General features: G+C 39.4%; 1 protein-coding gene across 3 annotated transcripts; it reads left to right on the plus strand.

The window, feature by feature from the left end:
• Nucleotides 1–1,955: 1,955 nt before the first annotated feature.
• On the plus strand, nt 1,956–55,806 carry LSM14A (LSM14A mRNA processing body assembly factor). 3 transcript variants are annotated; one of them, XM_087422124.1, is made up of 11 exons: nt 1,956–2,219; nt 26,147–26,310; nt 28,697–28,826; nt 37,987–38,109; nt 43,992–44,168; nt 44,450–44,515; nt 47,165–47,347; nt 47,453–47,624; nt 49,133–49,364; nt 54,082–54,128; nt 55,065–55,806. In XM_087422124.1, the coding sequence occupies exons 1-11, from the start codon at nt 2,099–2,101 to the stop codon at nt 55,105–55,107; spliced, it is 1,458 nt and encodes a 485-aa protein (XP_087278250.1). In that variant the 5' UTR covers nt 1,956–2,098; the 3' UTR covers nt 55,108–55,806. The 3 variants fall into 3 exon arrangements, with proteins under 3 accessions (XP_087278250.1, XP_087278249.1, XP_004439761.1); XM_087422123.1 differs by lacking the exon at nt 54,082–54,128 and adding an exon at nt 51,728–51,805 and having other exon boundaries at nt 1,957–2,219; XM_004439704.3 differs by lacking the exon at nt 54,082–54,128 and having other exon boundaries at nt 1,957–2,219.
• The last annotated feature ends 16,283 nt before the right edge of the window (nt 55,807–72,089 follow it).

Genomic DNA, 72,089 nt, shown 5'->3' on the forward strand with positions numbered 1-72,089 from the left:
GGGCAGCTTTATTTTGGGGAAAGAGGGTGGTAGATGCAGATAGTTTTGAACATGCTGAGTTGGAAGTGCCTATGGGACACCCAAGCAATTGCATCTAGCAAGTATGTAGTTTCTGTGATGTGGAAGTCGGGAGACCTGGAATGAAGATGTAAATTTGGGAATTGTCAGCGTATAGATGGAAAAGGAAGCATGAGAAGGTAAGCTGGGTTCCAAGTCTGGAACTGGGAGGAAAGAACAGAAATAAGAGTTCAACTCTCTGGCAAGAACCTTGAACTGAAGCAGGTATTTTCTGGCATTCCTTTGCAGCCATTGTGCACCAGGCCCAACACAGCCTCTAGTCTTCTCTCCTGCTTCCCCCTTTACATATTGGCAGGCTTCTCACCATTTGTTCACTCAGCTCACCAGACATCCTGCCTGTGCCCTGCCTTCGTCCAACTGTTTGTTTATACAGCAATTTACTGAGAAGCTGCCCTGTGCCAGGTGCTGTACTAGGTCGTGACCATACAGCATACCAAAACGATGTCCTTGTCTCAAAATGTTTACATTCTAGTGAAGGAGACAGACACATACATAAGGAGACAGACACATACAAATAATTAAATAGACATATAGGGGAGACATAAATGCTATGAAGAAAAAGCAAGCAGAGTAAGTGTATGTAGAGTGATGTGGGTGGTATTATTTTAAACAGGAGAGTAAGGAAAGTCGTCTCCGGAAGTGACATTGGGAGTAGAGATTTGAATGAAGTGCAACAGCTCTGAGTGAGGAAGGGGTGGCCAGCACAGAATGGTGAAGTGAGGTAACAAGCAGCTAAATCATGCATGTCTTTATAAGCCAAAGTAAGGAGTCTGGCTTTCACACTGTGACATGGGATCATTGGTGAGAGTAGTACTGAGCAGAGGAGGTACATGATCCGACTTAGATTTTAACAAGATCCCTCTGGCTGCTGTGTTGAGCACAAACATATATTGGGGGCAAGGGCATAGGTAGTGGGACTTTTTAAGAGGCTATTGCAATAATCCTGGCCAGTACTAGTAAGGGTGGCTCGGTGCAGAGGAGTAGAGGTGGAGATGGTGAGAAATGATCAGATTCAGGTATATTCTAAAGGTAGAATGGACAGGATTTGCAGTCACAACAGACGTGGGGGTGAGAGAGAAGTCAAGGATGACTCCAACGGTGAGTAGAGTAAACGGTACCAATTACCACAATGCTGAACAGTGGGGAAAGGTTAGGTTTAGAGGGAAAATCGGGACCGTGGCTTTGGACACACAAAGTTGCCAGTTAGACATACAACTAGAGAGGTTGAGGAGGTGATGTCTTATATGAATCCCGAGTTCACAGAACTGATCAAAGCTGCAGACAAACACTTGGGATTGGTCTGTGTACAACGGCATTGAAAACCATGAGCCTGCATCAGACCATGTGAAAGTGTTGGACTGAGTCCCAGCTCCAGGAGCAGCGACAGGGAGAAGAGGGGGTACTCTGGGCGATGGCTGCTGTAATGGGGCCATGAGGGCTCTGCGAAAGGCGCAGGTGCCTCAGAGGGGAAAAGCCCGGGTCTTAAAGGGGCTCGCCAGCAGCTTGGGGGCGGGTGGGCAACTTTCCAGGCAGAGGGTTCCGCATTTACAAAGACACAGGGCTCAGGACAAGATACAAGGAGTCTGGAAACGGCGGAGGCCGCAGCTGAGATCAAGAGGGCCGTGCTCGCCTCCACTCCAGGCCACGGCGTCCTGACGCCACGAAGCACATCTCCCCTCAGGCCGCGCGAGCAGAGCTGCGCTGGACCAGGCCACACCGCGCTGCCGGTAGCAGGACCGCGGACGAGCGCCGAACTGCCCGCTGGCGGCCAGGTCTCGCGAGAGCGCGGCCTCGCCGGCCCAGCATACCCCGCGCCGCCGCAGCCGCTGCAGCCGCCGCCGCCGCCGCGCCGCGGCTTGAGGGCGGGAGGCTGGGGGAGGGTAGCGGAGCCGGCGCCGCCGCCATGTTGGGTCTGAGGCGGCTGCTGTAGGCGCCGACGGAGCGAGCAGACGTGCGGAGCAGCGACAGCGGCGTGGGATCTGCCTCTCTGCGAGCGGCCCGGAGCGGCGGCGGCGGCGCCATGAGCGGGGGCACCCCTTACATCGGCAGCAAGATCAGCCTTATCTCCAAGGCGGAGATCCGCTACGAGGGCATCCTCTACACCATCGACACCGAGAACTCCACCGTAGCCCTCGCCAAAGGTACGTCAGGGTGGGCTCGGGGGCGGGGGCCGGGCCGCGCTCTCGGCCCGCGGCCTCCTCGCCCCCTCCCTGCCCCCTCCATCCTCCCGGAGGCCGCTCCCTTCCCCTCCCTCCGGGCCCGGCGTCGCGGGCCGGGCCGCGGCCTCCCCGGGCTGCCTGGCTTCCCCTTCGAAGATCCGCGCCCTCAATCTGGGGACGACAGGACCGAGAGCGGGGCGGGCGGGGCGGCCCCGAAGTCCGAGGAGGGTCCGGAGAACACGGAGAGCCGTGTCTTCCAACTCCGAAATTCGGTGGTTCCGTCGTCTTCCCACGAAACAAAGCCTTAGTATTCAAAGAATTTTTCCGCCCAGCTTGAGTTCAGTGCTGATTTGTTGATTCTGCGGCACCCATTTTCTCCCGTACTTGATTTCAGTTCGTGGCGATATTCCTCAGGTGAACTGTGAGTAATGTGCCAAAACTTTGGGTTTGCTCTGCGACGCTGACGCTCTCGAAATGCCATTGGTACCGTCGAGCAGATTCCATCCCGCTGGTCTCCTACGTGGTGTTTACCTGTTAAACCGGAATCCTTCTCAAAGCCTGTTGTGCAACCATCTCTTTAAAAATGCTTGCTGCGCTCGTGTCCACCCTGTTTCTGGAAAACCGGTGGAGAGGAGGGTTCAAGCTTGATCCAGGACCCTTGTGCAGCAGGCAGACCTGAGTGGTCAGTGGGCGCTGACCGACCCCCCTTGGAGGCGCCCTGTAACGGGGAGTTGTGGGTGTTGAGGACGAGGCTGTCCTACCCATAGTCTTTAGCATCGCCACAGTTTGTAGGTTTTGTTTCCGTTCACACGTGGTGAGCCTTCGCTCCGCCAGGAAACCAGGAAGAAAATAAATTTCAGCTCCTCATCTTAAAAGAAATCTCGCAAGTTTGGAATACTTAGGAGAGGGAAGCAAGATAACTGGGGTACTCTCCCCAGCACATCTGGTAGAGTTATGGAATGAACAGCATGGTAGGGACAGAGGTCCAGGGAGAGGAAGAAAATTTTCTAAATCTGTAGAAACAGTTTTAATCTTTAACTGATAGGAGAGTCATTTCACAGTATCAAACAAGTATTCAGTGACATTTTTTGGGTGCTCTGGTAGATCCATTTTAATAGCACTCGTGTTGGGACAAATCTTATACCAGGGTAGGAATTCTTAAATTATTTTATCTTAGTTGCCTTTCCTTTTTTTCCCCCAGATAGATATTTAACTGTATAATGTTTTAGTTTTTATGGCTTTATGGAATTATGAAAAAGGCTCTCTAAAGTTTTTGGTGAGAGCCATATACAGGTTGAAAACAGTATTTCTCGTTAAAGTGGTTTAACCACTTTTTAACAAGTATTGTTTTTCCTAATCTGAATTTTAAGGTGTCTTGCCAGCTTAGCGATTTATCAGTGAGTTGGTTGTGCTACCTGTACTCCTCACAAAGAAAAAAATACATACGCTTTTAAGATTTCTAATGTATTAACTTCAGTCTTTTTTTAAAAAAAGTATGAAGATACTCTCTTATGCGAGAACCTAAAAACGTCTATATTTATTAATGACCCACATTTTTAAAAAATTGTCTTTTCAACAGCTTCTGGAGCCAATAAAGATATTATTAGTCTGTAATAGTTAAATTCATAGGCCAAACATAATTTGTTTCTTGTATCACAACTTGATAAATATGTGAGTACACCAATGAAAAGATTTTTTTAATCATTGAATTTATGTGTGTACTTAATGGCTTTGATATTTAATCCCACTTACATAATATATGCCTTTTCTTAAGCAATATGAGTTATTTAATGTGTAACAGGTTTGGGAATTTAATTGTATTTGCAAAAACTGGATTTATTAGATCTTGATATTATTCTACTTATCAGTATTTAATCTAAACCTATTTTATAACTGTCTAATCAACGCTGGGCACTTATTTCAATTTCAAAGTTAGAAATGGGGCATTTGGTCGTAAAATTTTAGAATTTACATGACTTTTTGAGTAATTTGGTATCTGAAATTCTACCTTTTTCAAAATTTGGATGAAGAGTGGCAGTCTAACAGATGAAAGCCAGAAGTTTATTCGTGGACTTTAAAATACAGTATATTTAGAATACAGTATGTATTTGGATTTAGAGATCCCTGTTACTCTTTTTAAACTATGGACTGAGTTAATCTCTTTGAGTAACATTCTTGGAATTCTCTTTAGGATGTTAATTATTTCCCCCCTCTGGGGAGAGTTTTTTCCATTTTTTGTTGTGAAATGTAACCACATATGTTGAAAAGATACATAGATAAAAATGAAATATTTTTAAACAGAGATCCTTGTAACTACCACCTGGGGCAAGACAGACATGGCCAGCATCCCAGAAGCCTCCCACCCCCTGCATCTTCCCTTCACGACTACTACCCTCTTAAGCTAGATATATAAACGTTATTCTGACATGTATAGTTTTGTCACTTAAGTTTACATCCCTAAATAATAGAGTTTAGTTTTGTCCATTTTTGAACTTCATTTAAATGGAATCATCTTGTATGTATTTTATTTTGGCTTTTGTTGTGGCATAGTATTCCATCATGAATACAACACAAGTTTATCTATTCTGCAGTTGTCTTGGATATTCTACAGTTGATGTTTCAATTGTTTACAGTTTTTGGCTATTGTGAACAATGTCTTTATGAACATTTATGTTGGAGTGCATTGAGGCATGTTTATGTAATTTTCTTGAGGGTATATACTTTGAATTGCAGGATAGTGGGGAACATGTATCTTTATTAGGTAAAGCCAAACAGTTTTCCAAAGTAGTTGTTTACCAGTTGTTATTTCAATTATTGTTATTTTTCTGTGTGTGTGTGTGAGGAAGATCAGCCCTGAGCTAATATCCGTGCTAATCCTCCTCTTTTTTGCTGAGGAAGACTGGCTCTGAGCTAACATCTATTGCCAGTCCTCCTCCTTTTTTTTTCCCCCAAAGCCCCAGTAGATAGTTATATGTCATAGTTGCACATCCTTCTAGTTGCTGTATGTGGGACGTGGCCTCAGCATGGCAGGAGAAGTGGTGTGTCGGTGCATGCTGGGATCCAAACCCGGGCCGCCAGCAGCAGAGCGTGCGCACTTAACAGCTAAGCCACGGGCAGGCCCCTGTTATTTCAATTATTGATCTGTGAGAGTTCTAGTTGTTCACCATCCCTCACCAACGATGATACTTAGTATCAGATATCTTAATTCTATCCAGTCTGGTGGGTATGTAGTTAGACCTGGTTTTAATCTGCCTGATTACTAATGAGATGAACACCTTTTCATACCCTGGTCATTTGGATTTATCTTTCATGAAGTGCCTTTGAAGTCTTTTGCCCATTTTTCTATTGAAATGTTTGTCTTCTTCTAGAGTTCGATATTCTAAATATGAATCCTTTGCTGGGATGTATCAGTTGCAAATATCTTTTCCCATCGAATGGTTTCTTTTGGTGAACAGAAGTTCTTCATTTTAATGTAGACGTGTTTATCACTCTTTTCCTTTATTGCTAGTGTTTTGTTTCTTTTTTTTTAAGGAATTTTTCCCTTCCCCAAGATCATGGAGATACTTTGATTATCTTTTCAAAACTTGTTTGTTTTGCCTTTTCATATTTAGGTCTATAATGCACTGAAATTGATTTTGAATATGGTGTGAGGTATTTAAATCTTTAAATTTAGTGAGGTATTCACTTGGTTGATATGGTCTAGATTATAATTTAGATCCTTTACTTGGATGTTACTTATAACTTAAATCCATCTGGAACTATAAAAAAATACTCTTGAAATTTTGGACTAGTTACATTTGATGTTGTGTACCACTAGGGTGACCATATGGCCTGGTTTGCTGTGGTGGAAAGTCCTTGTTTGTACTTGTTGTTCAGGCATAATTATTAAAACATCCCTTTTCTCACTTGAAAATGTTCCAGTTTACTAGATAATAAATTGTATGGTCACACTATATATGATCAAAAGCCCAAACCCAGAGGTTCTGCTAGAGATTTCACAGACTAGCTCTAGTTCTGTAAAAGTGAAATTGAGGTAAATTTAATGTGCTTTGATACCCAGAATCTTATAAATGAATGTCAAGAAGTCTTAGACTTGGATGTCAGTCTTTTAAGTATGTTAATAGATAATCTGGGTTGTAGTTTGTTTCTGGTAGCCTTTGTCACAGCTCTGAGTTTATTTTCTTCCCAGCACTTATCGTGGCCTACGCATAATCTTCTTTGCTTATTTGCATGTGTTTACTGTCTGTCTTCACCTTTGTCGCCCCCCCCCCCAGAGTCTGAGCTCCTGGGATGAATGAATGTTTATTTAATGAATGAGTAAATGGAAATAATTTAGCATTTTAGTTTATTAATCTTGTAGAAGTCTTTTGGGGACATCTCCAAATAATATTTTTCCGTGTTCACAGGTGTATTTCTCTTTAAAATTAAAATACGTAAGATCTGTTGCCCCCCTCCAACAGTAAGAGATTTTTGGAGTCTAGGAATACAAGAGGATAAAATTTTACGACAAAATTGACATTGTTGGGGAGAGAGAGTTTTACGTTATGACTCAAGCGCAATTATAATTTTCATTTAAAGTTTAAGGGAAGAATCATGTCAGGATGTTTGAGGGAATTGCAAAGTGGTGACATGAATGAATCGTTTGTGGAAAATTTCCAGTTATATTCGCTCCTGTATCTGAGTGTGATGCCCAAGCACATACTAGATCCTAGATACCAGGAGATTCCCCACAGAATGGAAGCTCCGTAAAGGCTGGGTTTTTGTCTCATTCGTTGCTCTGTCCTCAGTGCTTAGAACAGTGCATGGCACATAGCAGGCCCTCAGTTAATATTTGAATAAATGAAAGGATACCCGTAGTTAATAAAAATTTCTAATTATGGGAATTTCAAAGTTGGAGGAAGTACACATTTCCTCTAAGCATTATATATAGAGAGATTTTAACACTGTTTAAATAAAGTGGATGGGGCTGGCCCCGTGGCTTAGTGGTTAAGTGCGCGCGCTCTGCTGCTGGCGGCCCGGGTTTGGATCCCGGGAGCGCATCGACGCACCGTTTCTCTGGCCATGCTGAGGCCGCGTCCCACATACAGCAACTAGAAGGATGTGCAACTATGATGTACAACTATCTACTGGGGCTTTGGGGGAAAAAGAATAAATAAATAAAATTAAAAAAAATAATAATAAATAAAGCGGATGAAAATGAGTGAAATTCTTATCTAACATATTTAATTAGCTGCACCCAGATAATGCATCACTCAAATGAAAACCAGGATGCTATTGCGTTAGGAAAAGAGACTTTGTGAAGAATGATTATATAAGCCAGCTGCTTTTTAAATGATTTGTCCTTAAAATCAAGGGTTTGGTGGAGGAATATAAAAGCAGGTAAATTGATAATGGATTATTTCCTTAATCATCTGCTAAGTCTTGCACATTGGCGTAGCTTACCTACTTCTTGATTGTTGATTAGCCACATAGTCATAAAGTCCAGTGAGAGAGTGGGAGAGCTTTGTATGATGGATGAAATACCTGTGAAGTGCTTTATTGGTTTCATGCATTCTCGCATGAGTTGGGGATCTAAATCTAGCAGTTCACAGACTCGCTATCTAGAACATCAAAGACCTAGTGAAACTTTAAGCTGCGCTTTCTTTTGGTTGCCCTATTTTGTGAGGTTGCCAGAACTTGGAGCCTTGGAAACAATTTATTGTTGCTGTGTAGTCCACAGAAATCTTTGATAATTCTGGGAGTCTGAAGTCAGGTGCCAAAAACTACCTGTGCATTTTCCAGTGGAGTAAGATAAGCCATGACTTTCTGAATCAGAAGTAGAGAAAACAACATCAAGCCTGAAGAAAATAATAGTAGAAGAAAGGTAATAGGAAGAGTAAAGAAATCTTATCTGTGCATGACACATAGCAAGAGTTTTGTATTTAACTCAGTGCCAAAGTAATACTAGCAGTAACTTCAGGTGTTTTAACTTGAATTTATTACTTGAATTTATTTATAGTAGAAGATGCCCTCTACGAGAACAACTTACCTTTTATTTTCTCTATCATGCTTTAAAATAATACTTCAGTTAGTCATTTTAAAAACTGAATATCATTGAAGTAAATTTTTTAATGGATAAAGTGTGAGTTAGGCTGTAAAATATTTTATTCACAAAGATCTTATTCTAGTTTTGTGGGATGTTTGTTTCTGGAAAAAAATGTGACCCAAAAGGCCAGTTGGAATACTTAGTAGCTCTTTGACCTTGGACAAGTTATTTAACCTTAGCTTTAACTTTGTCTTGTAAATAAGGATATTAATGCCCATCTTTCAGAGTTATTCTGAGAATTAAAAGAGGCAGTATCAAAACTAGTTTATTGTAGATGCTTAAAAGAGAGTAGCTATCTGATTGTTATTTCCAGTCACCATCTTTATCTCTGTCCAGGTGCTCAGTCTCTCTAGTACCCCAACTCTGTCAGTCATTGAGGCCTACCATAGTCCACACCCTGTTGATCTTACTACCTTTCATTGTCCCACACTCCCCTCATAACTTTACTTCCCCCTTTATCCTGCTTAAATTCTATGAGCAGTTGTTACAGTCAGTACCAGCATATACTCTCTCTCAACCCACCTTCCTCTCCTGCTTTCTTGCACAAGCTTGGAGAAACCACATCCCTGATTCTATCAACACAGACATGCTGACCAGTTTCACTTTAAATTTATATTCACTAACCCCAGCAGTCATAGTTACTCCCAGTAGTCATACTATTTTTCCATAGTCCATTCATTTCATTCTTCTTCGTGACTGTTCCATTCCTTGTTTTCCTCAGACCTCCAACCCCTCCCCCCCATCTTCGCTTTCAGCCTGTGAACCTTGCTTCCTATTTAATTAAGGAAAGAATAGCAAACAGAAGAGAATTTTTGATCAAGTCATCCCACATGTACCCAATTACCTCCATCTGTGCCCCAAACCTCTACCCTTTCTCTGGTCAATATAGATAAACTGCTCTTCTGCTCTCTCAGACCACCTTTCCACTTGTGTAGTAGATTTCATCCCCTTTTGGTGATTCAAGGACAGCTCCAGCAATTCTCTACTCTCTCTCCTCTGTGTTCAGTTTTTCCTTCTCTACTAGATCCTTCTTGTCTACTTACAGATATGCTGTTATTTCACCCATCTTAAAAACATCAACAACAAAAGCACTACAACTCTTAACTGCATTTCCTCTTTTCTATCTACTGCCACATTTCTATCCTTCCCTTTACACTAAAACTTCTTGAAAGAGTTGTCTACATGACTTGGTGTTGTTTTGGTTTTGGTTTTTTTTTTTTTTTTTTTTTTGCTGAGGAAGATTCGCCCTGAGCTAACATCTGTGCCAGTCTCCCTCTTATTTTGTATGTGGGTCGCTGGCACAGCATGGCTGATGAGTGGTGTAGGTCTGTGCCCAGGATCCGAACCCAAAACTTGGGCCGCTGAAGCAGAGCACACTGAACTTTAACCACTAGGCCACGGGGCCAGCCCTTTGTGTCGTTTTTTTGAACCCACTTTATTTAGGTTTTTAATCCCACAGATAAGAAACTGTTCTTATCAAGGTTACCAAAGACTTCCATGTTGTTAAATCTAGTGGTTGGTTCTTATCCTCAGTCTGCTTGACTGATCAGGAATGTATGGCACAATTGGTCTGTTCTTCAAACACTGCGCTTGACATTATCCTGGTTTTCTCTCATACCTCACTGGTTGCATCTCAGTCTCCTTTGTTGTTTCTTCAACTCCTAACCCTCCAAATGTTGGAGAGCTCTAGGGCTTAGTTCTCTCTCTTTTTTTTAATTATTTACTTATTTATTTTATCATCTGCCCTCTTCTCTTGATGATTTCATCCAGTTCATGGCTTCAAATACTGTTTATACCTTACTGACTCCTCTCGCCAGCCTGGACCTCTCCTGTGAACTCCTAACTTGCATATCCAACTGCCTCCTTAACATCTCGACCTAGAGGGGTGTCTACTAGGCATCTCCCATTCAGCATGTCCCAGACTTCTTTCTCCACGCCTTCTCCGTCTAATCTAATGACAACTCTTCATTTTAGTTGGTAAGACCAAACACCTTTGAGTCATCATTAATTCCTCAGTTCCTCTCACACCTCATATGTATTTCTTTTTTGTGTGTGTGTGAGGAAGATCAGCCCTGAGCTAACATCTATTGCCCGCCCCCCCCAAAGCCCCAGTACATAGTTGTATGTCATAGTTGCACGTCCTTCTAGTTGCTGTATGTGGGACGCGGCCTCAGCATGGCCGGAGAAGCGGTGCGTCGGTGCGCGCCCGGGATCCGAACCCGGGCTGCCAGTAGCTGAGCGCGAGCACTTTGCTGCTAAGCCTACCTATCAGCTTTACTTTCAAAATATATCCAGAATTTGATCTCTTACCACCTCTACTGCTCTACTCTGTCCATTATCTCTTACCAGTCTATTCAGAGGGGTTCCTGTTTCTTGTTTACACTGTTGATCTCTTGGTTCTTTTCCCCCCAATATTGCTTGAGTGCATCTGATTACTTGATCGATTGGTTGGCTATATTGCTCCAAATTCAGGAGCTTTTTTCTGTAGAACTTTGAAGTTATTGATTTGTTATCTTCTAACATTCTGGTGTTGCTGATGCCAGTCTGATTCTCAGTCACTTTTCTCTCTGGAAGCTGTTATTCTTGGAGTTCAGAAATGTTACCACACTACTGTGTTTTTTTCTTTAGTGGTTCTCTGTGGACCTTGTAAATCTGAAGATTCAAGTCTCTTTAACCTAGTAAATTTACTCTGTCTCTCAGATTAGTTTCTGTTTTGTCTCTGTTCTTCCCCACCCCTGCTTTTTTGTTTTGTTTTTTAATTCCTATTGGATGCATTTATCTTTTTTTTTTTTTTTGGTCTTATATCATGTTTTTATATCTGTCTCTTGGTTTTGTTGTTTGGGAGATTAAAATATAAAACCAACCACAAGGAACAATGCCCAACTGAAAGCAGCTTAAAGAGTCAAGATTAAATTTAGACTGCAAATTGGACATGCATTTACTTTTCCTTCCTGTTGATAAATCATACTAAAACTACATGAGAGGGGCTTTTTAAAAAAAGACATAAACCCATAAAGAACCAAGTAGATTTGGAAAGGAGACAACAGCAACACAGTTTTGGAAGCTGAAAAGCAAATGGATGAATTTAAATGACTTCTTAGCAGAATTGAGAAAGCTGCAGTCTAAGTAGGGGCGGTGGGTAAAGCTAAGAAGTAACTGATCTGCACCCAAACTCCTAAAAGCCTCAAAAATTGGCATCATCAGGTGCAGTGGAAACTAGAAGACTATGAAGTAGTTAGGGGTGAAGATGGAGCTAAAAACTGGAAGATTAACTCAAAATTTATTTCAACTGTGGTCAGATTTACAAATCCCATTTTCACACAATTGGATAGCTACTCCTCTCCAACCCTGGTGTTCTCTGGAGAAGGTAAAATAGAGGTTCTGGAGAAACCTAGGTGCAGTTGAGAGCAGAGGTACCTACCACACTAAAGAGAGCATGGGGCAAATGGGGCATAGGGGAAGCTTGCATCTGCCTGATGCTTATTATTAAATAAGCTGTTCGTTTAAGAGAATTACTGAGCACGACTATGACTACATGCTAGACACTGTGCTAGGTGCTAGGAATCAAAAGAGAGCAATACAGACAAGGTTCTTGAGGACACAACATCTAAGCTAGGCCCTGACACATAAGTCACAATTAGCCACATGAAGAGGACATCTAGGAAGAAGTGCCTGGGCTCAGGCTACAGGGAGTTTGCAGTCTATCAGGGAAGCAAACAGACAGACCACTGCAGAGTCCAAAACTCTTATCCTGGCCTGCAACGCCTTGCAATTCACTTAACGTGGGACCACACTAGCTGTCATTTAGGTCTTCAGGTCAGTCAAGTTCCTTCAGATTTGGGGGCTTTTTACAAGATTCCCTTGAATTGGATGCTCTTCCCCTGCTCCTCACATGGCTGGAGAAATGAACAATGCAACAGATTGAGAAAGAAGTCACAAAGGAAAGACAAGAACTAACAGCTCTGGAAGGCTCAAGTACGAATGAAAATGTGTCAAATAACAGATTCAGCCCCCCCCCCTTTTTATTTTGCTTCCACTGCTAAATTTATCTTAATTTATTCAGTTTTTTGTTTGAATGGTAGGCTAACAAGTCTGGGTTTTCTTGGTGGGCTATAGGGAACCATTGAAAGTTTTTAGCCAATAAAGTGACATGTCAGAGTCCAGCTTTAGGAAGTTTATGCTGACAGCATTGTGCAAAAATTGACTGGGGGTGAGAGGAGATGCTGACAATGGTGAGGTCAGTTGGAATATTTTAAGAGTTTGGGAAAGAGGAAATACAGGCCTAAACTAGTAAAATAGAGAGGAAGGAACAGATACATGAGAAATAGGAGAATGGATTGGCCTTTAAAAAATTGACTGGATAAGGAACAGGGAGAATTTGAGTGATGATACATATAGTGGTTCCTGTCAACCAGAATTGGGAATGGATCAGGAGGCAATCAAGTTTATTCTTCTAGATTCTACTTGAGCATCATCACTCCTACAAAGCCTTCCCTGATTCTCCTAGTCAGGAAGTGTTAGGTTTACCTTCTGTGTTCTCATTTTACCTTCCGTTTTCTTTTTGTGCTTATCAGGCTTTTCTTATTAGGTTTCACTACTTACCATCAGCATCTTGTCCCCCTTGTGTCCCGTGTACATGGCAAATTAATTATTTGTTGATCACATGAAGGGTTATTATTTCTGAAAATTTTTCTTTGGTCAGGAAATGTATAGTTTAACAACTTGATATTTAGTAGGAAAAGACTGTGATAAATGAAGACAACATTGAGGATATTTTATTCTCTCAGATTAGTAATAATGAGTGTAGATCAATTTTCTTTTGCCATCCTGTGCTTTATAGAAGTGTTTCAGGATCTCTCGTATCTACAATTTCAGAGAGGTCCATGTAAATGTGTTTTGCATTATTACTGTTGTTGTCATTGCATCACCATCTAAATTTTCAGATTGCTTTTTTGGTTTTACAATTCTCTCTTCAGGCCACTCTCCCTAATTCTTTTTCTAACTAGTCATTATTGCCTTACAATAGGTCTGAAATTCTCATGGTCGAGGAAAGATATATCTGAGTAAATCTGCATATATTAGTAATCCAAGGGGAAGAATCCTGCGTGGAGGGAGCAAGTGAAGTTGCAAATGAGAGGAGTTAATTAACTTAACTGAGCAAGATCTCAAACTTATAATTGTGGGCAGTGACTTTGGGTTAAAAGAAAGGTAAAGGTCTTACTTCCCCCAAGACTGCACTACTTCCCCCAAGACTAAGGCAGAGGGAAGAAAATGAGTGAAGACAATAAAATATATTAATGAAAAGAATAAGATGGCTTTGGGTCTTATTTTAGTCAAACAGGTTACTTTAACGATTAGAGTTAAGTGGTAAGGAGTTGGTTTTAAGAATATTTTGAAAAGGTGAGAGGAAAGTCATCTGGGTTGTGGACTCTGGAGGTGGTTTTTTATCTTGGGGTCACCAGTGATTGGCATGTGATAAGCACTGAAGAAATAGAGAATATTGCAGAGAGAAGGTCAGTAGTAATGTCTCTTTGAGGGGACAGAAGGCTTTAGTGGGTACAGGAAGAGAAGATAGAGGCTGTGGAGAGATGTTTCACTCAGTGCGGTAATATTCCCTAACAGAAAGAAATTAGTGTGGGTAAGGGGGAAGAAGGAGCCAAAGAGAAGAGTGCAGGTGGGCAGAAAGGGGAGGTTTGTGGAGGCAGGCTGTGATGTGGTTTAAAGAGCAGGCCTGTGGAATCTTATTTTTTAAAGCTCCCTTCCCAAGTAAAAGATCCAGAGCCTGCTTACTGCCATCCGGCCATCAGGGTCTGTGCAAGGGACATTGTGGAAGAGAGAGCTTTAAATATGATGCTCTTTTAGTATTTAAGTAATTAACCTTGTATTAAACCCATATATAACAGCTTCTTCCGAATATGCAGTCTCTCAGATGGTTTCAGCAAGGGTTAGTGTATGATACTGGATGTGCAACAAGGACTATACTAATGGATATGTATTAAAAAGAGAAGAAAAATACCAAATGCAACTTTTAACCACTTTTTTCCCCCTACTTTGATGCTTTTGCATGTATGTTGTTCTTTAAATATGTTGTTTTTTCTGGTTTCCCATCCTGTTGATGTCCAGTTGTTATTTCTTACTTTTGGCTGTAAATAGTCATTCTCCCATTTTATTCTAAGTAGGTTTATTGTATAATGACTTAACTTTAACATCATAAGTCTTTTTACATCATAAATCTTATTCTAGATTTCCATTTGAACTCAGCCTTAGTTTCCTAACTTACTTTTGGGCATTTCTTGAATAATTCAACCTTTTGTTTATTGCTCTCACACTGTAGTATTCAACAGACTTGTTTTTCTTGTCAATCGATATTAGAGCCTAATTTATAATTTTTAGTTTGTGTCAAAAAATTTAGGCTTTTGGAAAATATTAATGATGTCATTTTAGGGGTACTAACTATACTTAAGTATGTATATGATTATCATATTTAAACTTAGAAAGGTTTGGGTTTTTTTTGTTTTTTTTTATGAGGAAGATCAGCCCTGAGCCAACATCCATGCTAATCCTCCTCTTTTTGCTGAGGAAGACCGGCTCTGAGCTGACGTCTGTTGCCAATCCTCCTCCTTTTTTTTTTTTCCCCCAAAGCCCCGTAGATAGTTGTATGTCATAGTTGCACATCCTTCTAGTTGCTGTATGTGAGATGCCGCCTCAGCATGGCCGGAGAAGCGGTGCATTGGTGCGTGCCCGGGATCTGAACCCGGGCCACCAGTAGCTGAGCGCGCGCACTTAACCGCCAAGCCACGGGGCCGGCCCCTGGTATTTTATAATGGAGATATTATATTGGGAAGTTGGTCACTACAGTTCTTCCTTCTAGCCATGCACTATGACTATATGTACAGGTATTAATTAATACACTGGTACCCAAGTTTGGCACTAGTATGATGTTTGAACTTGCCTTGATCTAGACATAGAAATGTTTTTAGGTAAATGATTTTTGGCCAGAACTCTGACTCTTAACTATTAAAAAAAAAAAAAGACAATCATGGGATGCATTTCTATTAATAAATCTGTGCTATTGTTTGTATCCAGAAATAGGGAATTGATTATATTATTTAAGACTAATAGAGAGAGATTACTTTCTCTGTTTCCCACTCTCTTTTATTAACCATTGGTGTAAAACTTGGGCTTTTCTTTCTTTTTTTTTTTTTTTTTTAAAGATTTTATTTATTTATTTTTTCCCCCAAAGCCCCAGCAGATAGTTGTATGTCATAGCTGCACATCCTTCTAGTTGCTGTATGTGGGACACGGCCTCAGCATAGCCAGAGAAGCGGTGCGTCGGTGCACGCCCGGGATCCGAACCCCGGGCCGCCAGCAGCGGAGCGCGTGCACCCAACCGCCAAGCCACCAGGCCGGCCCTCTTTTTTTTTTTTTTAATAATTTTATTTATTTATTTTTCCCCCCAAAGCCCCAGTAGATAGTTGTATGTCATAGCTGCACTTCCTTCTAGTTGCTGCATGTGGGACGCGGCCTCAGCATGGCCGGAGAAGCAGTGCGTCGCTGCGCGCCCAGGATCCGAACCCGGGCCGCCAGTAGCGGAGCGCGCACACTTAACCGCTAAGCCACGGGGCCGGCCCGTGGGCTTTTCTAATTTGAGGAATAAGAAAAACTAGAATACTCATTAAAGCAATGTAGCAACATGATTAAGTTTAGAATATAGAGGACAACTACCCATAGTTTCAACATTCTAACCAGACTATTGTTATCATTTTGTGTATTCTCTTCGAGGCTATATTTGTAGGAGTGTGTGTGTGTTTTATTGAGGTGAAATTCATATAACATGCAATTAACCATTATAAAGTGTATGATTCAGTGGTATTTAGTCTGGTCACAGTGTTGTGCAAATACTGCCTCTCCTTATTTTCAGACCTTTTCATCACCTTAGAAGAAAACCCCTACCCATTAAGTAATCTCTCCTCATTTGCCCCTTCCCCTGGGAACCACTAATTTGCTTTCTGTTGCTATGGCTATTCCTATTCTGGATATATCATATAAAAGGGATCGTACAATGTGATGTTTTTGTCTGGCTTTTTTCACTTAGCGTAATGCTTTGGAGCTTCATTCTGGCTCTAACATGTATCAGCATTTCGTTCCTTTTCATGGCTGAATAATATTCGTGTGTGTGTATAGGTATGTAAATATAAAAAACATTTATCCATTCATCTGTTGATGGGCATTTGGGTTGTTTCCACTTTTTGGCTGTTATGAATAATACTGCTTTAAACATTTGTATACAAGTTTCTGTGTGGACATAGGTTTTCACACTTATGAGTGAAATTGCTGAGTCATATGGTAATTCTGTGTTTAATTTTTTGAGGAACCACCAAGGTGTTTTCCACAGCAGCTGCACCATTTTACATTTCCACCAGCAATGTGCAAGGATTCCTATTTCTCCACATCCTCACCAATATTTATTATTTTCTGTTTTTAGTATTAAAACCATCCTAGGAGTGTGCAGTGGTATTTCATGATGGTTTTGATTTGCATTTTCATAATGACTAATGATATTAAGCATCTTTTCCTGAGCTTGTTGACTATTTGTATATCTTTTTTTGAGAAGTGTCTCGTCAAGTGTTTGTCCATTTTTAATTGGGTTGTTTGTCTTGTTGTTGTTAAGAGTTCTTTATACATTCTACATATTAAATCCTTATATTTGAGGGTTATATATTTGCAAATATTTCTCCCATTCCAGAGCTTGTCTTTTAATATTCTTGATATTGTTCTTTGATCCATAGGTTTTAATTTTTATGAAGTTCATTTTATCTGTTTTCTCTTTTGTTGCTTGTGCTTTTAGTGTCAAATCTAAGGATCCGTTTTCAAATTCCAGGTCATAAAGATTTACTCCTGCCTTTTCTCTTAATGATTTTATAGTTTTGGCTCTTATACTTAGGTTGTTGACTCACTAAAAGAAAAACTCTGTGTTTCTCCTCTACTCATCAATTTACTCTCAATACTTCTGGCAACCCAAATGTGTGGAGTTTTTTTCCCACTTCAGTCAATCAGTTCTTCAACTCCCTGGACACCAATTGGGTGTCCTGCAATTTAATTCAATTCTGCCACTATCTGAAGTTAGTGTCATATCCCAAAGGTTAAGGGATCGGTCCCACAGGACTGCCCCTTCACACACACACACACTTCATACACCAGTCTCAAGTCCCAGGTTGTGACCTGTATGTACTTCTGACCAACTGGCTATAAATTGGAAATTCCCATGACCCCCTCCTTTGTTTGATGATTTGCTAGAATGGCTCACAGAACTCGGGGAAATAGTTTACTTATTAGATTACTGGTTTATTATAAATGGATACACAACTCAGAAACAGCCAGATGGAAGAAATGCATAGGGCGAGATATGTGGGAAGAGGAGTGCAGAGCTTCCGTGCCTTCTCTGGGCACATCACCCTCCCACACCTGCACATGTTCACCAACCCAAAAGGTCTCCAAACCCTGTCATTCAGGGATTTTTATGGAGGCTTAATCACATAGGCATGATCAGTTATCAGCTCAATCTCCAGTCCCTCTCCCCACCCCAGAGGATAGTGGGTGAGGCTGAAAGTTGCAAGCTTCTAATCGTGGCTTAGTCTTTCTGGTGACCAGCCCCTTTCCTGAAGCTATCCAGGAGCCCACCAAGAGTCTCCTCATTAGAACAAAAGATACTCTTATCACCCAGGAAGTTCCAAGAGATTTAGGAACTCTGTGTCAGGAATCAGAGTAAAAAACCAAATATTAGAACAAAAGATGCTCTTAGTACCTTTATGTCTTAGGAAATTACAGAGGTTTTAGGAGCTCTGCCCAGAAGCTGGAAACAAAGACCAAAACATATATTTCTTATTATATCATAGTATCACACCCACTTTGAGTTCATTTTTGTATATGGAGTAAGGTAGGGTTCCAACCTCATTCTTTTGTATGTAGTTATCCAGTTGTCCCAGAACAATTTTTTGAAGAGACTATTCTTTACTCATTGAATGGTCTTGGACCCTTGTCTAAAATCAGTTGGTCGTAGATGTTTTGGTTTATTTCTGGACTCTCCATTTTGTTGCATAAATCTATATGTCTGTGCTTATGCCGGTACCACACTGTTTTGGCTACTAGAGCTTTGTAGTAAATTTTGCAATTGGGAAGTGTGAGTCCTTCAGCTTTTTCAAGATTCTCTTGACTATTTGGGTTCTCTTGAAGTTCCATATGAATTTGAGGATTGGCTTTTCATTTCTGGAAAACAAGGCCATTGTAATTTTGATAGGGATTGCACTGAACCTGTAGATCAATTTGGGGAGCATTGTAATCTTAAGTCTTCCAATCTATGAATATTGGATGACTTTTTGTTTATTTAGGTCCTCTGTAATTTCTTTCAGCACTGTTTTGTAACTGTCAGTGTACAAGTCTTTCACCTCCTTGGTGAAATTTATTCTCAGATAGTCTATTCTTTTGGATGCTGTTGTAAGAGGAATTATTTTTTAATTTCCTTTTTGGATTGATCATTGTTGGTATGTAGAAACACAGCTGATTTTGTGTGTGTGTGTGAGGAAGATAAGTCCTGAGCTAACATCCGATGCTAATCCTCCTCTTTTTTTTGCTGAGGAAGGTTGGCCTTGGGCTTACATGCGTGCCCATCTTCCTATACTTTATATGGGACGCGCCACAGCATGGCTTTGACAAGCGGTGCGTCAGTGAGCACCCAGGATCCGAACCTACGAACCCTGGGCCACCGAAGCAGAGTGCGCATGCTTAACCGCTGTGCCACCAGGCTGGCCTCCGATTTTTTTTTTTTTTTCCTAATCCATCCTCCTCATCACTTGATGAGCCTTTCAATTTTTTTTTTTTTTTGAGGAAGATAGGCCCTGCACTAACATCTGTTGTGACTCTTCCTCTTTTTTCTTCCCAAAGCCTCAGTACATAGTTGTATATCGTAGTTGTAGAGTTGTAGCTCTTCTCTGTGGGGTGCCGCCTCAGCATGGCTTGATGAGCAGTGAGTAGGTCCGCGCCCAGGATCCGAACCAGCGAACCCCGGGCTGCTGAAGTGGAACGCACAGACTTAACCACTACACCACCGTGCCAGCCTCGAAACACAGCTGATTTTTGTGTGTTGATGTTTTAGCTGTAACTTTACTGAATTCATTTATTAGCTCTAGTAGTTTTGTTTTTTTTATGGATTCTATGGGATTTTCTATATAAGGAATTGTGTCATCTGCAAAAAGAGATAGTTTTACTTCTTCCTCTCCAATTTGCATGCCTTTTATTTCTTTTTCTTGCCTAATTGTGCTGGTTAGGACTTCTAGTACATTGTTGAATAGTAGTAAAAGTGGACATCCTTGTCTTGTTTCCAATCCTAAGGGAAAGCTTTCAGTCTTTCACCATTGAATATGTTAGCTGTGGGTTTTTCATATATGCCTTCTATCATGTTAAAGAAGTTCTCTTCCGTTCCTAGTTTGCCAAGTGTTTTTATCGTGAAAGGGTGTTCAATTTTGTCAGTGTTTCTGCATCTATTCTGATGATCGTCTGAGGTTTCTGCCCCTTCAGTCTATTAATGTGGTGTATTACCTTAAATTTTTTTCTTTTATTTTGAACCACTCTTGCAATCTGAGGATAAAATCCCAATTGGTCATGGTGTATAATCCTTTTATTGTACTGTTGGATTCAGTTTGCTAGTATTTTGTTGAGGATTTTTGTGTCTGTATTCATAAGAGATATTGGTTTGTAGTTTTCTTATGGTCTCTTTGTCTAACTTTGCTATCAGGGTAATGCTGGCCTCATAGAATGTGTTAGAAAGTATTGCTTTCTATTTTTTAGAGGAGTTTGGATAGAATTGATGTTAATTCTTTAAGTGTTGGTAAAATTCACCAGTGAAACCATCTGGTCCTGGTTCTTTGTTTGGAGGTATTTGATTATTGATCCAGTCTCTTTGTTACAGGTCTCTTGAGATTTTCTATTTTTTCTTGAGTCGGTTTTGGTGATTTTTATGTTTCTAGGAATTTTCCTATTTCATCTAGAGTATCTAGTTTGTTGGCATACAATTGTTTGTAGTATTCTCTTATAAGCCTTTTAATTTCCGTTAAAGTTGGTAGTAATGTCCTTGCTTTTATTTCTGATTTTAGTTATTTGCATCCTCTCACCTTTTTCCTTAGTCACTCTAGCTAAAAGTTTGTCAATTTTATTGATCTTTTCAAAGAACCAACTTTTGATTTTGTTGATTCTGTTTTTCTGTTCTCTATGTTGTTTATTGCTGCTCTAATCTGGGTTATTTTCTTCCTCCTGCTAGACTTGGGTTTAGTTTGCTCTTTTTCTGGTGTCTTAAGGTGTAAGGTTGATTTGAGATTTCTTTTTTGTTGTTGTTTTTGCTGAGGAAGATTCGCCCTAAGCTAACATCTGTTGGTAGTCTTCCTCTATTTTGCATGTGGGTTGCCACCCTAGCATGGCCATGAGTGGTATAGGTCCGTGCCCGGGAACCAAACCCTGGGCCACCGAAGTAGAGCGTGCCAAACTTAACCACTATGCCACTGGTGGTCCCCAAGATTTCTTTTTGTTCATGTAGCATTTATAGGTATGAATTTCTCTCTTGAGTTTGATATTCCCTGCATCTCGTAATCTTGGCATGTTGTGTTTTCTTTTTCATTTGTCTCAGAATTTTTCTTAATATCCCTAATGATTTCTTCTTTGACTCATTGGTTGGTTAAGAGTGTGTTAAATTTCCACATACTTGTGAATTTTCCAGTTTCCCTTGTATTACTGATGTCTAGCTTCATTCCATTGTAGTCAAAGAAGATTCCATTCCATGGTTTACAAAGAAGATACTTTGTAAAATTTTGATCTTTTTCAATTTATTGAGACTAGGCTTTGGCCTAACATATGAAGGCAGTTCCATGTACAATAGAGGATAATGTATATTCTCCTGTCGTTGAGGGGAAAAAAGGGTATTCTGTCTCTTTTAAGTGCTTTCACTGACACTACTGGGAAAGCCACTTTCGTTGAGGGTTGAAATAATGGCCGGCCTCTGTGTTGGCCCCTCAGTGAATTGCCAGGCAGATCAAATCATACAATCTCTGTTTTTGGAGGACAAGATCCCTTTTGCTCGCCAGGCACCAGCAAGTTGCCTCAGGAATACGGGCTGCTGTTCCCATAGCTCCCTTTCCATGGAGATGGGAAATCTCCCATGATGAAGGATTACAGCCAGCCTTTATGCAAAATGCCAAAATTTCACCAAAAGTTACCAGCCTTCTTCGTCAGGTACTCCCATGGATGCTACAAGTGTTTTTCTAGATTCCATAGTTCCCCAATGATTTATTCAGACTGTGCTTGCCAGCTTCATAGTTGTTTCAGTGGAGGAACCAATTCCTGGATCTTCCTATTCCACCATCTTCCATGATGTCATTCACATCTGTGTTTTTATTTTAGATAGTTGTAATCTTTTGGAAATAATGGTTTTGTAATCTGCCTCATATACATAACATGTTTAATGTCATTGTATATTTACTTAACTTTTTGATGTTACAGATAATATAGCAGTCTATTTTGAATGAAAGTGGCCAGAGTTGTAGAATTCTAAGTAAGAAACAGCATTTGATAAATTATGTTATTTTGGTGAGCTTGAGTCTCTTTAAGACTGACCCCTTTCTTTAAGTGCCTCTTCACCATCACTTGCCCAGTAACTTCCAAACTGGTCTTCTGCTTCCGTTTTCACGTTATTTTCCACAGTCACAGAAGGACAAATACTGTAGAATGATGGTTGCCAGGCACTAGGGGTAAGGGGAAATGAAGAGTTGCGGTTCAACGGGTATAAAGTTTCAGTTAAGCAAGATGATAAAGTTCTAGAGCTCTGCTGTACAATATTTTGCTTATAGTTAGCAATACTGTACTGTACACTTAAAAATTTGAGGATAAATCTCATGTTATGTGTTCTTAACACAATTAAAAAGAATATTGGAATGATAGCATTAGTAAAAATGCTGGTGAAGTATACCTAACAATTAAGTTGTCAGCTTAAAAGAGGAAATTGAAGGTAGCTTGATGGAGGAAGGTATAAGGAAGAGTTGAGGAGACAAGAAGACAAGTAAAGAGTTCATCAAGTTCAGAGAGAATCTTGCAGTAAACACTTCTAAGACAGAGTATGTAGTCCATGAGCCAAGAGGAAACTCGAGGCAGGTGGACATCATACACTGTTCCTCCACGGCTTGCTGTGTTTAGCTGCTGTTATCTACAAGTGCAAAAAATAAATAATACATTAGGAAAAATTGGGGATGTACCATTGTGATTTCTGACTGTACTGACGTAATTCCTTTACTTACCAGTTGTGCATGAGCTAATTCATGTATTGAAACGTGTTGTAGCAGAACACTACTGGTAATTTTCTACCTTTTCTGTGCTTGTCATGCATCCTTTCTCCTCTCAATGCCCTGGTTTCAATCTTCACCACCTCTCATTTGTTCTCTTATCTTCAGCCATGTGTGCCCTTCTGATCTCTTCTAATTAATTTGTTCTTTATAATGTTACAAGAATTGTCTGTTGAAAACATTAAATCTGTTCAAACCGGTCTCTGTCATTGGAACATGTTTTTCAAACTCCTTGTGTGTCAAATCATTCTCCATGGTCTCTACTTTCATACTTGTTCATTTTACCTCTTTTGCTGTTTGATAGAGGATTTTTTCATACCATACTTTGGGAAGTTTGCTCTTAGTTTTTTTTTTTTTTTTTTTTTGAGGAAGAGCAGCCCTGAGCCAACATCCGTGCCAATCGTCCTCTCCTCGCTAAGGAAGACCGGCTCCAAGCCAACATCTATTGCCAATCCTCCTCCTTTTTTTTTTCCCCAAAGCCCCAGCAGATAGCTGCACGTCATAGCTGCACATCCTTCCAGCCGCCGCACGTGGGACACGGCCCCAGCACGGCCAGAGAAGTGGCACGTTGGCGCGCACCCGGGATCTGAACCCGGGCTGCCAGCAGCAGAGCACACGCACCTAACCGCCAAGCCACGGGGCCGGCCCTGCTCTTAGTTTTAAACTCTGTTGTTGGTTACCTTTAGGACCTCAAATAACAAATTTTAAGTGTACATATTTTAATTTATCAACTTCCCTCAAAATTTTATCAAGTGACTCCTTACCATAAAAGACGAGAGTACTAGTTTCTGTATTTCCTTTGTATTTTCCTCTGTTTCCGCTCATCTCCCCATTTTTGTTAGAATACTATGTGATATAGATACAATCTTGACTTATTTTGTCATACTTTGTAACCTTTTTCAGAACTATTAAATTTACATTCTGTTCTAGGACCATAGTAAATTGTCACGTATATTTCTGTGCTTAAATGCATTTATTGTCCATCTCTTATCTTTTGTTACCACTGTTTCTTTGAGTTCTTTATTTTGTTATAGCAAAGGATAAGTCTCTGTATGGCTTTTAGTGCACTAAATTATTTTTTGAAAATACAGTGAAACCTTTTGATCAAATTTAGGTCTTCATGTCAGGAAATTTCTGTTATATCTTTAATTATGTTTGTCTTTCTCAGAGACAGTTGTTAACTAACCGTTGGATCTACAAATGATCATCTTCTCTCTAACCCTTTTATTGCCGTACTTTTTCTTTACATTTCGTTTGCTTTTTCTCAAAATTGTTTCCTATTAATGACTTGGTTTTACTGCTTTGGCTGTTCTGTTTGTTGTTGGTGTATTTGTTAGTTCTGCTGTTATATTTATCTTTTCTATTTTTCTCTCTTTTTAACTCTGTATGCTACCTTTTCTTTTCAGTGTCATTTTGATCAGATGAGTTTTATTTTTATTGAGAACATAAGGCAGTTTTTCTGGTATTTTCTTCTATTTCCTGTGATAAATATTAATCGTGAATGGATTTTTCATCTGTCTTTTGAATAGATGGGCATAATTTGAATGATTTCATTAGGCCTTAGGAAGCCCAATGGAGCTTCTGTGGTTTTGTAGAAGGAGGGTCCTTGATTTTCCCAGCTCTCTGCTTCAGGATGAGCAACTCCGTGACTTTGGAGGCTTGGGACTTCATAATTGTTATATGGTGGTGGTGGTGGTGGTGCTGAGGTTAGGAGTGAGATTGATTTATTTGTAATTTTCTTAGTCCTGCTTTTTCTAAGTCTTCTTTAGCCTCCTTCCTTTTGGATAAAGGACAAAATGTAGAACCTTGTCACTTAGTCCTGCCCTGATGAAGTACTATTTGGCCACCAGGGGACGGGGAGCTTCAACTAGGGTGTTCCACGTCTTTTGCCTTATCGCGTCTGTGTCCCTATCCCCATCCACCAAGTTGGGGGTGCCAGTGAAAATTTCTCAGGGCGTGCTACGTATGGACTCTGGGATTGGTCTTTCAGTTTGGACTAACTCATTTAGTATCTGAATTGATACTTTTTAATAAAATTTCCTGGTATGAGTTTGAGATCTTTTTCTGGTTTAGGGATATTTTAACTTTTTTGTTTGTTTTCTTTAGTTTTAAGGAGGGATAATCTTCTGCAAACCTATACCTGTGCCACCATCTTTCCTGGAAGTCTCATAAGTACTAGAAAGAATTGTTAGGATAAAAAAAGACCATCATTTAAATGGAAATAATATTTATCTTCAGTCTAGCTCTGGATCAGTTCTGAGAAAAAGGCATACATTCAAAACTTTACACAATGTTAAGGGGTTTATTTCCTCTGGGACACTTTAAATAGATGATATATGATCTTTCAGACTTTCTTATTTGGGACTTCTATATGGATGTGGACATCTTCAGAAGTCTGCTGAGACAATGAACCTAAAACTGTGGTATTCATAAGAAACTCTTCAGAGATTGGTTTAAAATGCAGATTTCTGGACCCTCTCCCCAGAAAGTAAAATCAGTGGATTTGAATAGGATCCTAGAAATCTTTTTAGCTAGCTTACCCTGACGCAGATGGTTCACAGTTTAACTTTGAGTTAATTCTATCTTTGAATAATTCTATCTTAATGTTAAAATAATCAGATTTAATTATGAGATAGATATTTTAGGTAACTAGGGCATTTCAGGCTGTCCCATGAGGCTGAATAGCTGACAGCTGCTTGGCTCAGCTTCTAGAGGACCTACTGTGTACTCAACAAGATACATGTTCTCTTCATTGTCTTCTCTTAATCCCGAAGTTCAACTTCCGAAACTTTGGGATTTTTGTGGACTGGGAAAATCTTCACTCACTCCCACCTCCCCCCCAACAAGAAATATCACATAGGTTGCCAATTTTTTATTTTGCTGAATGAGGACATTAAAAATAAATCAAGGAAAGGACATTTTTAACACCTCCTCTCACCACAACCACCAAAGATACAAATTAAAAAAAAAAATGTAGAAAGAACACAACCTCATAGTACAGATGGTCTTTTAAATTGAATAAATTTAGTTCTAGGCAAGGGCCGGCCCCGTGGCTTAGTGGTTAAGTGCGTGCGCTCCGCTGCTGGCGGCCCGGGTTCGGATCCCGGGTGCGCATTGACGCACCGCTTTTCCGGCCATGCTGAGGCCGCGTCCCACATACAGCGACTAGAAGGATGTGCAGCTATGACATACAGCTATCTACTGGGGCTTTGGGGGGAAAATAAATAAATAAAATTATAAAAAAAAAAAAAAATTTAGTTCTAGGCAAGCCCATTCTATTTTCCTCTTTTAAAAAAAATTTATTTAGTTATGGATTAATGAATACTTTCTCACAGGTGATATTTAAGAACTGCTGCTTGGTATTTGGAACAGTACACTTATAAGAGGCACTGCCTGAATGTGATGCATAGACACATACCTCATATCCTCTGTTTTCTCACCAGTTCGGTCCTTTGGTACAGAAGACAGGCCAACAGATCGTCCCATACCACCTCGAGATGAAGTCTTTGAATACATCATATTCCGTGGAAGTGACATTAAAGACCTCACTGTTTGTGAGCCGCCCAAACCACAATGTTCTTTGCCTCAGGACCCAGCTATCGTTCAGGTAAACTGGTAGTAAATTTGTCTTGGAGTGCAGGTAAACTTCATGCACGTAGCTAGCCTTGGCTTTTGCCTCTCCTGGGTTTTTTGTTTTTTGTTTTTTGTTTTTTTCCTCAATTGAATGGTCTTGTAGCTTACCATTTCCTAGTTACCTAGATACTTAAAGTACCTGGTTAATGCTTTTACCTAGGCTTTTCTCTGTAGGTCATAAGTTGGGGCTAAATAAAGTAAGAAATAGGTGAGGAATTTATTTTTATCCTAAAATATTTTCTAATTTCAACAACAGTTAAAGTAGCTAACATTATTGAGTTATTGAGCTCTAACTGTGTGAGAAGCACTGCACATACAATGAATCAATCCTCACAACACACCCTCTGAGCTTGGCACTATAATTATTCTCATTTTTACAAGTGAGGAATATATATATTTATTTTTACTTGAGGGATAGCTGACTAAAAGCTTGTGGCCCCCATGGTTTTCCTTCTGAATCCATTTTCTTCTCAACCTTTTTTCTTGTCAGAATCTTTGCTTATTTGCACTGAAATAAGCTTGTTGATTTTTTTTTAGCAGTGTAATACTTTTAGATTGTTTTAAATTAACTTTCCCTTTTTTGTGCTCTGAATGATAAAATCTTAGTTTTCCACAAAACAGATTCTTAAAAGGTACATCATCTTGCATAAGATTTGTTGTACTTACAGCTATTAAAATAAAATACCTAATAAACTCTTCTAAAGAAAATATAAATGGTATGTAAAATTAGAATGGAAAAAAAGAAAGTCCCTTTTAACATTTATTTGCTATTTATTTTTCCTGAATAGAATATGTGATAAGCTTTTTAATAATAAATGGTAAATATGATTTCTTGCAACATAAACTGGAGAAATTCTCTGTTTTCATCTGTCCCCTACTTTTTAGTCTTATTTTTGAGGAAGGAATCCTGAAAAAATGTAAACTTCTTTTTTTGTGTGTGAGAAAGATCAGCCCTGCGCTAACATCCGATGCCAATCCTCCTGTTTTTTGCTGAGGACGATGGGCCCTGGGCTAACATCCGTGCCCATCTTCCTCTGCTTTATATGGGACGCCGCCACAGCGTGGCTTAACAAGCGGTGCAGTGGTGCGCCCGGGATCCAAAACTGTGAACCCCGGGCCACGGAAGCGGGGCGCGTGCACTTAGCCGCTGCGCCACTGGGCTGGCCTCTGTGAACTTCTTAAATGGGGGGAGAAGAGGCACATTCTAATAGAGATAGCTGCCTACACCCAAGAGTAGTGTTATCTGACTGTCTCTGATATGTAGCTTTTGATAATTCTCCAGGGAACCACTTAATAAGTAATCAGCTTTATGGAATGAGAAAAGCCGAGAGAGCACAAATCAAAATGATGTTGAGGGCCGGCCCCCTGGCTTAGCGGTTAAGTGCGCACGCTCCACTGCTGGTGGCCTGGGTTCAGATCCCGGGCGTGCACCGATGCACCGCTTCTCCCGCCACGCTGAGGCCGTGTCCCACATGCAGCAAGGATGTGCAGCTATGACATAACAACTATCTACTGGGGCTTTGGGGGAAAAAGATAAATAAATAAAAATTTTTAAAAAAAGTGATGTTGAATAACTTCTTCCAACCACCATAAATTTTGACTTCTGATCTTTGCATTCATTAATTCAGTAGTATTTATTGAGCACCTGCCATCTGCCTAACACTAGCAGTGAACACACAGACAAGGTCTTGCCATCAGTGAGCTTATATGCTGGTGGCTGTTAGTATACTACATATTTATATTATGAAATATTTTATATTAAGATAAATTAGTTTATAAAGTGTGCATATATACATATTAAAATATATTTTAGGTTTAGTAAGTTAAGGTTTTTATAAAATGTTATTTAAGTTAATGCTAACCATATTTAAAAATATAAATGGGTTTGTTTCTGCATCTCTTTCCTATAAATTTAGTAGTACACCTTAAATGATTGAAAATTAAAGAGTAAAATCAAAAGTGAAATGTCTTATTTATGTTAGCACCAGTCTAAAACTCAGAATAACCAAATGTGATTTTTTTCATATTTTTTCTTTAAGCAAAATTGCTTCACTTATTCAAGTAATTTTTCCTCAGTTCTTTTGTAAATCTGCTATAAAACTCTTAACTTAAAGGAGGAGTTTATTGTAGAAAAAAGTATTTATAAATCATATTGCGTATAATTGGCATATATATACAGATATTAAAATCAGAAGGTTATTCAACTGTTTTAATATTAAATGCATGTTGTAAGTTTAAAATAATTGCTTTTGTGTCTAGTAGTTGTAATTTAATAGTTTTCTTAGAAATGACAATATCCAGATTTCTATTATATACATGTTGTTTAGAGCCTGGAAAAATAACCCATGATCTTTCTTCAGTCTTCACTAGGCTCATCTACTTCTTCATTCCAGTCAGTGGGTTCCTATGGACCTTTTGGCAGGATGCCGGCATACAGTCAGTTCAGTCCAAGTTCATTAGTCGGGCAGCAGTTTGGTGCTGTTGGTGTTGGTACGTTATGCTTTTTTCTTTTTTTTTTTTGGTCATTTCCCTCTCTTTACCACAAAGATACATAAAACTTACCACCTTTTGTAACTTATTATTTTAAACGCTTTATTTAATATCCTTAATAACTAGTGGTTCTATAAAGGTCATCTCTCAGAGTAGTCACATTTTTTTAAAACCAAGATATATCCAATTACCAAATTTTATTGAATGTTATTTTAAATTTACACAAGATATCCAGTTAAAATAAATATTTTTTCCCAACAGGATGGGTTTTCTCAAAGGTATTGAAGATAATGCCATTAAGGAGTATTTATATTATGTGGAATGTGGATGATTGTCTCATTTAACACCACCTATGAGAGATACATACAGCATGTTTGAGGGCATGGTGCTTTGTTTATTGTAACAATGTTTTAGAAACAACACTATAAGGAGAATACTATTAAGAGAGCTGGGCTGATGATAGTCCTACTTGTGATTGGAGGACAAAGGCTATTCACTGTGTGCAAAAGCTAGATGTAATCAGATCAGATCAGTGTTTTTGTTTTTGTAGCTGTGCGTTTTAGTTCTTAAGTACACCTTTATTGAAATTCCCACAGTAAAGAATAGCTTTTTAAATATGAAACTCTAGCTCTTAGTCTTTTTTAGTTCCACTGAAATAATCAGTTATTGGTTTACTTTGTTTCACTCAATCACAAAGATACACTTGAAACTCATTAATGTACTAACAAATTTTGTTAAAATTAATTCCTTTCTATGAATATACTTTTTAATATAGTTGTGACTTTTCAAGTATGTAAATGTTTTACTTATTCACAAAATAAAAAAGGATGAGAAAAGTAAGTCCTAAAATTGAATGAATACAGACAGAAATGACTGGTGCTAATTTGATAACTAGTTATAAAATTGATAATGTAACCACACAGAGAAAAGAATTAATTCAAGTAAGTTTTACACTCTTAGTAGGATATAAGAACAAATAGAACTGTAAAAAAAACTTGACTTAGGGTTTGTAATTGGTAATGGTATTGGCGTTGTTAATTTTGAAACTGTTTTGTATGTATTATAGGATAGGACTAATGAGTAATATATTGATGTTGTTTGGGAAATGGTGTTCTTACTGTGGAGAAGGGAGATACAAATATGGAATGGGGAAAGGTAAGGAAGAACCCTGCACTGTTGAATTGGAGGTAGGAGTATGAAATCATCTTTTAAAAACTGGGTATTCTGTCTCTGTTCATGGAAAGGGCCTAGAAGCAATGATACGCAGTAGCAAAGAACTGTGTGTACACCCAGTTTTTGGTATCTAAATACCATTCTCTACTGAAAGGAACTTGGGTCCCTTGAAAAAAGAAGAGGAGGAGGAAACACTGTTCTTTTTTGACAGAAAAATGCCAGCTAATAAATAGAAGGAATGGAGGATATAGAAAATCACAGTTTTATGATCTCGGGTGTAATAATTAGCAAGGATTAACAGTGGATGCTAAAATCATTGGGTGAATGGTGTTGGAACAGGTTATTAAAATGGTACTAAAGTATCATTCCACAGTTTACTTATTAATTACAAAGGGGAAAAAATGCACCTTTATAATGGAGAGATCTGATGATCACCGTCTTAATCAAGTCATCAAGTTTAACTACGGCAATAAATAATTATATGTCGTCTGATGTGATGATATAGGGATAGAATTTACTTTCATGGTGTTCTTGCTGAAAATGCAACTTCTAATCATAAAAAAATGGACATATATATCCAGAAGGCCGTGCTCTTCAAAGGATTCATTGTTGTGAAGAACAGAGAGAGGCAGCAGGACTGCTTTAGACTTGGGGAGACTGAAGAGACATAGCATCCAAATATAATACATGATTGGATTCCAGGTTTAAAAAAAAGTTGGTATAAATAACATTTTAGGGACTACTGAGGGACTTTGTGTACGGACTAAATGTTGGGTGGTGATGTTATTGCTGATTTTCTTAGATGTGGTAATGGTATTGTGGTTAACCACATAGGAGAATGTCTTTGGGGGAGATGGTTTTGAAGTATTTAAGGGTGAAAGGTCCGATTGACTGTAGCCTATCTAGGCAAAAGAGAAGTGTGTATATCAGGATATAAAGAAATGAAGAAGTGGAATAGGCATGGCAAGATGTTAGCAGTGCGTGAGTCTAGATGAGAAATATATTGGTATTCACTGTACTCTTCTTTCAGTTTTGACATAGGTTTGATTTTTGTGTGTGTGTGAGAGGAAGATCAGCCCTGAGCTAACGTCCATGCCAATCCTCCTCTTCTTGCTGAGGAAGACTGGTCCTGGGCTAACATCTGTGCCCATCTTCTCCTTTATATGGAACGCCACCACAGCATGGCCTGACAAGCAGTGTGTCGGTCTGTGCCCGGGATCTGAACCCGGGCCACCAGCAGTGAACCGCTACGCCACGGGGCCGGCCCCTGATACTTTTTAAAATTAAAAAATTTAAATATTTAATTCCTTTTAGACTTATTCTTGGGTAGGTGAAATAGTGTAGCTATGGTCCATGTACCTCCCAATCCTATTCAAGTAGTAAGGCCGATGTTAATTATACATATTACATTGAGATATACCCTATGTTAGCTATAACTGTTAGAATTCTATTCTGAGGATTCAAATAAGGGACGAATGCAAATTATATTATCCTTTTGAGACTCTTTTCACTAAATTGAATAGTTGGCTAACATTGGGGTTATTATTGTATTTACCTCCGACATTACTGCTAAGTTTGCATGACTTAATATGTGTAAAGCGTTTGAACAGGGTCTAGCACATAGTCTACATAGTAAATGCTGCTTCTACCGTTCTTCAGAGCCTGCTCCTCTATTCAGAGTATTTTGTGGTGGTGAAATATATATTCCTTGTAAATGCTTTTATCTAATTTTAGTATTATTGGGGGTTGCTGGTTTAGTGTTCTTTCAGTGTCACAAAGATAGAGGGTTTTTCTTGTGTTTTCCATGTCGCTAGAGTAATTTTTGCAGTGGCAGATTATTTTTAATTGTTTGCTTTCCATATTGGTAGGATAATTTGTGGAGTGGCTAATTAGAGAACTATATAATATTTAGAAGTTGTTAAATGAGGAGGAGGAAAACTGTATCATTGATTAAGGTGCAGGTGTTTTTTAGAAAAGCAGTTAACTCAGCTGTAGTTTGTGTTGGCACAGATTAAGCTAGATTTTAATCTGACCCTCTTGTTTTCATTTTCGGTCCCTAATATTCTGATTTAAAAAGAAAGCTTAGGGCCGGCCCCGTGGCTTGGTGGTTAAGTGAGCGCGCTCCACTGCTGGCGACCCGGGTTCGGATCCCGGGCTCGCACCGACGCGCTGCTTCTCCGGCCATGCTGAGGCCGCGTCCCACATACAGCAACTGGAAGGATGTGCAGCTATGACACACAACTATCTACTGGGGCTTTGGGGAGAAAAAAAAATAAATAAAATTATTAAAAAAAAAAAAAAAAAGAAAGCTTAAATAAATCAGGATTATACTATTGCTATTTGATTGGGAAAAAATTTTTCCATTTTAATTTTCATATGTTATTATAGTCATTTTACAGTTTTATTTGTAATTTATATCATGAAAGATTAATATTCTTAATAGCTATAGAGCTTCTAAAAATAAAGATCTACAACCCAACATAAATAGGAAAGGGTTAGGAACTAACTTTGCCTTTCTCAGAAAAAAATATATAAATGGACCTTAAACATGGAAAGATGCTTATATCTTTCTTATAATAAGAGATATATAAACTAAATCTGCACCAAGACACCATTTCTCATTATCAATTTGGCAAAAACCCAAAAGTTTGAGTATCTACTCTTCTGGCAAGATTGTGGGAGACAGTCTCATACATTGAAAGGAGTGATGCACCAGATAGAATTAAGGTATTATTTTTTTTAACCTGATGCTAAAATAATTCTTATGTGCAAAGATTAGGTCATTATTGACTTTATGGAACCTTAGGAAAAATTAATTATATCACAATAAATGAAGCAGTGAAACAGCCATGGCATTCTGTGTAAGTCTCATAATACCCTGTGGGCGAGATAGAGGAATACTGGCTGAAGAGACAGACAAATGGGTACATTTTAGCTGGGTAAAGAATCAAACCATATCGGACGATGATTCTCTTAGGTCTCCAGTGTTTTGTACAGATTAATTTTTAGTCACTGAGGTTGATGAACACTTAGAAGGCATGCTTGTGAACTTTCCAGTTAGCATAAAGCCAGGAGGGTATTTCATGCATTAGTGATGACAGACTAAGGATTGTTAAAGATCTACTTTGGGGGCCGGCCCTGTGGCTTGGTGGTTAAGTGCGCGCGCTGCGATGCTGGTGGCCCGGGTTCAGATCCCAGGTGCGCATCGAGGCACCACTTCTCCGTTCATCCTGAGGCCGAGTCCCACATACAGCGACTAGAAGGATGTGCAGCTACGACACACAACTATCCACTGGGGCTTTGGGGGGAAAAAATAAAAAAAATAAAAAAATAAATGATCTACTTTGGTAAAGTGTAAAGAGATTAAACATTCCAGTTAAAAGGCAGAGATCATCAAACTGAATTTAAAAAAAACAACACGACCCAACTATATGATGTTTATAAGAGATGCACTGAAAGACAGAAAGTAAAAGAACAAAAAATGGCATGACATACCATACAAACGATAATAACAAGAAAACTATGTTAGGTAAATTAACATCAGACAAAGCAGCTTAAAAAATCAGGAATACTACCAGAGATAGAGATTATTCATAATGGTACAAAGGACAGTTCATCAGGAAGCTTTAACAATCAGAAATGTGTATGTAACTTTTATAAAGTAGTATAAACAACAATTGCAGAATATAGATTCTTTTCAAGTAAACATTCAAGACTGCTCAATGGGACAGATCAAATCGTGGGCCATAAAATGTTACATTAAATTCAGAAGGATTGAAATCATGGAGAATATCTTCTCCGACCACAAAGAAATTAAATTTGGAATTAATAATAAAGATAACTTGAAAAATATCCAAATAATTGGAAATTGAGCAAACTTGTAAATCCTAATGAATCAAAGAAGACATCATAAGGGGAATTAGAAAATATTTTTTTATTTAATGATCATAAAATGCAACATATCAAAATTTGTGATTGGGACTTAACGATTGCTTAGGGGAAATTTCATACCTCTAAAGATATATATTAAAAAACAAGAATGTTTTTTAGCTGATAGCTTAAGAAGCTAGAAAAAGAAAGAAAATTAGCCCAAAAGTAGTAGAAGGAAGAAAATTGAAAAAGCAGAAATCAACAAAATAGAAATAAGCCAAAATATATATAACATCAACAAAGCCAAAAGTTGGTTCTTTGAAAAATTTCCTAAAGGTAACAAGTCCCTAGCAAGACTGATCAAGGAAAAAAAGAAGATCCAACTAACCAATATCAAGAATGAAAGAGTATGGGCCGGCCCCGTGGCTTAGCGGTTAAGTGCGCGCGCTCCGCTCCTGGCGGCCCGGGTTCGGATCCCGGGCGTGCACCGACGCACCGCTTCTCCGGCCATGCTGAGGCCGCGTCCCACATACAGCAACTAGAGGGATGTGCAGCTATGACATGCAACTATCTACTGGGGCTTTGGGGGGAAAAAATAAATAAATAAAATCTTTAAAAAAAAAAAAAAAAAAGAATGAAAGAGTAGACATCACTATAGATCCTAAAAGGATAATATGAAGATATTATAAATACCTTCATGTCAGCAAATTTGACATCTTCAATGAAATGGACAAATTCCTTGAAAAATACAACTTTCCTAAACCAACACAAGAGGACATAAAATCTAAATGTCCCTGTATCTGTTAAATAAGTTGAAACTGTAATTAAAAATCTCCCACAAAGAAAATTCTAGACTGTTTGCTTTACTGATATTCTGTCAGGGAAGAAATAATTTTACCAGTCTTACACAAACTCTTTGAGGTAATAGAGGAAGAAGAACACTTCCTAACCAGATAATCAAAGCAAGCAAAGATACCAAAATCTAATGAGGTCATTACAAGAAAAAATTATAGCTCACTATTTCCCAGGAACGTATATGTAAAAATTCTTCTTCTTTTTTTTTTTTTTTGTGAGGAAGATCAGCCCTGAGTCAACATCCATGCCAATCCTCCTCTTTTTGCTGAGGAAGACTGGCCTGGGCTAACATCTGTGCCTATCTTCCTCCACTTTATATGGGATGCCGCCACAGCATGGCCTGACAAGCAGTGAATCGGTGCGTGCCCGGGATCCGAACCCCGGGCTGCCAGCAGCCGAGCGTGCACACTTAACCACTACGCCATGGGGCTGGCCCCTGTAAAAATTCTTAACACAGTATTAGCAGTGGAAGCCAGCAACTCATAAAAAGGATAGTACATAATGATAGAGTGAGGTTTATCTCAGGAATGGAAAGATGTTTTAACATTTGAAAATCATTAGTAATTTGCTACATTAGGAGAATAAAGAGGGAAAACTGCAATCCTGAGAGATACAGAACATGCATTTGATAAAATTCAGTACCCATTTATCAATAGTCAAGGACTGGGAGGCAATTTCCTAAATTTGATCAGTGAAGTGAAAAGCTTGCATAGATAATGGTGAAATAATGAATGCTTTTCCCTTGAGGTAAGGAATAAAGCAAAGGCAAAATTGTCTGTTATTACTTCATTTAGTGTTGTTCTCAAGGTCCTAGTCAGTTCAATAAGGCAAGAAAAAAAAGATTTAAATAACGGAAAGGAAAACTAAAAATGTTTGTATTTGAAGGTGATATGGTTGTGTGCATAGAAAATGCAAGAATATTCAAACCACTAGAATGAATAAGTAAATTTAGCACGGTAAGGGGATACATGGTAAATATACAAAAATCAACTGTATTTTTGCGTTCTAGAACAGATGAGATGGCAAACTCTGGCCTGTGTACCAAATCCAGTCAGCCTCCTGTTTTTGTAAATAAAGTTTTGTTGGACAGGTACACCCATTTATTTACATAATGTCAGTGGCTACTTTTACACTACAAGGCAGAGTTGAGTAGTTATAACAGATCATATGGCCTTAAAAGCCTAAAATATTTTATTTACCATCTGGCCACTCACAGATAAAGTTTGCTGGCACCTGATCTAAAACAGATTATTGGGAAGTGAAATACAGGATGCAACACAGCTTATAATAGCATCGATAACATCAGATACCCAGGAATGAGTATAACAAAATATTAAAACCTCTACAACAGGCATTCTTTACTTTTTGTGTGTGTGTGTGTGTGTGTGTGTGTTTTTGTGTGTGTGTGAGGAAGATCAGCCCTGAGCTAACATCCATGCTAATCCTCCTCTTTTTGCTGAGGAAGACCAGCCCTGAGCTAACATCTATTGCCAATCCTCCTTTTTTTTTTTTCCCTTTTTCTCCCCAAAGCCCCAGTAGATAGTTGTATGTCATAGTCCCACATCCTTCTAGTTGCTGTATGTGGGACGCCACCTCAGCATGGCCCGACAAGCAGTGTGTAGGTGCGCACCCGGGATCCGAACCTGGGCCACCTATAGCGGAGCGCGCACACTTAAGCACTAAGCCACGGGGCCGGCCCCCAGTCATTCTTTTTTTTTTTTTTAATTTTATTTATTTATTTTTTCCCCCAAAGCCCCAGTAGATAGTTGCATGCCATAGCTGCACATCCTTCCCATTGCTGCATGTGGGATGCGGCCCCAGCATGGCTGGAGAAGCGGTGCGTCGGTGCGCACCTGGGATCCGAACCTGGGCTGCCAGCAGCGGAGCACACGCACTTAACTGCTAAGCCACAGGGCCGGCCCGGGCATTCTTTACTTTAATGGTTAAAGCAGATATACAGTGTATGTTTGATAGGCCTTAAGTCAGGCTTCTTTAGTTCAAGACGAATCAGTTTTGAACCCAAATAGTTACCCCATATACCTCAATATATGAAAATCTCTTGTCAAATTGAAGAAAAACTTCATCTTTTATCAGAGTAATATTCACTTGGGTTCCATTTAGTAGGTATTTATTGAGTTCCTACAAACAAAATACAGGCCACCTGTTAGTAAGCCCTCAGTCTAACATGGAAAAGACATTTTTGCCAATGGGATAGAGATGGGAGTGGGAGGTAATGGTTTTGTGGAGTCTTAAGGAATGAGTAGGGATGAGGCCTATCTAAGGCGGTGAAAGGAAGGTATTCCAGGCTGACTTTATAATCTGAGCACAGAGGCATAACATAACGGTGTGGAGGAGACCACAAGAGATTTATGCAAGATAAACACATAGATGATATCTTCATTTATAAATATAAACACAAGTAAACATAAATGTGTATTTATTAAAGTAAATACATGCATCTTATAATAAATAAAGACCAATTTAAAAAAAAAACCTTTATAACAGTGGTTCTCATTGGACGGGAGTTAATTTTACCCCCCTCCCTCAGGGGACATTTGGTAATGTATGGAGACATTTTTAGTTGTCACAACGAGGGGATACTACTAGGATGTAGTAGGTAGAGGCCGAGGATGCTACTTAACATCCTACATTGCATAGGACAACTCCTCGCAACAATTATCTGGCCCAAAATGTCAGTAGTGCTAAAGTTGAGAAAACTCTGCTCTACAGTGAAAACCATAAAACATTGCTTTAATTGAGAGATAGTAAAGATCTAAGTAAAATGGAGAGTACCATCCTGAGGGGAAGCATTAAAATGGACTGGAGTCCATTGTCTATTGCTTTGGAAATGCTAGGAAGGCTCTTCCTAGACCTGTCTGCTGATTTGACTATTTGTGCGGATACTTGGTATTAAAATAATTGAACTTTAGTGTTGGTGTAAAATATGTCATTTCTGCTACTTCTCTATCTGATGGGTCCTTGCTGTTCCGTCTGCGTAACTGCTTAGGACAGTATTGCATATGTTAGAAAAATTGTTTGCATTCAAGGATGCTGGAATATATGTTGGCTTGCTTTTCCTATATTGTCAAAGATTTCTCAAACTGTTTTTTGATGTACTTTCATTAATTTCCAGGATTGTTAAATTTGCACAAGTGTTACGGAGGGGTGACAATTATTATCATCATTAAAATGGTATATTATTTTATATAATTGAAAGGTTTAAAATTAAAAATTTTTTTTGTATTAAAAAAATCTCTTAAAGCTGGAAGCTCCTTGACATCCTTTGGAACAGAAACATCAAATAGCGGTACCCTGTCCCAAAGTAGTGCAGTTGGTTCTGCCTTTACACAGGACACCAGATCTCTAAAAACACAGTTATCTCAAGGTAAGCTGTTTTTTCTTTCAAATATTTCCATTCTAAATTTCTGTACTGTTGTCTTTCTCTGAATGTAAGACCTTTTGCGGCTTGTAAATGACATGTATAATTTCTATTTGGTTCTTCTTAAATTTTTCTCGTAATTGCCATTGCAATAAGTATATTATTGACGACTTCCACTATTTAGACTTTTTACAATTCTTAGATCATAAAACTGAAACAATGAACCTTCTCTAAGTTTCACATTTTTTTGCAAAGCAGTTCTATAACTTGTATATAATATTTAACTATATCAAATCAGTCCCAGACTCACCACTGAAGATGAACTATCCTTGATGAGTTTGAAATAGCATCTGAAAAAACAACCTATTCACTATACTGTTGTGTCTTTCCTGGCGTCCTCACAGGATCTAGAGCAGTGGTTCTCAGTGTGGACCACCCACAACCAAACCATCTGGAGTGCTTCTTAAAAATGTAGATCCTGAGAACTGCTACATCAGAGTCCCTGGAGCTTTGAGATCTGCATTTTAATAAGCTTCTTAAGGGATCCCGTTTCATTTAAAAAAATTTTTTTTTCCACCAGCCACGCTTGTAACCTTCAGTGATCCCAAGATTCCATATCTGTTTTTTTGTGAGGAAGATCAGCCCTGAGCTAACATCCATTCTAATCCTCCTCTTTTTGCTCAGGAAGACCGGCTCTGAGCTAACATCTATTGCCAATCCTCCTCCTTTTTTTCCCCCAAAGCCCCAATAGATAGTTGTATGTCATAGTTGCACATCCTTCTAGTTGCTGTATGTGGGACGCGGCCTCAGCATGGCTGGAGAAGTGGTGCATCGGTGCGCGCCCGGGATCCGAACCCGGGCCGCCAGTAGCAGAGTGCACACACTTAACCGCTAAGCCACAGGGCCGGCCCTCAATATCTGTTTTTATTTGCTGCTAAAGTGGATGTTATTGGCTCTGCTTTGTATGGATGTTCACTTTTACATAAAACAGGGGCGGGCCCAGTGGCGTAGCGGTTAAGTTCTCGCACTCCGCTTCGGCGGCCTGGGGTTCACCAGTTCAGATTCTGGGTGCGGACCTACACACTGCTCATCAAGCCATGCTGAGGTGGCGTCCCACACAGAGCAACTAGAAAGATGTACAACTGTGACATACAACTATTTCCTGGGGCTTTGGGGAGAAAAAAGGAGGAAGATTGGCAACAGACGTTAGCTCAGGGCCAATCTTCCTAAAAAATAAATAAATAAATAAATAAAACAATGTCAAGTCCTCAGAAAGATGCTACTATCATCATAGGACAATATTTTTAAAAGCTATTGATAGTAAAATCAGGCCAATGCTAAACGTAATCCTGTATATCTCTCTTTAGATATTTTGAAATAGTTGTAGTTACTGTTATTCATATTGATTTAAAATAATTTTTATTTTATTTATTTATTTTTAAAGATGTTATTTATCTAGTTAGTTTCCCCCCAAAGCCCCAGTAGATAGTTGTATGTCATAGCTGCACATCCTTCTAGTTGCTGCATGTGGGACACGGCCTCAGCATGGCCGGAGAAGCGGTGTGCCAGTGCGTGCCCGGGATCTGAACCCAGGCCGCCAGCAGCGGAGCACACACACTTAACCACTAAGCCACGGGGCCGGCCCTAAAATAACTTAATTTTTAATAAATAAATTTTTAATTTTAACTTAATTTTTAATTTAAATCTAGAGATGTGTTGCAGGTGAATTAGAAATGCAGTAAGCATAAGGAAGAAAATTAAAATACCTATTATCTCACTACCCAGTAATAACACATATTTACATTTGGTTGTGTATACTTCCAGACTTTTTTCTAGGTTAATATAAGTGTATATTTGTATGTATGTTGGTTTGTTATTTTATTTATTTATTTGTTTGTTTGTTTGTTTAGTGAGGAAGATTAGCCCTGAGCTAACATCCGATGCCAATCCTCCTCTTTTTGCTGAGGAAGATTGGCCCTGAGCTAACATGGCCTGCCCATCTTCCTCTGCTTTATATGGGACACCACCACAGCATGGCTTGACAAGCGGTGCATCGGTGTGCGCCCAGCATCCGAACTTGTGAACCCCGGGCTGCCAAAGTGGAGCGCACACACTTAACCGCTGTGCCACCAGGCCAGCCTGGTTATTTTATTTTTTTAAGAATGGTTTCTTTGAGAAAATACTTAATCTTTTTAAGGATTAGTTTTCTAAACTATAAAGTGGGACTTTACTGGTAACTAACAGGCTTACTGTGAGGATTAAATTAATTAAAATTTATGCAATGCCTTTAGCATAGTGCTTTAACACATAGAACATGCTAGTAGATAGATGTTAGCTATCTTAATCAGTAGCCAACATTAACCTTAATATTGAAGCACCTGAGGAATTCTTACTAAAATCATAAATAAGGATGCCTGTTATCGTCGCTACTCAGCATTGTTCTGGAATTTTTAGCTAAATCAGGAACACGTGAAAAAGAAATAAGAGGCGTAAATATTAGAATTAGTATTATTTGCCAGTGCTGTAATTTTCTACAATTGAGAATTCACTGAAAAACCTAGAACTAATAAGAGACTTAAATTAGATAGAGGTAAAATGTAAAGTAAATGTACAAAAATCAATAGTTGTCCTAAAACCTAACCCATTGATTATGTAATGAGGATAAAAGAAGATGTTTATGATAATGAGAAATAGAAATTATGTATAAAATACATAACAAGAAATATGACCAACCTCTATGATGAAAAATACAAAATATAATAGAGATATATAAAAGAAGTCACACATAATTGGAAAAACATCTTATTCCTAGATACAAAGATTTAGTATTAGGAAGACTTCTCATGTTAATTAAATTTATTGTACTTTCAGTAAATCCAAATGGAATAGTAGGAGAACTTAATAAAGCAGATACACAGACTATCTTAAAAATAAACATGGAGGGCTGGCTCCGTGGCTTAGCGGTTGAGTACATGCGCTCTGCTGCTGGCGGCCCAGGTTCGGATCCCGGGCGCGCACCCCCGCACCGCTTCTCCGGCCATGCTGAGGCCGTGTCCCACATGCAGCGACTAGGATGTGCAACTATGACATACAGCTATCTACTGGGACTTTGGGGGAAAAATAAATAAATAAAATTATTTAAAAAAAATAAAATAAAATAAACATGGAAGTATAGCTGGACATATTTAAAAAATAAAAGTAATGAGATAGGCTTACCTACTTGATAATAAAGTATACATAAAATAAAGCAGTGCAGGAAGAAATTTAGAGATAAATGGAACAAAAGTCCGAAACAGATCCAAGTATAAATAAGTAAGTAGTATATGATAAAGATATTATTTTTAAATTAGTAGAGGGCCAGCCCCGTGCCTTAGCGGTTGGGTGCACGCGCTCCGCTGCTGGCAGCCCGGGTTTGGATCCCGGGCGCGCACCGACGCACCGCTTCTCCGGCCATGCTGAGGCCGCGTCCCACATGTAGCAGCTAGAAGGATGTGCAGCCATGACATACAACTATCTACTAGGGCTTTAGGGGGAAAATAAATAAATAAATAAAATCTTTAAATTAGTAGAGAAAGGCTGGCTATCCAACAAGTGATGTTGGGACAGACAAGTGCCTGATCATTTGGGAAAAATAACTCTAGATTCCTTCCCTCATACTTAGGACTAAAATAAATTTTAAATAGATTGAAATGCTAAAAAAAATCTTTTTTAAGTTCATATTTATTAGAAAAAAGGTATATTTATATAAAGCAATGGCAGAGAAGGCCTGGAAGTCTGCATTTAAATTTCACCAACTAAAATTTCTGAATTTTATAAAATTAAAACACCTAGAATTTTCTTTTAACTATGATAAGAATATAAAGATAGCTCTAGGGATGTGTTTTTTATTAAGCTGAAATAGCTTCTGGGTTTATTCCTAATAGTATGTCCAGTGTCACCTGTATTTCCTTATTTATAATAAAATTGCAATCATGACTGGTAGACCTTGATTACAAAGGTTTTTAAGGTATACAACAAATAAGTTCTTTTATTTATTTTTTATTTATTTATTTTTTTTGTGAGGAAGATCAACCCTGAGCTAACATCTGTGCTAATCCTCCTCTTTTTTGCTGAGGAAGACCGGCTCTGAGCTAACATCTATTGCCAATCCTCCTCCTTTTTTTTTTTTTTTCTCCCAAAGATCAGCCCTGAGCTAACATCTATTGCCAATCCTCCTCCCTTTTTTTTTTTTTTTTTCCTCCCAAAGCCCCAGTAGATAGTTGTATGTCATAGTTGCACATCCTTCTAGTTGCTGTACGTGGGATGCGGCCTCAGCATGGCGGGAGAAGCAGTGCGTCGGTGCACGCCCGGGATCCGAACCCTGGGCTGCCAGTAGCGGAGCGCACGCACTTAACCGCTAAGCCACGGGGCCGGCCCCACAAATAAGTTCTTACTTGCTATGATTGTCCTGTCACTTGTAGTTCTGTAATACTTGTGAGTCACAGGATCTTTTCTCAAAGAGAAGCCTTGGTGAAGTAAGTTTTATAAACTTATAAGATCATTTAATATAGTATTGTAAAATTAACTGAACAGTAGGCTTTTCAGAAAAACCTAGCACTTGTTTTATAAATAAATCCCTTTATAAGGTGATAAGTGCTTACAAAATGGTTTATCATAGGCCAAAACTTACATAAACCACCATGATTTCTCATTATAATCAGTGGGGAAATTATACAGTGTTTCCATAATTATATAAATGGCAGAATAAACTTTGGCATTAATGCCTGGAAATGATGATACACATTTATAATTGCATACTTTATATAACCATAAACCTGGGTAGTATTCCTAATAAACAGTCCCTAAAGCATCTGGTACACAACAACCAATGCATTGTCAGTACTCACCAGTTCGCCAGTTGTTTGGAACCTGTGCAAATATGCACAGGTAGGTAGAAACATTTGCAGCATATTTGGGTTTTGTTTTGTTTTGTTTTGTTTTTGAGTAAAATGATCATAATTTTTTAAGCAAAAGATATTTTGGTGCAATATCATGGGATATGAGAGTACCTTGAGCAGAGATTTACAGCAAACATTATAGGGACAAAAAACATAATGAGAGCAGCCAGTGTTACATACTTCTGTTCTTACTGTGACCAGGCTCTAACCTCATAAGAGGAAAAATGGAATTTGTAAGTATAAAACCCATATTAAGTAAAAACTTGCTAAGAGATTTTTCAAATGGCAAGGAGTGAGTATGGCTACTGTGTAATTATCTGAAGGGTTTATTTGTTGCTGGCCTTTTAGTATTGTTGTTTAATTACCCAAGCCCCTAACGTATTGAAGAACTTCACCTAACTTTCTAATTCTTTACTTCCTTTGTAATAGAAATTTAATAGAGATAATTCCTCTAGATATAAAGGTATCAGTTGAGTCGTATCTTCAGAAAGTACTTGAAAAGTTAAAGCCTCTGGAAATAATGGCTAGTGTCGATATGACCTTAGGTTGTGGTTATTGGGGAAAGCCTGCGTCTGACCTGCGTCTGACCTGCCTCTGATCTTTGATAATGCTCCTGGAGAATTTTGTACCAGGCAGCAATTTTTGAAAAACCTACTTAAACCTTATTCCAAGAATGGATTTCTTACCAGGTAGAAATACAGATAAAGTTCCACAGTTTTTTCTTTATTCGTTTGGGTTTTTTGTTGTTGTTTTAATGTTTCTTTACTAACCTAGTGACCAGCCCACTAAAGATAACCAGTTTTAAACTCTGGTCTAATAAGTAGATGAATTCAAATTTGTAGTAAGGATTTGAATTGGTAGAAATAAAACTCTAGACATTTTTTTAGGGTCTAGATTATTTTGAAATCCCCAAAGGATGGGGTAGTTTCTTATCTTTTGGTTACATTTTAGGTCGTTCAAGTCCTCAGTTAGACCCTTTGAGAAAAAGCCCAACCATGGAACAAGCAGTGCAGACCGCCTCGGCCCACTTACCTACTCCAGCACCTGTTGGGAGAAGGAGCCCTGTATCAACCAGGCCTTTACCATCTACCAGCCAAAAAGCAATAGAGAATCAAGAGCACAGGCGAGGTAGAACTTTAGCTGTTTACTATTCCTTAATTGACTGATCAACATTTTCCATTCACCTTATTTTCATTAAAAAGATTTACTTTATATTAATGATCCTAGAAGGTTTAAACTGAACTTGATTGAATGTTCGGATCTTCAAATTTGACTCAAAGTAGTGATGGTGGTGGGGGTATAGAGTTTTTGGTTTTGTTTTGGGGTGTTTTTTCTCCCTATTTATAACTTTACATAAGTTTTTGATTATGTGTCCTGAGTTGATCTGCCTCTTTGTATGTCTTCTATAGCTGAAGTGCACAAAGTTTCAAGACCAGAAAATGAGCAACTCAGAAATGATAGCAAGAGACAAATAGGTAAGTTACTTGGCTCTGAAAACCATATCCTATGGCTCTTCATAGAATATTTGAAATGTATGATGCATAATTAGTATGAAAAAAAGAACGGTGAGGGTCGGTGGCTGTAAAGGAGTAGCACAGGGGAGTTTCACTGTGGTAACAGAACAGTTTTTTGTCTTGATTATGATGGTGGTTGTGTGGATCTATATATGTGGCAAGAGGTCATAGAACTATATTTAAAGACATACCCAAAAATGAGTACGTGCAAAAACTGTTGAAATCTGAATGAGATCCGTAGTGTGGTTAATTGTATTGTGTCAGCATCAGTTTCCTGGTTTTGATAATATTCAGTAGTTAAATAAGATGTTACCATTGGAGAGGAAGCTAGGTAATGGGCACATAGAACCACTCTGTACTATTTTTTCAATTTTTTGTGTCTTATTATTTTAAAATAAAAGTTTTTTTAAATCATCATTACATTTCTGGAATAAACCCTACTTGATATTAGCCAATTGTCTTTTATTATTTTTTTAATATAATAATATATTTTTTAATATCTGCTAGTAGGGTTTGTACACTTATATTTACATCGTTGTATGGCTTCCTCTTCTGTACTGTCTTTTGCATTTATGTTTTTGTGTCAGTTTCGTGTTAGCATTATAAAATTGTTTTCATTGTTCTCTGTGCTTTTAAGAGTGGCATTATCTCTACCTTAAAAGTTTGAAATGTTTTCTCATTAAAATTATTTAAGCCCTGAGCCTGTTTTTTGAAGTAATTGTTCAAGAACTTTAACTTTCTTTCATGATTGTTGATTTAGTAAGATTGTATACTTTATCTTTTTTGTAATCTGTAACGTTTACCCCAAATTCATAGATTTTATTAATATTTTAAAATTTATTAGTAGAGAATAAATTATAATTTAAAACTCTTCCAAATTAAAAAATAAAGGCAATGTGTAATCACCTTGCTTAGATAATAATTGGAAAGTGATTTTAGCAAGATAGATAGATAGATTTTTTTGTGTGTGTGAGGAAGATCAGCCCTGAGCTAACACCCATGCCAATCCTCCTCTTTTTGCTGAGGAAGACCGGCCCTGAGCTAACATCTGTTGCCAGTCCTCCTCCTTTTTCTCCCCAAGGCCCCAGTAGATAGGTGTATGTCATAGTTGCACATCCTTCTAGTTGCCGTATGTGGAAGGCTGCCTCAGCATGGCCAGAGGAGCGGTGCGTCGGTGCACGCCCAGGATCCGAACCCAGACTGCCAATAACGGAGCGCGCACACTTAACTGCTAAGCCACAGGGCCAGCCCCTAGATATATTTTTAAATGTATAAACACTTTATTTCTCCTCTACATTTTTATATGTGTTTTGTATGTGCTATGTCCCATAGAATACAGATTTTGGTTTGATTTACTATATTTCATTTTTTTATTTGGATCCCTCTCTCAGAATAAAATAATTGCCACACCTCCCTCATTTACAAATCATATAAAATAATAAATAAAAGTATCTTTCACTGCCCTTCAAAATTCATCCCCCGGAGATTCATTAACAGAACAGTGAATATTCTTTCAGATTTTTTTTCTTGTGATTTTACAGACATAGACTATACTTAAACTTTTTTTTTTTTAAGGCAGAAAGATCATGCTGTACTTCCTGGCATGTGGCCAAGGCACTTTTAATAGTAAAGCTGAATGTTTTAAACATCCTGCTTATCTAGATTTAGGTGTCTGGATATGCCGCTGTGGGTTTTTGTGGTTTGGTTTCTCAAACTTGGGCAACTTGCCAAACTTCAACCTGTCTGTTACTCTGTAGTCACTTCTGATCTTTATCAGTGTATATTAAACATTTCACATAATTATAATCACTGAATTTATACTGCTTTGTTCTCTGTATTTTTGTCTTAACTCATATCAAATACTGTTTCATATTCCTCTTTTTTTTTCGTCTTAACTATTCCTCTTGTGTTGGATATTTGGGTTCTCAAGTTTTCACTATAATTTATGCTACTTGGGTATTGCTTTATCATACCTCATAAATCCTGTTAGTGTGTTATATTGTAGAGAGAATAGACACAGGAGGACTTAAAGAATATGGAGCCATTTAGAGAAAGAGAGTAAAGGTAGAAAGTGGTTGAAGTGGTTGAGACCTGGTGCTTCTTGTCTATTGTTGTCTTCTTGTCTTTTGTTATCTGTGATGTGGAAATAATACCTCCTACCTTGCAATTTCTGCTGATTAATGTTCATTTATTTTTCTTACTATAAATCTTGGTTCCTGTGATCCTTTCCATAAAAGGCTTCCTAAATTTTGAGAACCCACTATGTGTTTGCCACTTGGTAGATACTAGGGATAAAAAGAGAACAAAGTCCCTGCCCTCAAGGAGTATTACAGTAATTTAGTACAGAAGTCTCACGGATTGTTTGGTTGTGCACTCTATCAGTAACATATATGTGTGGGCCCCATGAATATAAATTTCATGCGTGCTATTCTCAGTCCATTCTATATTCAATGTTAGTGAAACTTCATTTTCTTTTTATATAAAAAAATACAAATATAGTAATGTGTATAGAGACTTACTTGTAAGCATTTCTCTTGTTGACCATTTAATATAAAGACCACAATAATAGCTTCTGTCCTAAACCAGCATATTCTTTCTTTATTAACATAGTTCCAGGTGCTCCTTCAGCTCCAAGGAGAGGGCGTGGGGGTCATCGAGGTGGCAGGGGAAGATTTGGTATTCGACGAGATGGTCCAATGAAATTTGAGAAAGACTTTGACTTTGAAAGTGCAAATGCACAATTTAACAAGGAGGAAATTGACAGAGAGTTTCATAATAAACTTAAATTGAAAGGTGAGTTTTCATTTTTCTACTTAGAAAATACTCTTATTTGACTTGTGAATTATGGATGTTTAGTACAAGTCTTGACTTTTATGGTATGTGCTTGTTTTTCATTAGAAGATAAACTTGAGAAACAGGAGAAACCTGTAAATGGTGAAGATAAAGGAGACTCAGGAGTTGATACCCAAAACAGTGAAGGAAATGCAGATGAAGAAGATCCACTTGGACCCAATTGCTATTATGACAAAACTAAATCCTTCTTTGATAATATTTCTTGTGATGATAATAGGTACAGTCTTTTAAGCTGCTCTTGTGCTCTTGGGAAGCTGAAGTGTGAAATGATTTCCTATAAATTCACAAAGTTTAATGAATATTTAAAAATATCTAATGACTACAGTTTTTTTTTGTTTTTGTTTTTTTGGTTTTTTTTAAAGATTTTATTTATTTTATTTTCCCCCCAAAGCCCCAGTGGATAGTTGTGTGTCGTAGCTGCACATCCTTCTAGTTGCTGTATGTGGGACTCGGCCTCAGGATGAACGGAGAAGTGGTGCCTCGATGCGCACCCGGGATCCAAACCCGGGCCACCAGCATCGCAGCGCGCGCATTTAACCACCAAGCCACAGGGCCGGCCCGACTACAGTTTTTTAATGTTTTATTTTGCTAAAAGAAAATAACTTACACTAAAATTTTAAATGATTACCCTTTGAGAAAAAGAAATAACCGTATACTATTGTTTAGTGTTGCATTCACATTTGAAAATTAGTAATTAAAACAGAAGCATTTATCTAATAGCTAAAAAGTATCTTTTACTTTACCCCTCTACAGTGTAGTTCACATGAAGCCAGGGCCGAAAGTGGGGCCAGCCCGGTGGTGCAGCGGTTAAGTTCTCGTACTCCACTTCAGTGGCCCAGGGTTCATGGGTTCGGATCCCAGGTGCACAGCAATGCACCACTTGTCAAGCCGTGCTGTGGCAGCATCCCATATAAAGTAGAGGAGGATGGGCATGGATGTTAGCCCAGGGCCAATCTTCCTCAGCAAAAAAGAGGAGGCTTGGCTTCGGATGTTAGCTCAGGGCTGATCTTCCTCACTAAAAAAAAAAAATGCTAATGTTACTTTGAAGTTTGCTGATATAGTAAAACCCTGCCACGTTACAGTATATGAGGGTCTAGAAAATTGTCAGGTTAATTAAAGGACTCGGCATAACAAGCCAATAGTTTCAGAGTTTCTGCTGCCCAGTCTAAATTGTCCTTCTCGTGGCTGCAGTTTGGTGCCACCTGGTGGCAGTTGTCTACTTCAGTTTAAGCATGGATGGGGATGATTCTGAGTCTTGTGATTTTCTAGGCTGTAGGGCAGCAGCAGCAATTCAAATGCTTGCTTCAGGCGTCAGGTTCAGAGGTTGGGCCAGGAGCATACTGGAAATTCAGGGACCTAGCCTCCATCCCCTGGCTTCCTGAGACAGGATTCCTTTCCTGGTTTTGCCCTCTCTTGACCATTGGGGCTGAGTGGGGAGGGCAGTCCATTATATCTGAATTCCCATTATGTTGAGGCTGTTGTCATGTTTCTTTGTTCTATCAACTGTGTTTGCAAGAAACTAATACCAGTCACATTTTCACATGAAGTTAAACAGAATATTGTCGGAACATATTGCCATGGACAGCTTGTGATGACTTAGATAAGGTGCTTATTTTTATTTGATCTTTAGGAATTACTTGGCCTTAATTTGGGAATTAGTGCTACATAGTTTTGCTGAAAATTGTTCTTTAAAATCTGATACACTAAAGATTGTTCTAATAATAGAGAACGGAGACCAACCTGGGCTGAAGAAAGAAGATTAAATGCCGAAACATTTGGAATCCCACTTCGTCCAAACCGTGGCCGTGGAGGGTACAGAGGCAGAGGAGGTCTTGGTTTCCGTGGTGGCCGAGGGCGTGGTGGTGGCAGAGGTGGTACGTTCACCACCCCCCGAGGATTTCGTGGTGGATTCAGAGGAGGTCGTGGGGGCAGGGAGTTTGCAGATTTTGAATATAGGGTAAGTATTATTAAATGCTTTGGGGTTGTGTGGAGTCTGATGAAACTCAAAATGTTTTTACTTTTATCTATTTTGGGTGAATATTGTTAGGGCATTTGTATAACTTCCATTTTGACTTTTCAGTGCAGAATGTACCTGATTAGAATGTTTCTTTAATTTTAAGGAGCAGTAACTTCTTGGCTAATGAGTCCAAATTTTTTTTTAACAACTTTCTTTTTAATTGGAGGAAATAAGAGATAGAAATCTGGTATTTTTTGTCTTTTTATTACAGAACTACGGTTTTAGATTTCATGGACTTGTAAAGTTTCCCCCAAAAAACTATTGGAGGATGACTTAGGGCTATTTCTTTTTTCTGTTTCTTTCTTCTCCTTTTGTTATTGGAGGCCCAGGGGATCAAAGTATACTTTAACACCAAAACAGGCTAGGAAGGATGTGCAGTCATCCCTTGGTATCTTGGGGGATTGGTTCCAGGACCCCTTGCAGAATCTGCGGGTGCTTAAGTCCCTTAGTCAGCCCTCCTTATCCACGGGTTCCGCGTCCATGGCTTCAGCCAACCACGTATCATAAACATAGTACACCATCTATGGTTGGTTGAATCGTGGGTGCAGAACCCGTGGATACGGAGGGCCGCAGTCGGCCTTCTGGTACAGTCACTTTAGAATGAAAGGCAAACCTATGCGTTTAATGGCAGCTAATATTTATGTAGTATTTCACGTGTACCAGGCATTGTTCTGAATGTTTTTCACGTATTAACTCACTTAAACCTCATGTCAACTCTATGAGGTAGGTTCTGTTTTTATCTCCATTTTACAAATGAGGAAATAGGTATAGAGATATTAAATAATTTGTCCAAGGTGAGCTAATAAGTGATGATGCTGGATCTTGAATCTAGTAAGTTTGTTCCTGAGTCAGTGCTCTTAATTTAGTTTTGTGGAAAAATTCAACTACCTTTTCCCTGGTTTTCTTATTTTACCGTGGTCTTGAAAATATCATTGTATATTGGCATTTGGAAACTGCTCCTAGAAAATTCTATAGCTCTGTATGTTTATATGTATAATTTATTTATTTAAAGGAGTCTACATATGTAAATTGAGTCAATGTCACTATCCTAGTTTTTGATTTTAGAGATAGTGGAGTGGAAGGTATATAATCACAGAAAGGATGAAAATCCCCTTGTAAAGAGGTCAGCTGGAAACAGAAAGACCTGCTGGCAGGAATTTCATTGTCCCATATTTAATATTGTTGATATTGCTCTTGAAAGATCAGCGTTCATGGCTTCTACGTCTGTTCAGTTAATTTTGATGCTTTTGATATTGTGTCATCACAGCCAAGACTGCTGAAAATTAGCCTGAAGTCCTTAGCTCAGGCTATCCAGTCCTGGTGGCCTGATGCAGCTGCAGGGCTTCTGACTTACAGAATTGCCATTCCAGCTGGGAGACTATGTCTTAGGAACTACAGAATGCCTCTTGCTTATCACTATTACTGCTCTTGACGTTGCCAGTGACCTTTTGCTTACAGAATTCAGTAGCCTTTGCACAAATACTTGCCCTTAATTTCTCTGCAGTATTTGACACTGATGACCACTCACCCAATTTGGAGTCTTTCTTCCTAGTTTTTTTTAATATTCTTGATATTTTTTTCTTTATAAAAACAACACATGTTCCTCAACACAGCCTATAAGGTGCTTCATGATCTACCTACTTCTCCAGGTCAGAAGTCTAGTCCTTTCTCTAGTCCTTGTTGCCAGTGGGATTGTCCTTTCTTTCATTCACTCTGCTGCAAATAAGCGGGCCTTCTTGCTCTTGTTTATACCAAGCTTATTCCTATCTCAGAATCTTTTTACCCATTCCTTCTGCCTGGAATGTTCAGTTTGCTCCTTCTTGCAAGCATTCATGCTTGATGTTTGCACTATCTCATACGCTTGAGCACTATCTCTCCCTCGCTCCCTATCTCTATTTCTCTCTCTCTCCACTCCCTTTCCCCTCCCTCTCTGCTTTCCCCCTTCCCTTTCTGAGCTTGTCAATTCATAGCTTCTAATCAGTTTTTCAGCTTGGACTTATGCTTTCACTTGCTTTTCTCTGTCTTCACCTGCTTTTGTACTATGATCTACTTAAACTTAACCTTCCTCAAAATGACCTCATCATCTTCTTGCCTTCCCATCATCTCAGCTTGGCCTGCTCCCAGCATATGCACTGGCTAATGGTATACCATTCTTATAGTCTCCCATGCAGTGGAGGTATCCATGATCATGGCCCATTTCCATATCGCCACATTTATTCCTTTGAGATGTCCCTGCCAACTAACTACCATAATAACCCACTGATTGGTCTGCAGACCTTCAGTTTCTCTTTATCTCACTTCAGGCATGTCAGCTACCTGTTGAAGAACCTATGACAACTCCTTGTTGAAGACCACTTTGAGTCAGCTTGGTTTGAGAAAAAGTACGTTTACATTAGACTTGGATCCCAATGAGAATTTTAGTAATTATTGCCAGTATGACTTCACTTGAGTTATTAAACCTTTTAAGCTGTCAGTTTTGACATTTGTGGAAAGAGAGTTGCACCGTTTTATCTCAAATACACCTTTTAAAGATCATTGAAGTCTCAGGGTTGGAAAGCATCTGAGAGGTCTGACCTCCTGGCCAAACCATAAACCTCTTCTGTAGTATCCCTTATAGGGACTGTGAGCTTACTCTTCCTAAGAGCATCCATTCCACCCCAGGGATGTTCTTATTATTAGGATTTCACAGATATACACACAATTTGAGTGAAAATCTTTTTCCCTATATCTTCAACCTATTAGTTTAACTCTACCCTTGTAAACGCACAAAAAATAGTCTTCTTCATGACAATTTTTGAAATGTTTGAAAAAACAGCTGTCATGTTGTCTGTGTAAGACTGGACTGTTTATCTGAACAGTCAGCAATAAACCTTTGAGTAACCACTGTGTGCATGGTACATGCACTTATTAATGCAGACATTTTTTTTGAAGCTGTGTCTAACTGTTCAGTCATTTTGAGCCGTTAGTTAAAACCCTTGTCACATATATTGCAGAATTAGAATGCATTGTAGAGGTTGTCTGTATGAGTTGTTGTCCACATTAGTGTGTCCCTGACAGATAGTCCAACCTCTGCTTGGGTGTTTCAGGGAGCGAGATTCACTGGACCCTTAGGCATTGCCCTGATGGTTAGAAGGTTCTAATGTGACATTGCACTGCCTGCTCTTCTTACTCTGTGAGGGTCCCACTTGAAATGTCCAGCCCTATTTCTCATTACCCTTTAACCTGTCTGATTCGAGCAGGTTGACTCATGGTCATCTCTTACACACAGTATGCTTGATTCCAACTCATTCATTGACCAGATATATTAAAGTGTTCATATATGCCAAGCACTATGCTGGACATTGGTGGTAAGCAAAACAGATGCAGTCCCATCCTTCTTGATGTGTATTGTCTAGTGAGGAGATGGGCACCGCTAAAAGTCAGGGGCTCCCTTTCACTTACCCTTCATATTCTTGCCCAAGGTTTGCTCTAACCTTGGAAACTTCTCTTCCTTCTTCCACTGATTTCTTCCTTTCCTGGCCTCCTGTGGTATCTTCTTTCATTGACACACATTTTAAATACACTCATGTTCTGTATTTCGTGTGTTTTGTTTTGTTCCCCATCGCCAGCTAAATGGGAGCCTCTTGGCATTGGTGAATATATATTCTACTTTTCTTTCCACCAAAACACCTTGCTCAGCATGGAGCCATAGTGGGCTTGAAGTAAGTGCTTAGCATGTTGATTAGCAATACACTACTGCAGCCTTCAGTGAGGCTGAAGGACCATCAGTGTGGCTAGCCCTTGATTATCCATTTCAAAGTTGAATGACCCTTCTGTCTGCGACTACAGCCCTAATCTCAGCAGCCTATGCTTTCTGAGTCATATCATCTGGCACTTTTAAAGGTAGAAATAGTGAATGCTCACTATTATGTAAAGGAAATGTACCTTCAAGGATTTAACTCATTTCTGAAACAGCTAATACTTACTCTCAAAGATAGATGTCAGTGGTGTTTGCAGCAGCCTTCATGTAATGGGTTGCCTTTGTTCTCTGTTAGCATGAATCATTACAGTTTTGGGGTGAGCATAGGGTTCTGGTTGTTTAATGACAACATGGGTAAAAATAGGGTCATAGATTTTTAGAACTCCTTAAAATCAGCCAAACTAGAACCTCTCTTCCACCCTACCCCCAGTAGGTAGTTAGGAAAGCAAGGACCCAGAGAGGTAACTCCTTGGTCTAGGTACAAGCTAATAAAGCCAAAACTCCCTCTCTGGCTTTCGGCCCAATATTCCTTAAGGATAATGTTAGAAACATAAACTTGGAGTGAGTTTGGTCCTATGGTGCTTTTTTTCCTTTCTGTTTTGTGGGGGAGGAATTTAGGTGGGAGATCATAGGCATGTAGCCAGCTCCTGTTTTATATGCTGCTGCTAAGGAGCTTCAGCCCCCGGGGGGGCGGGGTGAGACAAATTGCCTTCCCTCTGAGTCTGTGTTTCTTCAGAGAGGGTCCGGAGACAATGAGGTATCCAAAATGACTCAGCATAGCACTCTCTCTCTCTCCTTTTTCCCCTTTTATTTTCTCCTCTCTTTCCCACTACCTGTCTCCCCTTCCTCCTCCCTTCTCTCTCCCTCTTTCCCTCTCTCTTTCTTGCTTTCTTTTTTTTACCTTTCAGAAAACCACAGCTTTTGGACCCTAAAAGGTCTGGATTGATCGTACATCTTTCTGAAAGGTAAAAAAAATATATCTGGGCATGTGAAGATTGGCTTTGGTGGGGGACCACGGGATTCAGCTTCTTTCTTTCTGCACCAACTTAACACCATGCCATATGTATTCCAATTTAATAACATTGTACAAATGATTTGGTGTTGTATACACAGATAAAGTTGTCTTTAACATAGGAAATGTATATTTCTAATAGTTGGGGTGAGAATCAGCAGTAAAAATCAGGTATGTGGTATCAGTTAGTTCTGAGGAGAATAGAAGCCTCTGGCTCTGATGCTGTGTACAGGCCCTCAGTTTAGGATTCATCTCACTGGAAAGCTAGAAGCTCCTTGAGATTTTTGTTGCTTTCTCCCTGGTTACTTTTTAAAAATTTCCCAGTCAACTCTCTGATTTTCAGAACTTATTTCAAATTTAAAAGTTATCCTTTTAAATTGAATTTTTAAATCATTGCTTTCTCCTGGCTTGAAACTTTGGAGAGAAATGTTATTTTACTGTCTGAATATTTTATTGCTTAGTAAGGACATCAAACACTTAGAGATTTTATTAATCTTCCTCCAAATCTGTTGTCAGTTGTGTTTGATGAATTTGACTACTACGTTGAAGGTTTGATTAAGTTCTATCATTGTTTTTAAAAATTATTAGGACGACAACCAGTGATAGTGGGATATGCCTGTATCTTAGGGGACTCTTCTTGCTGGGAACAGCCCACACCACCACTGCTGTAACCTCTACTAACTAGAAAATGCAATTAACAAATAATGAGCTACTGCTGGGTGTGGAAGTTAGAAAAAGTGTTTCCTGGAAATCAGTGAAATGGACTTATACATGAAAGTAAAAGGCTATATTTAAAAGTAATGGAAAATATACTGAAGCAAATTAGAAAGAAATGCTTATTAATAAACCAATAATTTGAAACATGAGCTAATTTTTTTTTCCTTTTTAGAAAGACAACAAAGTTGCTGCATAGTCTACAAACAAGTCTTTGAAAATAGGTGAATTTCTAGCTCTTCATGGTCCTGAGAATTGGTTTCAGTCTTTGCGAAGAATGAAGAAGTGGATTTGCTGTATATTTGTCACCAGCACTGGGTTTTTGTTTGTTTGTTTGTTTTTCTGCTTAATTTCAAGGATACAATGCAGTTACTTTTGGGGGGGTGGGGAGGCTCATCTTAAAAAATGAGCATTAAATATATTTGGAATAGCAGAAGGTTAAGTAATTTCTTATGTATAGTTAAGCAGTACTTCAATGGGACTTATAAGTATTTTTTCATCACTGAAAAGATTTTTCTTATCACTAAATTGTATTTGGCAATTATTGCAAGTTGCCTGCAGATAGGGCCGTGATACTGTGTTTTGAGCCACAGAAGGTTGTGTGTGTGTGTGTATGTGTGTGTGTGTGTGTGTGTGTGTCTATATCTATATCTTTCTCTCTTTCTTTCTTTTTGGAAATCCTGTAATATCCCTTTTGAGGTAGCTTATTTCGTCAATTAATTAGGGTGCTGGATGGTAGAGAATTTTGTCAGTCAACTATGTACACACAGTAAATACTGTTTCTTAGGCAAAGGTAACTTTTTTATATAGTTGTAAAATTCCATTATATTCCATTGCCAAAGAAACATTAAGAACTTTGTATAGCTGTATAAAAAGCAACTAATTTTTTAAAGAATAAACATTTTAAAGTCAGCAGACATACTGTGTCCTTGCAGAAGTTGGTGTGCTGAGGAGCAGAGCTATGGGTGGGTCTTTTTTTCATAGCTTTCCAGGCTTAAGAGATTTGATTTTGATTTTTTTTTTTTGAATGTTTGGAACATAAATGAAGATTTGATACATTCTTCCATTGTCTAAAAAGGATAAATTACTCATGCTCATTGTCAGAACTTCATTTTGTAGCAAATGGCATATCACAGGATTTGTCCAAGTAATAGATATTTTCAGTATACAAATGTAAATAATCATAGATAAGAATGTACTTAGCTGTATTTTCAAATAAGTACCTCCCTCCTCTTTTTTTAAGACAATAGAACTAGGCAGCAATTAACCTGTTTTTCCTGATATGCCTGGAATTTTGTCTTGATACCTTGACTCATTCCATATATTTCAAGAGGATTCAGAGTGTTAGAAATTATTTTGGCAACCTATAAGATATAACACTGGTCCTTGGGCATGTGACCCACAAATGACTCAGTATAGAGTTCATTGCTAATTATAAATTACTAGTAAATCTTTTTGATATTTTAAGCTATAGTGGAAAAAAAAAACATCTGGCCACTTTTGTGTTTTTATGAAGGCCATGGAATAAAGGGATCCAAAGATTTAAATATTTTTATCTATTTTGATTTTTGTTAACTTTCTCCTTAAAATATTCAGTAGTGACAAAGATGTGGAAAACTGCACTGTAGGAGAATCGGAATATTTAAAGGTGGTTGATATTTTTAATTTTAATTTTATATCTTGTGTATAGCTCTACAAGAAAATGTTTTGTAATTTGGTTTCGTTATTAAGGTCCAGTACTTGGCAGCCATAGTTTAGATGATATTGTTTAATACTGTTTGCTTGCATGTCAACAACAAAACCTTTTGGAGGACCCACAAATCATGATATTGGACACATTCCCGAGGCATTCTGAACATCAGAGCAAGAGCTATGGGAATACCTGTGTAGACTGTTTGAGATGTCCCAGGCCAATCTGAAGAAGAAAAACTGTAAATACCAGTTATATGCTCTGAAAGTATGAATTCATGCATTTTCCAAGCCCTCTGGGTCACTGACTAGGGCATTTGGTGCCCCAGTAATAACTGGCAGCATGGCGTACCTGCAGTGCACCTTACAATATTAAAGCAAGGTTTTTATGCTAAGACAGAATAAAACTGTTCAATAAAAAATGTTCGTCAAAGTTCTTTCTCTTTAAACAGTAATATTCTCTTACAATAGAAAGAAACATAATGAAAGGCATCTTTATTTTTTTTAATTTTTATTTATTTATTTCCCCCCAAAACCCCAGCAGATAGTTGTATGTCATAGCTGCACATCCTTCTAGTTGCTGTATGTGGGACGCGGCCTCAGCATGGCCAGAGAAGCGGTGCGTCGGTGCGAGCCCGGGATAGAACCCGGGCCGCCAGCAGCGGAGCGTGCGCACTTAACCGCTAAGCCACGGGGCCGGCCCCTGAAAGGCATCTTTAAAGTGTAAGAGCGGAATTATAGTCATGTTTATATTCCCTAAAATGAAATTAATTTCTAACTTTTTCCCTAAGATTTATGTATTATTGTAGATGTTTAGGTAAAGCTAGAAGCCCTTTCTCCCCCTCTAGAGTACAGACCGCTCCTGAGTTACAGTCCGTGACATGAGGAGACTAAGCCAACCAGGCACAAGCCAAGCTGGAAACCACAGGTGCCCTCTTTGTGGGCAGGCAGGTGCAAAAGAGGAGAGAGAGAAGGGCCGACTCCTTAACTTGTCTGCTGAAGAATTGCTCCCTCCGAAAGCAGGACTTGATGTGAGGGATAGGGAGAGAGGTCAGGAGTGTTCATCCAGCTCAGTGGCTCTTTACCAGGGTTGAACTGACATCCTGGGAACATTGTGAGGAATGTGAGGGGATGTGTTTTGGTTGTCACAATGACTAGGGACCACCACTGGTGTTTAAGAGTGAGGGCCAGGGATGGTATGTGTCCAATATATTATGCTGGAGAGTGCCACATAATCAGTTATCCTGCCCAAAGTACAGCAGTGGCCCTTGCGCTTGGAGAGATATTGACTGAAGTTCCTCCATATGGAAAGATGAGTGGGGAATTAATTTTAACCCAAAATTTTTTAAAACATTTACTGAAGAATCTTTACATGGGATATGAAAGGACAAGGTTTAAAGGGACATTACTTCCAGTGACACTGTCAACATTTTGGAAATCCATTATCACATAGGAATTACCACTCATCCTGTTCTCTGTCAGTGGTTCACAAATCTCTTAATCAGAATCAACTGAGGAGAGTTTTTAACGTACAAATTCCCATGCGCCACACCTGGAGAGTCTGATTCTGAAGTTCTATAGTGAAGCCTGGGAATCAGTCTAAGTCTTACAGGTAGTTCCCATCAGCCAGGTTTAGAAAGACCATCTTTAAAACATCACAGCTGGCTCATCTAATCTAGCCCTGTCCTTTAAGGGCCTTGGGGACATTTCCACAGTAGGATTATTTTGTCATTTCCCCATCCTTCCAAATCCAGTGTATCCAGGTTATGACTGAAGCATGAAGAGAGGGAAAGGGCTAAATGGAAGAGAGGGGCATTTCTGCAGGACAGAATCTGGGGGTAAACAGGTAGATTGAGACTCAAGTTTCCTGCAAGGTTTGGCTGCTTTGAGTACTGAGACTTAGTTTTTTATTCCTAGCATATAGGAGATGGGTGTATGTTGTTTCTGTGTCTCAATTTTACATGGCTGTTGTTCCTGTCTCTGGGTTATCTGCCTGAAAGCGAAGCTGCTCCCGCAAGGCCCTGTGTTCATAGCTCAGATCTAGTCATGTCTGGATTCAGTGTTACAGGATCCTCCTACTCTGTTAGTTCAGGACCGTAAGCTGGTTTAAATTGTGACGATGAGGAGAGTGTCACATTATAAAGTAATCAAGGTGAGTCTTCTCTGCTTATAGGAGCTCAGATGTCTCCAATTTGCTTAGTTTACCTATTTTCACTGTGTTTTTAAATGATGACAAGTATTAGTATAGTTGGGATCAAACTTAGAGAAGTAAAGTCGCACCATTAGTCTCTGAATCTGAGAATGCTAAATGGAGATTTGCTCAGAGCAGGCTGCCTTAGCTTCTCCAAAGATAGAGACACATGAACAACTTCCTGGAAGAGGTATCCCTGGAACAGGAGTTGGTCAAGTGAGGGAAGCTAAGGGGGAGTGTAGCTTTGAGCAGCAGAGGCTTGGAGGCCAGCAGCAGCCACTCAGCCAGCTGGTGTGTGCGCTGGGGAGCTAGAGATGCAGGTCCCAGGCACTGCGCTTGGGAGGGTCATGCCAGCCTTCTGAGGGAGGGTGATGCAAAGGTTCTCATCCTGTTTGTCAGAACCAGTATTAGTAAAAGCAACCTTGTGGTTTTGAGACATTTATAAATCTGGCTCCAAGAGCACGTGGTGAGACTGAATCTAATGTGGTTTCTTTTCTCAGTGATGGTGCAGATCTGTGACCCAGTGGTGTGGGTGTCCTTTAAATTCCACCTCGGTTCATATTTAACAAATTTGGCTGACTGATAAAAATGTTTTCAGGTCTAGGTCATGGACATACCAAAATCGGCCTGAATCTGATTCCACTTCATAATGAATGTTGATTTTAAGGAAATGCTTTAAAATAGCACTGATGTCTCTGTTGTGGTTTATAAAGAAACAAAGCAGCTCTGTGAGGCCAAAGCATATTTCAGTTCAATAATAAGGCTTTCTTAGAGTGACTCATAGTTTAGGTGCACAGAAACAACTGAGAGCCCCAGAAAGTCTTGTCTCTGCTTTCAGCCCAGGTGGGATTGCAGTGAAGTTGAGTGAATGGTTTACAGTCACCCCGGTTCAGAGGACAGGAACATGTTTACTAGATGTCTGGAGTGTGCCTCTATAATCCTGGTACTCAAGCTAATCCTGATAATCCTCGGGTACTAGCCTCACACAGGATTGTTGATGAGAATGCAAATCCCAAGATTGCAATTCAGGATTTTACTTGTGCTGAAATTGTTTTGTAAATTTTTTCTTTATGGGTTAGTTGGGTGTTGGTTATCCCTTGCTCCATTCCCCGGTGTTTAACACATTTCTTTGTCCCAGAGTGGGTCTGTGGAGCCTTGCAGATTTCAGTTTATAAAATGGAACTAGGTAGGTTTTGGTTTGTTTTTAAGACATTGTAAAAAGAATGTGGGTGGTGTGGAAGAAGGTTTTTATTTTATTTTTCTACTTTTTTGTGTGTGTATGTGTGAGGAAGATCAGCCCTGAGCTAACATCCATGCCAATCCTCCTCTTTTTGCCGAGGAAGACTGGCCCTGAGCTAACGTCCATGCCCATCTTCCTCCACTTTATGCGGGACGCTGCCACAGCATGGCCTGACAAGCAGTGCGTCGGTGTGCGCCCGGGATCCAAACCTGGGCCGCCAGCAGCAGAGCCCGCGCGCTTAACCGCTACGCCCCAGAAGGTTTTTAAAAATAGATTAAAAAAGGAAAAGAGGAAAAAAATCATCTACAATCCCACCATCCAGACCTAATCATTATTAACACTATTTGGGTATATATTCTGCCTGGCATTGTTGTGTGTAAGGCATGTGCTTTTCAGCAAAAATAGATTCATAGTATATACACTACTGTGAAACTGTCTTTTTTTCACTTAATATATTGAGAAGCACTGTTTTGTTTTGAAGTATAATACACACACAGAAATGTACACATATCATAATTACCTAAGTAACCAGCACCTAGACTGGGAATCAGAATATTAATAGTACCACAGGCGCCCCCCTACAACTCCCTTCCAGTACCCCCTTAAGGGTACCAACTATTCTGACTTCTAAGAGCATAGATTGCTTTTGCTTCTTTTTGTTCTTTATGTAAATGGAGTTATATAGTATATACTCTTTTGTGCTTAGCTTCTTTGCTCAACATTGTGGGATTCATCTGTATTGTTGCATTTGGCTGTGGGTCCTCATTTTCATTGCAGCATAATATTCCATTGTCTTAATAGACCACAATTTATCCATTCTACTGTTGAATGCCACATTTGGGTAATTTCTAGGTTTTGGCAGTTAAAATAACGTTGGCACTGTTTTTTCCTCCACAAGACAAGCCAGAGCTAGAGTGGGTGGAAGGAACACTGACACCTCTTGAGGATTTAGAATATGGCGAAAGATAGTAGTGCCCAGTTATAGTGCCACTCCACATCAGTGTGCTACCGCAACTCATTTGTTACTAACCATAAAGTACATAGATAGATGTATATATTAGAGCAGATAGAGGGTTAATGCTCCTCTGTGTACCTAGCCTTTGTCCCCTAAGGATACTGCTCCACCCATCACCCTTCCTAGTGGTGGCACTGGAGTATTTCTTGCCCTGGAAACCTGTGTTCAAGATATGAACTTGAGGGGCCAGCCCCGTGGCTTGGCGGTTGAGTGTGCACGCTCCGCTGCTGGCGGCCGGGGTTCGGATCCCGGGTGCGCACCTGCGCACCGCTTCTCTGGCCATGGTGAGGCCGAGTCCCACGTACAGCAACTGGAAGGATGTGCAGCTGTGACATACAACTATCTACTGGGGCTTTGGGGGAAAAAATAAAAATAAATAAAATTTAAAAAATTGTAAAAATAAAAATATGAACTTGATGTCCTTGCTCCCTCCCCTCTTGGTAAAACCCTTACTCTGTTGAGGCTCATGTGATCCTCTCACTCTCCTGGTTATGATCATCTAATGACATGATTACTATCCTCCATCTTGAAAAATCTGACACCTTGCCTTCCTCTTGCTCTACACTCTATCCTTCCAAATGACTTCAGCTTCTGTGTGGTTTACCCATCTGTGTTGGAAATCCCCATGATAATCATACTCATTTCTTTTTTTTTTTTTTTTTTTAATTTTTATTTATTTATTTTTTTCCCCCCAAAGCCCCAGTAGATAGTTGTATGTCATAGCTGCACATTTTCCTAGTTGCTGTATGTGGGACTCGGCCTCAGCGTGGCCGCAGAAGCAGTGCGTCAGTGTGCGCCCGGGATCCGAACCCGGGCCACCAGCAGTGGAGCACACGCACTTAACCGATAAGCCACGGGGCCAGCCCAATCATACTCATTTCTTACAGCTACAATTTCTTACTTTAAAGGGATACAAAGCAAAATTAGCAAAAGGGAAAAGATACATGGGTAAAGTCTGGAGGAAACCAGACTCAAACTTTCAGAGGGGACTTTGAAAGTGGAGTCACACAGGATGCACTTCATTCTCCCAGCAGTGAGTTGTTACAGCATGTGTGGAATGTTGTCTACCAGGGAAGCTCATTAGAGATGCAATGCCAGGCTTTTGATCAGGGGCTGGTTGTGTAGGCACCCTCTGGTTGGCACATACCAAAATACAGCCTCCTAGAAGTAAAGCACAAGTAAACCACATTGTTGGTACAGTTTAGGTACAGTGAGCCACTCTATCGGTTCTGGGAATGGTGGGATCCCTCCTGAAATCCAGTTTCCCAGATGTCAGCGAAGGGCCAAACTTGTAAGCAGGCTTATAAAGGATACCAGTCAGGCCTGCTATGTTAACTCTTCTGGACCCATCCCGCACCCTGGTTCCTGTTCCTTGTCCTGTGATCTTTTCCTCTCATCCGCTCCCATCCAAAGCTGTGGACACACCTGGACCTTGTCCATCAACCTCAACTGCATCACCTCTGAATCATGGATTTAGACACCCCACACTTTGATCTTCCAAGTGGCTTGCTCAAGAAATAACTTCAAAAAAAAAAAATACAGTGACCTAACCATTCCCTTGCTCAGTAAGTGTTTTTACCCTGGTGTCGACCTCCAGGTCAGATCTTTCTGCTTTGGATTCATTAGCTCCCTCCTAATTCACCATCTCCAACCAGCCTAGACTCCATGATCCATCATTTATCTTGCAAATACCCTAAACTCTTTTGCTGTTTTTTTCGGCGTCTTTTCCTCCTCCCTAGAGAAACTTCAACCCTGAAAGCATCTACCCCAGAGGGTTGAGTCCTGCAAAAGAATCACAATTGAGTAAATTAGTGCCGCTGTAAATCTGATTAGTGGTGTCTACTGGGCCTTCAGCATTGCCAGCAAAACTTAGTACTTTTCTGTAATTACCTCTCTGCAGTCAGCAAATGGCCTTGCCATCTATTTCAAAGAGAACTAGAGGACGTTGGGTGGCAACTGCCTCAATTGCTTACCACGTTCTAAACTTCATCTGCATCCAGCCTTTTTCTGATGGCCCTATAAAAATAGAGGAAAAAACACCTATCAACAAACTGCTTGTGCTCTGGCACCCTAACTCCCATCGTTCCCAGACTTACAATATTGATTTACTTGTTTCTCTGTTTATGTCTTCAACTTCTTCCTTGATAAGAGATCCTTTCCATTTGCATTTAATTATTATGCTGGCATACTATATAGCGTATGATGTGTTAATATTCATATATGTTAATATATAATTGTAATTATGTAGCATATTCAGTTATGTTACAAACTCCTTTTTAAAGAAAATTACAGGGCCGGCCCCGTGGCTTAGTGGTTAAGTGAGCGCGCTCCACTGCTGGCGACCCGGGTTCGGATCCCGGGCTCGCACCGACGCGCTGCTTCTCTGGCCATGCTGAGGCTGTGTCCCACATACAGCAACTGGAAGGATGTGCAGCTACGACACACAGCTATCTACTGGGGCTTTGGGGGGAAAAAATAAATAAATAAAATCTTTAAAAAAAATAAAAAAAAATAAAAAATAAAGAAAATTACGCTTGAATCCTATATCCTAGCAGCTCCTACTTAGCTCTTTATCATGATGCTTCATCTCTCTTTCACTTCTTAACCCACTTGATTACTCCACTGAAACAGTTTTTGGTAAGGTCACCAATGATCTCCACTGAGCCTTTTCAGTTTTCGTCTCCTACTTACTTAACAGAAGCATTCCATACAGTTGACCTCTTCCTTCTTAAAATACTCTTATCTTCCTGGATGCCGTATTCATCTGTTTTTCTCCTACCCTCTCTAGCTGCTGCTCCTCAGTTTGCTTACCTGATTCCTTTACCACCCCATCTTGAAATAATAGTGTTCCTCAGAGTTCTGCTTTAGCTTTTTTTCTCTTTTTTAAGCTGCATACTCTCTCTGGCATCAACCCCATGGCCTTAACTATATGGAGTTATTCTCAAATTCACATGTCTAGCATAGATCTCTCTTCTGAGTCTAGATCTGACTGACTGATACCTGTATTTGAAGGTCTTATAGTAGCTTCTCAAATTTAGTGTTACCCCAACTGAATGGATCTACCCTCTACTTTTCTTCCAGTGTTCTTGATCCCAGTATGTAACAGCACGATCTACTAACCTGAGTATGCCAGAAATCTGGAAGTCATCTTTGACAGGGTTTCCTTCAATTCTGCACCACCATCATGCCTGTTACAAAGTTCTGTCAATTTTACTTCCTACATATATCTAATACCTCTTTTTTTATTAAAAAAACTTTTCAATTATTTTGATAGGAGATATGTGTGTATGTTTTAATTTAAATTCCTCAGAAAGTCTTATGAAAGGCAGCAGTCATGCTAACAGTTTTATCCCTTCCTACCCTTAGTCTTCTGTTTTTAGTTTCACTGCTTTTCTATGGAAAAGAGTAGACACTTTATTTATTCAACAGATATTTATTAAATCCTTACTGTGGAAGAGGGATAGTTCCAATTGCAGGGTAAGTAGCAGTGAACAAAACAAACCCGGCCCTTATTGGAGCCTGTATTCTACTGAGAGGAGACAAAATAAATGAGTAAAATATGTAATATGTTAAGATGCTTAAGTGCTATGGAGAAGAAGCCAGGAAGGGGGACAAGAAAGGGTCTGTGGGCTGGAGGGGGGATTGTTGTTTCCAGTTTAGGTTAGGGAAGCTGACATTTGAGAAGTGACTCAAGAGGGTGATTGGATGTTCAAGCAGAAGAAATTGTAGCTGCAAACACCCTGAAGCAGGAGTGAGCCTAGTATGGCTGGAGTGGAGTGATGGAGGAGAGGGTAGTAGCATATGAGGTTAGAGAGTAAGTGGAGGCTGGTTTTGAACAAAAGAGTGACAATCTGACTTACATGTAAAAAGAATCGCTGGGGCTGGCCCAGTGGCGTAATAGTTAAGTCCATGCACTCTGCTGCGGCAGTCCAGGTTCAGATCCCGGGCGCAGTCTTAGGCACCACTCGTCAGGCCATGCTACGGCGGCGTCCCGTATACAAAGTGGAAGAAAATGGTCACGGATGTTAGCTCAGGGCTGATCTTCCTCAGCAAAAAGAGGAAGATTGGCAACGGATGTTAGCTCAGAGCCAGTCTTCCTCACACAAAAATAATAATAATTAAAAGAATCTCTGGCTGCTGTGTTGAGAATAATCTAGTAGGGTAAGAAGTGGGGAGGTCAGTGTAGTAATCCAGAGTGGTTCTCCCCATTTCCTGGCAGTTGGAACATGCGGCCTGCACTTCAATACTGAATGTGCCGCAGAGGCCTGTGTGGTGGAGTCCTGTGGTGTGGGGGCCAGTGTGGTGTCCTCAGCAGATTGTTTCTCTGACCGAGGCTTTGATGTATGCATTCACATAGTTCAAAAGTAAATCATTTAATAGAATTTACAGTCAAAAGTCTCCCTTTTCTCACTGTCCCTCAGACTTATAGTTACCCTCTTCACGTGGAGCTAAGTTGTTTCCAATTTTTGCTAATACAAACAGTGCTGAAATGAAGAACCTTTATGAATCATTTCACAAATAGATGAATTTATCTGTTAGATAAATCCAGTAACTGGAAATTCTGGATAATAGGAGACATAGCTTTGTAATTCTAATAAATATTCCTGTGTCCCCCTCAATAGAAATTATAGCAATTCACACTTCAACTAGTTTTTGAGGGGGCCTCTTACCCCATATGGTCCCCAGTATGGTGTTATCAAACTTCTGAAAATCTTTGCCAGTCTGACAAATAAAAAATGTTATCTCAGTAGCCCATGCATTTCACTTTAAGTGAGGTTGAACATTTTTTCATAAGTTTAAGTTATTAGTACTTCCTTTTCTGTGAACTGTTTATAAATATTCTTTGGTTATTTTTCTCCTTAGATGTTAGTCTTAGTTATTTACCCTAGCTCTTTTTCATTAGGGAAAAAAGTTTGTTTTTTTAATTCAATAATACCTGTACATAGTTACTACAAATGAAACAAAATAGTATACAGTAAGTCTACTTCTGTTCCTTAAAGGCAAATACTATTAACCGTTTCCTGTATTCTAGAAATTGTCCCTCTCCAAATTGTGTGTGTGTGTGTGTGTGTGTGTAATACCCACATTCCCCCTTTTATTATCAGTAGGAAGAGCCTGTATAAACTGTTCTTTACTTTGTTTTTTTCACCTATTTATCAACTACGAACCTCCTGATATGAAGATTTACTCTCTCAACACCCCCACACACAGAGATTCACACATGCTTCCTCTGTATCTTCTTAATATACTTATCATAATACTTGATTACGACTGATACGTAATACTTACTATAACTAAGTAAATATCATTTATGGATGAGCCAAGAAGTATAAATCTCATTATATTTCCTTTCTTACAAGATGTTTTATTCTTGCCATTAAAAATTGCCTTATTTTCACATGTTGATTGACTTTAAAAGCTGGAAACTAATAAACGATATTCTGCTAATGATTTTATAAGAATTCTTCAGCACAGAGCCAAGTGTTATGCCTTCCCCGCAATTCTAGTGTCAAATACTATCTATACCTTTCCAAAAAAAAAATTATGATCAAGATTAAAGATTAAATTGACGATCATTTCTTAGATTCCACCAGTTTCTTAAAATCATCTACTTTTTAGTTTGCTTCATGATTAGACCTTGCCTTTCTTCTCCATTTTTTGAATTACTTTTCCTTTATCTTTTTCCTTTTTCACATTTAATATATACAAAAGATAATGTGACCCATAATATGAGTAACTGTGAACCTGTCACTTAACCCAAAAACTAGAACATTACTAACAACCTGCATCTATGTATTCCAGCTCCCCTATTCCATTTCTCCTTCACGCAAAAGGAAACCACTATCCTGAATTTTGTATGTATTATTATCTTAGTTTTGCTTTTGTTTACAATGTTTTTCCCTAGAATTTTTGGTTGGCTCTTTCACATGTTTTCTCATTCTCTCTCATAGTCTCTATTACTTGGAATCTATTTCATTCTTCTTGAGCCCACTGATTTTCTAATCTAGACATTTTTTCTTTGGACCGTTATTTTTTCCACAACTTTTTGTTTTTCTGAATGCTCTTCTTTTTTGCTTATATTTCTTGCCTTTTTCATATAATAAAATTCTTTCAAACCCTCAGCCATACTATCTATTTGATTTAGTCTCTGAAGTCTCCCTTTTTCCTAGACTTGTTCCATAACGTTCTGCCATTCTGCTAAAATCCAAACATGTTGCTTTGGAGACCTTCAGAAAGGTATGATCCTGGGATTTCTCTTCATTGCTCTCCTGGGTTAGAGTCACAGTTTCCTGGATGCCATGTTTTCCATTCCCTTGTTTGTTAGAATTCTTCCTTAGGGAGCTTTCTAAGAAAGTATATATAAAGGGCCAGACAGTAAGGTCTCTGTCACATCTTCCTCCTCTTTTTTTACTTAACAACCCTTTAAAAATATAAAAATCATTCTTAGCTCAATTGCTGACCCTTGATCTAACATGCAGTGATGCCAAGTCCAATGCCAATCTGATTCTTTTTCATTATAATGACATGTTTTTTTCCTCCCTGGAAACTTAGCGTTGTCCTTTGTGTTAAGAAATTTTACAGTGACTTCTCTGGGTGTGGGTCTTTTTTTGTTTTATCCCGGTGTTATGCTGGACAGTTCATAGACCCTTTTAATTTAAAGATTGGTGCCTTTCCTTTAGCTCTTCCTCTCTCTTTTTTTTTTGTGTGTGTGTGTGTGTGTGTGTGTGTGTGTGTGTGTGAGAGAGAGGAAGATCAGCCCTGAGCTAACATCCATGCTAATCCTCCTCTTTTTGCTGAGGAAGACCGCCTCTGTAGCTCTTTCTCTTGTTAGTTAGATAATTTCTTTGATGCTATCCACGCTGTCCTTTCACTTAGTCTTTCTCTTACTCAGATATAAGAGTTGGCGAATTGATCATTTGTGTCTTAGTTTTTTTCTCATATTTTCTTTCCTTATCCTGATTCTCAATCTTGTTCTCCTTCCTGTCGTAGATTTTATTCAAGTATCTGAGGAGGCTTGGCTGTCTCTCATTAGAAGGAGTCAGAAGAGTTGCCCTGGAACTCTGTGCTTGGCCAGGATTTGTCGTCTGGCAGGGTTTGCTTTAAGATAGTGATCTTGATCCTTGAGATCTCTGAATTCCAGAGGGCTTTGTTCAGAGGTGCCTATATTTCCAGATCCCACAGATACCTGCAGAGAAGAATCTTCCTTTTACTTGTTTGTTTTGCCTAGGATTATGTTGCCTAATTATAGGTCATTCTAATTGCAGCAGTGAGAAACGGGATTGTTCACTGCTTGTTGTGCAGACAGTCCTTAGATTAGTTTTCCTGTTTTCAAGCCCCCTTCTCACTCTTGCCTTTTGTCTGCCTGCTGCCTCAGAGTCTGAGGCATTTCAGAGTTCCAGGCAAGTGGCTGCTCCTACACAGAAGCATCTCCGAAGTATGGTCCAGGTGGCAGCACCCTCTGCTCTGCCCTGGGTCACCATACATCTTCTATCTGCTCTAATCAATCTGGGAATTTGTTGCAAAATACCTCACAGCTTCTCCCTGCCCAATTCTATTTATGTTGTAAATATCATTTTACTCATTTATTGACATTGTAATGTAGTCTTACAGGAAAAGAAGGTTAACATTTGTAACTGGCTTACCATCTGGAACTAGAAATCTGTTTGCCTCTCCTCTAGTGTGAAGCACCTTCAACTCTTGCTTGTACTACTGCAATTACCTCTTCATCAGTCACCATCCATACCGGACTCCTCCAATTCATTTTCTATGCAGTAGCCAGAATGAACTTTTGGGAACACAAATCTGACTGTCAAATTGTATCACATGTCTTAGAGAAGGCATCTGATATGGAGGCCTCAAGAGATTGTGTTCTACTGGAAACTGTGTCGCTGCAACTATGGTCTGATATGGATGTGATCGTGGTGTCAAATAGCCAGACCCATGCTACTTGCAAGAGCCAGCCCCTGAGCAGGGCCTCTTTTCTCCCCAAGGCCTGAGTCCTAGTCTAGGCCTCTGAGTCAGGGATCTAAAAATAAGTCACAGTGCTGTGAGCCAGCAGGGCGGCTGCACACCTCTGGATCTAGGGCTAGCCGGTGTTCAGCAGCAGTGAGTCCCCATGTCCCGCACTGCTCCTGCTCCAAATGGCCTGGAGATCCAGCTCAGCTCCCAGGGAGACTAGGCTTTGGAGCTGCCTGTAACAGCTCTGGGCTTATCTCTAGGTTGTGAATGATAAGAACCTCAGGCCTATTCTCTGCAAGTGTCTAAAGGGCTGCTTTTTTTTATATATATAATTTTATTTATTTATTTACTTATTTATTTCCCCCAAAGCCCCAGTAGATAGTTGTATGTTGTAGTTGCACCTCCTTCTAGTTGCTGTATGTGGGACGCGGCCTCAGCATGGCTGGAGAAGCGGTGCGTTGTAAAGGGCTTCTTGACAGCAAGAAATGCCAGGCCACCCCATACTTACTATAACCTCTCCCTGGATGTGTCCCTGGGTCAGATGCCTCTCTGTGTCTGGTTTCCAGACTGTCAGTGGGTTTGCTCTGCAGCTTTCATCAACCTAGGTCACAAGTTATGCTCAAAACATGCCTAGTATCTGGGCCAGCTTACTTTTCATTTTCAGCTGCTGCTTGGTTTAAATCTGGAAATCGTGGAGTCTTCAGACTTCCATTGAACTGAGAGGGGCCACAGTCCTGGTGTCTATCCCTGGCACAGTCAGAAGATAGCTGCTTTTCCTTTTCCCAGGAATGGAAAGGAGGTGTCAGACATGCTCATTTTTGCATTATCCCTCTTGTTCTCAATTTAAGGAGGCAGGGGAATGTAGAACCAAATATTAGCACAAGTCATGTCTGTCACAGCTAACTACCAGAAAAGGACAGCCAGCTACAGATGACCTGGCAATGATGAGCCCACAGAGACTGTTGGTGGAAAGGCTGGCAATACCCCCAACAATGACTGGCATGAGCTCCAGGGTGCCTTCTGGAGCAGGCTGACATCTTTTCACATTTGATCCCCCCCTCCCAATGAACAAACTGGGTGTGCACACGGTCTTTAGCCTTTCAAAAAGAAAGAGGAGATGAAAAAAAACTCAGCAAATTTGGAATAGATGGAAACTTCCTAATCTAATAAAAGACATTTACAGGAAATGTACAGCCAACATTACATGCAATGGTGAAATACTGAACTCTTTCCTCTTGACACTGGTGTGAACTATCACCACTTACATTCAGCACTGGATTGGCCGGCCTAGCTAGTGCAGTAAGATATGAAAAAGAAATAAAGGTATAAAGACTGGGAAAAAGAAAACTATCATTTTTAACATGACATGATGAGAGATGTATAAAACCCAAACTTATCTACAAACTACTACAATTAATAAGTGAATTATCAACATATACAAAAATTACTTGTTTCTATATACATCAACAGAAAATGAGAAGTTAAAATATTACCATTTATGATAGTACCTCACCAAAAAATGAATACCTAGCAATCTAATGAAAGATGTGCAAGACCTCTACACTGAAAACTACAAAACATTTCTGAGAATAAATAAGCATATTTTCAAGACCGTGGACTAGGCAAAGAGAACACAAAAAGTGATAACCATAAAAGAAAAAGAATACTGATAAACTGGACTTCATTAAGACTAAAAATTTGGGGGGCCGCCCCGTGGCTTAGCAGTTAAGTGCGTGCACTCCACTACTGGTGGCCCGGGTTCGGATCCTGGGCGCGCACCGACGCACCGCTTGTCAGGCCATGCTGAGGGTGACGTCCGACATACAGCAACTAGAAGGATGTGTAGCTATGACATACAACTATCTACTGGGGCTTTGGGGAGAAAAAGGAGGAGGATTGGCAATAGATGTTAGCTCAGAGCTGGTCTTCCTCAGCAAAAAGGAGGATTGGCATGGATGTTAGCTCAGGGCTGATCTTCCACACACAAAAAAAAAAAAGACTAAAAATTTGTTTTTGAAAAGATATCAAGAGAATGAAAATGGGAGCCACAGCCAGGGAGAAGATATTTGCATTATGTACATGAAAGGGCTCATAATTCAGAGTATACAAAGAACTATAAATAAGTTTTTAAAAAAATATTTTTTAGATGTTAAATCATGAGGGTATTCAAATATCTAATAAACATATGAAAAGCTTCTTGACACTTTGTCATTAAAAAAAAATGCAACTTAAAACCACAAGGAAATACATTCTGAGTGTGTTAAAATGATGTCTAGTCGACTCCTGGCAACCCTATGAATGAGTAATATCCACAATGTGCTGTCCTCAACAGCCCGACTCAGCTCCTGAAGACTCATGCCTGTGGCTTCCTTTATGGAGTCACTGCATCTCATATTTGGTCTTCCTCTTTTCTTGCTGCCTTCTGCTTTTCCCAGCATTATTGTCTTTTCCAAAGAATCCTGCCTTCTCATTTTGTGCCCAAAGTAGGACAGCCTCAGTTTTATCATTTTTGCCTCCAGTGACAGTTTAGGCTTAATTTGCTCTGGGACGCACTTGTTCATGTTTCTGGCAGTCCAGAGTTATCCGTAGAGCTCTCCTCCAACACCATATTTCAAATGAATCCATTTTTCTCCTGTTAGCCTTCTTCACTGGCCAGCTTTTGCACCCATACCTAGTAATTGGGAATACGAGGGTGCAGACTTCTTTATACTTGATGATCTTTCCTAATTATTTCATTGCTGCCCTTCCAAGTCTCAGTCTTCTCTTAGTTTCTTGGCTGCAGTCTCCATTTAAATTTTGAGTGAACCAAGGTAAACAAAATCTTTAACAATTTCAGTGTCTTCATTGTCTATGTTAAAGTTGTGTAGTTCTTCTGTAGTCATGATTTTTGTCTTCTTGATGTTTAAGAGCAGTCTACTTTGGCACTTTCTTCTTTCACTTTTGTCAGAAGTCATTTCAAGTCACTGCTGCTTTCTGCCAGTAAGATGGTGTCATCTGCATATCTTAGCTTGTTGATATTTCTTCCACCAATTTTCACTCCCCTTCCCTCTTGAGTCTAGCCCAGTTTTTTGTATGATATCTTCACGTACAGATTAAATAGAGATAA

This window comes from Ceratotherium simum, chromosome 33, assembly GCF_057802395.1.
Source record: "Ceratotherium simum simum isolate JZ-2026a chromosome 33, ASM5780239v1, whole genome shotgun sequence".
In the NCBI taxonomy this organism is placed as follows: Eukaryota; Metazoa; Chordata; class Mammalia; order Perissodactyla; family Rhinocerotidae; genus Ceratotherium; species Ceratotherium simum.

Excerpts from the sequence above, each read along its gene's own strand:
- LSM14A (XM_087422124.1), top strand. The coding sequence starts at position 2,099 with ATGAGCGGGGGCACCCCTTACATCGGCAGCAAGATCAGCCTTATCTCC. Across the intron at positions 47,348-47,452 it reads TAATAAACTTAAATTGAAAG|AAGATAAACTTGAGAAACAG; the intron begins GTGAGTTTTCAT and ends GTTTTTCATTAG. Across the intron at positions 49,365-54,081 it reads TTGCAGATTTTGAATATAGG|CTTTTGGACCCTAAAAGGTC; the intron begins GTAAGTATTATT and ends AGAAAACCACAG.